Source organism: Tachypleus tridentatus, chromosome 9 (genome assembly GCF_004210375.1).
Source record: "Tachypleus tridentatus isolate NWPU-2018 chromosome 9, ASM421037v1, whole genome shotgun sequence".
In the NCBI taxonomy this organism is placed as follows: domain Eukaryota; kingdom Metazoa; phylum Arthropoda; class Merostomata; order Xiphosura; family Limulidae; genus Tachypleus; species Tachypleus tridentatus.
The window spans coordinates 22,750,063-22,815,062 of NC_134833.1; the positions used below are offsets into that span (position 1 = coordinate 22,750,063).

The 65,000-nt window shown below is 33.9% G+C and overlaps 1 protein-coding gene across 1 annotated transcript; it reads right to left on the reverse strand.

The window, feature by feature from the left end:
- Positions 1–12,443: 12,443 nt before the first annotated feature.
- Positions 12,444–42,384, reverse strand: LOC143227315 (lachesin-like). Its single transcript, XM_076458770.1, has 8 exons — positions 42,297–42,384; positions 40,144–40,314; positions 33,857–33,985; positions 29,812–30,099; positions 20,882–20,950; positions 15,709–15,813; positions 14,186–14,281; positions 12,444–13,194 (listed from the first exon to the last, which is right to left on the reverse strand). The coding sequence occupies exons 1-8, from the start codon at positions 42,382–42,384 to the stop codon at positions 13,106–13,108; spliced, it is 1,035 nt and encodes a 344-aa protein (XP_076314885.1). The 3' UTR covers positions 12,444–13,105.
- Between the last annotated feature and the right edge of the window lie 22,616 nt (positions 42,385–65,000).

The window sequence follows — 65,000 nt, forward strand, 5'->3', positions numbered from 1 at the left end:
TGGTAAAAGATGGTGCTGAGTATCTATCTTCATTCTAGTTTATCATTTAAAATAGAGGGACGGCTAGCGCAGATGCTCCTCTGAGTATGCTTCCATGTTCTCCTTTAATTTATCAAGATAAGCGCCAAGAATATGGACTTTCAGGGACATCCTACAGCCCATTTTGCCGTAGTTCTTTACCAGAGCCTCAACCAGTTCTACATAATTTTCGGCCTTGTAGTTGTCCAAGAAGCCCCGAACCACTGCGACAAAGCTGCCTCGAGTTTTTGCCCCTTCCTACTAAGCTTCTTGGATAATTCTGTGCACTCCAGGATCTTCTTTATTTGTGAACCAACGAAGACACCATCTTTGACCTTTGCCTCAGACAGCTTAGGGAAGAAGTCTCGAAGGTACATGAAGGCTGCAGACTCCTTATCAAGAGCTGTGACAGATTGTTTCATAAGACCCAGTTTTATGTGGCATGATGGGAACAACACCTTCTGGAGGTCCACTAGTGGCTCACACTTGACATTGTGCCTCCCACAGAGAACTCGGTCCATTGTGGCCAGTGTTTCCTGTTGTAGTGTGCTGCGGTGTCCCTGCTGTCCCAGAGGCAAAGATAACAGGAAAATCTGCTAAAGCCTCCTTGGAGACCCATCAGGAATACCACCATTTTGAAGTCTCCGATAACATCCCAGCCATACTCATCATACTTCAAGGCTTCTATCAAGGTCTTGACGCTGTTGTATTCCTCTTTGAGGTGCATCAATTTTAAAGGTCTAAAATTTGTATAATGTAAAATCTTACCATTCAAGCAAGCAAAAATTGTCCGTCTTACCTTGTAGAGCATTTTTTTGTAGTACTCACAGGTAAAATAAGGTGCCCAGAGTTTGTTTTGATCCCCGACAGGCATGCTGAAATATGCCTTGTAGGGTTCACACATTTTAGCAGATGCTGTTACAGAGTACTTTTTCGCCTTTGTCTTGATACATTGGCCACATACAAAGCAGAATGCATCTGAAGTATGCTTGCAGCTTCTTGATGCCATCTCTGATAAAATCAGATAGGTCTATGTGTTCACTTAGGCAGCTAGAACTAAACTGAAGTGGTGAGCTCTAGTATATATATTACTATGGAAAGTTCTAAAAATTTCTAAAAGGTTCTTGAAAATTCTCGTAAGTTTTACAACATTCTAGAAAGTTCTTGAAAATCCTTGTAAGTTCGAGAAAATTATCTTTCAGCTACTCAGCACTGAATCTACCCAGAATATTTTGAAAAATTGGTAAATTTGAAAATTTCATTACCCAGGTCACAAAAGCAAAGTTTGAAGAGAAAAATAGGTCTTTTCCATTTACTTTAGGCATAAGAAATTGGGAAATAACATTTTCTCTCCAGGAACAAGAAAAAGTAAAAATTTTGTTACATAATGTAATCATTAATACGATAGCTGTTAAAAATCACGTATTTTATTGGTTGTAGTCTTTTATTGGTTATCTTTCACACGTCACGAACTGTCACGGTTGTAATCCGTCATAATAAACAAAATCTGTACAACTAACTTATAAAAGTCAGGTAGATGTATTTTAATTTTTCTTTAATGACTATTTAGGAACAACATATCGTTTTAGTTCTGAAGAAATTTGGGCTCAAATTTAATACAATGATAAACGTGAACTTATCAATTGATCTTTTAAATTCAAAAACAAACAGTTATTCCAGGTCAGGTGGTTATGACGCTCGACTCGTCATCAATTCAGAAACAAACAGTTATTCCAGGTCAGGTGGTTATGACGCTCGACTCGTCATCAGAGGAGGTCACAGGTTCGATTTCCCGTCACACCCAACATTGTCGCCCTTTCACTCGTGGAAGCATTATAATGTGACGGTCAATCCCACTCTTTGTTCACAAAAGAGTAGTCCAAGAGATAGAGTGGGTGGTGTTGAATAGCTTCTCTTTAATTACTAAATTGGGAATGGTTATCGAAGATAAGAAAACAAATAATTTGCATATTGAAATTTTGATGGGTAAATAATTCATTTTATTTCTGTACTTAACGGTTTATATTTACCTTCATGCTTGTTTGGTAGTTACGGACGGCTACTCCAGGAATATCTGTGCTGGTCATTCTTAAATTCGAAATCATAAAATAAATGGGAGGCATTTTGTCAGCGGTAAAAACTTTACTCTTGTCTGACCGAAAAGTGTGCTTCCCCTCCTCAATGCACCCATAACCTCGAAGTTTGAAGCACTATTGTTATTATTTGTGGTAACGGGACACGAATCATGAAGGTGCAGATCAACATGTCCGGCATTGCCAACGATTAGTCTACGACTGGCTTTAATGTTTGTACTTTACACTTTTTATGGTCTTACTAATTAGTCCAGTCTCTTTTTACAACACATTTATATGTGACTGTTACCTTACAAAGTCCATCTGTAGTGGACTAACCACTATGAAGAATGATAAATATAACATTAAATGGTGAAAACAACACAGTTAATCCAACGACTTTTAAATCAAACACTCTCTCAATACAAATTTGAGCGTAAGCGCCATCTATAAACCTCTTTTAGAACACGGAATTTAAAATTTAAAATATGTGTATTCGAAATAATTTATGCAGCTATAGAGAAAATAGTAAAACCTGTTGTACATGTAAACAGAGGGAAAAGTAAAAGTTGCTATTTGTTAAATATAGTTTTGGCTTCCTTTACTGTTACGTTTTCATACAGTAAAACCTGTTTTAGCCGGATGGCGGAACCTGCGTAACGCAGACAGAAAACTATCTTTCACCAACCTCATCTATCAGCAAGTAGGATTAGGACTTGAGTAAGACGGTGTGTGTGTGTGTGTTTTTCTTATAGCAAAGCGACGGAAGGCTATCAGCTGAGCCCACCGAGGGAAATTAAACTCCTGAGTTTAGCGTTGTAAATCCGTAGACTTACCGCTGTACCAGCGGGATACGAGTAAGACGAGAAAAAAAATGTTTTTAAGTAAATATTAATTTCTTATTTAATTAATGCCTCCAGTGGCTCAGCGGTATGTCTGCGGACTTACAACGCTAAAATCCGGGTTTCGATATTCGTGGTGGGCAGAGCACAGATAGCCCATTGTGTAGCTTTGTGCTAAATTCAAAACAACAACAGTATTTAATTAATAATTTCTTTAAATATTAATCACATGAGATATTAATATTTAATGAAAAACATTTTTTTCAGTCTTACTAATTTCTTATTTAATTAATGTTTTTTTATATATTAATAAATTCTTGTTTAATTAATAATATGTTTAAATATAAATAAATTATCGGACATTTTGTTACATTAAGTATTAGTTAAATAAATTTGTTCAGTTAATCAGTAGAAGTGAAGTAAAGTACTTTCAGTTTGGTTTGCTCTCCTCACACCGTGAATCAGTAGAAATGAAGTAAAGTACTTCCATTTTGGTTTGCTCCCCTCACACAGTGAGTCAGTAGAAGTGAAGTAAAGTACTTCTATTTTGGTTTGCTCCCCTCACACAGTGAATCAGTAGAAGTGAAGTAAAGTAAAGTACTTCTATTTTGGTTTGCTCCCCTCACACAGTGAGTCAGTAAAAGTGAAGTACTTCTATTTTGGTTTGCTCCCCTCACACAGTGAGTCAGTAGAAGTGAAGTAAAGTACTTCCATTTTGATTTGCTCCCTTCACACAGTGAGTCAGTAGAAGTGAAGTAAAGTACTTTCATTTTGGTTTGCTCCCCTCACACAGTAAATCAGTAGAAGTGAAGTAAAGTACTTTCATTTTGGTTTGCTCCCCTCACACAGTAAATCAGTAAAAGTGAAGTAAAGTACTCCCATTTTGGTTTGCTCCCCTCACACAGTGAATCAGTAGAAGTGAAGTAAAGTACTTCCATTTTGGTTTGCTCCCCTCACACAGTAAATCAGTAGAAGTGAAGTAAAGTACTTTCATTTTGGTTTGCTCCCCTCACACAGTAAATCAGTAAAAGTGAAGCAAAGTACTTCCATTTTGGTTTGGTACCCTTCACCCAGTGAATCAGTAGACGTGAAGTAAAGTACTTCCATTTTTGTTTGCTTCCTATAACTTAACCAGAACTCTTCAACTCCTATTTTACCCAAATGAATAACACTTTCGATGTTTCTTATACTGTATAAAAATCGCACCTACACATATGAATATATGTGTGTGTGTGTGTATGTGTGTGCTAGCTGTTGTAACTTAGCCATATGCGCATTTCTTTCTTTCTTTGTATATTGGGTTATATTATTTTATATATGTTCATGTTAATCTAAGAAAGAGAGTAATAAGGCATTAAACTCACACCAAGATCGAATATCAGCGCCACCTTTAATCCACCAAGAAGTATAGTTTATTGAACAGTAAAATAGTTGAGACAAAAATGATAATTTTTGTTTTACTAAATAATGTTACTCCATTTTGGTGCAACACTTAGAAGTGACAGTCAGGAAGAGATATTGTCATACAAAATAGACATTTATACATATATATAAACAGACCGTTCATAGTTAAAGCATTACATTGTCTTAAACAGCACTGGTTTGGTATTTATCGTATATACTGTGTTACAATATTGCTCCAATTGTTACTGGGTGTTTAGGGTTGACATAAGACTTCTAAAACATACTTGGTCTGTCAGTAGTCGATGATTTTAAAACAGGCAACAAATGTTATTTAGAACATGTCAAAACTTATATTATCTATATTTTCTTATGAGATTAAACTCTGAATCAAAATTGCAACAAGATTACGATATGTAGTCTAGCATTTTTAATAATAAATGAAAAACTAATTATGTTTAAACTACTGATAAGTGTTACTGTAAAATTTAAACCATAAAGAGAAAATAAACGTTCGCTAAATGTTCTTACAGAATTGAAAACAATAAAATACAATAAAATGATATCTTATGTATTCGAAAAATTGTGTGGTGTATTGTGTGATGTATTCTGTTTCTGTTTTTAGGATTTTTTGTGTCGTCGAAGCGTTAGATGAGAAGAAAAGTACAGGAAAACACTAAACTTTCCAGTTTGGAAAGAAAATGTGAACAATTTGATAAGACGGAACAATTTAAAAACTAGAAACAAAATAAAAAATTTGAGAGTGTACGTCCGTGTGAAACACAAGAGTTGATCAGGAAATATACGAAGCTTTGCGTTAAACCAGTAGAAATATCCAATCCCTTATTTTGTTAAAGCAGTAGAAATATGCAATCCCTGATTTTGTTAAAGCAGTAGAAATATGCAATCCCTGATTTTGTAAAACCAGTAGAAATATCCAATCCCTTATTTTGTTAAACCAGTAGAAATATCCAATCCCTTATTTTGTTAAAGCAGTAGAAATATCCAATCCCTGATTTTGTTAAAGCAGTAGAAATATCCAATCCCTGATTTTGTTAAAACAGTAGAAATATACAATCCCGTATTTTCTTAAAGCAGTAGAAATATACAATCCCTTATTTTGTTAAAGCAGTAGAAATACGCAATCCCTGATTTTGTTAAAACAGTAGAAATATACAATCCCTTATTTTGTTAAAGCAGTAGAAATATTCAATCCTTGATTTTGTTAAAACAGTAGAAATATACAATCCCTTATTTTGTTAAAGCTGTAGAAATATCCAATCCCTGATTTTGTTAAAACAGTAGAAATATCCAATCCCTGATTTTGTTAAAACAGTAGAAATATCCAATCCCTTATTTTGTTAAAGCAGTAGAAATATCCAATCCCAGATTTTGTTAAAACAGTAAAAATATGCAATCCCTTATTTTGTTAAAACAGTAGAAATATCCAATCCCTGATTTTGTTAAAACAGTAGAAATATACAATCCCTTATTTTGTTAAACCAGTAGAAATATCCAATCCCTTATTTTGTTAAAGCAGTAGAAATATCCAATCCCTGATTTTGTTAAAGCAGTAGAAATATCCAATCCCTGATTTTGTTAAAACAGTAGAAATATACAATCCCGTATTTTCTTAAAGCAGTAGAAATATACAATCCCTTATTTTGTTAAAGCAGTAGAAATACGCAATCCCTGATTTTGTTAAAACAGTAGAAATATACAATCCCTTATTTTGTTAAAGCAGTAGAAATATTCAATCCCTGATTTTGTTAAAACAGTAGAAATATACAATCCCTTATTTTGTTAAAGCTGTAGAAATATCCAATCCCTGATTTTGTTAAAACAGTAGAAATATCCAATCCCTGATTTTGTTAAAACAGTAGAAATATCAATCCCTTATTTTGTTAAAGCAGTAGAAATATCCAATCCCAGATTTTGTTAAAACAGTAAAAATATGCAATCCCTTATTTTGTTAAAACAGTAGAAATATCCAATCCCTGGTTTTGTTAAAGCAGTAGAAATACACAATCCCTTATTTTGTTAAACCAGTAGAAATATCCAATCCCTGGTTTTGTTAAACCAGTAGAAATATACAATCCCTGATTTTGTTAAAACAGTAGAAATATCAATCCTGGCTTTGTTAAAGCTGTAGAAATACACAATCCCTGATTTTGTTAAAACAGTAGAAATATACAATCCCTTATTTTGTTAAAAGCAGTAGAAATATCAATCCCTGATTTTGTTAAAACAGTAGAAATATCCAATCCCTGATTTTGTTAAAACAGTAGAAATATACAATCCCTTATTTTGTTAAACCAGTAGAAATATCCATTCCCTTATTTTGTTAAACCAGTAGAAATAATCAATCCCTAATTTTGTTAAACCAGTAGAAATATGCAATACCTGATTTTTTTTAAACTAGTAGAAATATGCAATACCTGATTCTTTTTTAAAACCAGTAGAAATATGCAATACCTGATTCTGTGAAATAGGTTGGAATACCCAATCCGCGATTTTGCTAAACCAGTAGAAATGTCCACTCTATAATTTTGTTAAACTACTAGAAATATCCAATCTATGATTTTATTAAAGCAGTAGAAATATCCTATCTATGATTTTGATAAACCAGGAGAAATATTCAGTCTCTGATTTTGTTAAACCACTAGAAATGTCCTATCTATGAATTTGCTAAACCAGTAGAAATATCCGATTCCCGTTTTCTGTTTCATGTTCATTCGTTTTTTAAATTAGCAACGTCTTATTTCTAAGAAGTAACGTAACCAACGGAACTCGCTTCTCAATGACGTACGTACATAAAACATAATATAAACTATATGAGCTACAACATGATTTTAAAGTATTGTTTTCTAATTTACTAAACTACATAGAAAGCTGAAGATTGACGTCCTTGTAAATAGAACTTATTGATTAAGTTCCCCGTTGTCTAATCTAATTAAAATGGGTAACATTACTGAGTTATCCGCTATATTTCATCTCGTTTGTACCTATCAAATTCAATTCTTGTTGTTACACTTACAGTTGAAAACCCGATAAAGTGTTTTCAGTGCGGTTTGACTTGAGTTACAGACACTAATCGTTCTATATACAAAACAATATGTAATAAAACATAGATTCTGATTAGAAAGCTAGCACACGGGATTATATACAAAAGATGTAACGACTTTCAAACGAGACCCTAACTTCGAGTTTTGGGTCTCGTTTGAAAATCTGATTAAACGTAGTTCTCTCGTTGCTTATAAAGAAGTGGACGCGCTCTTCTCGTGAATATTATTAGCACAATATCCTCGACTTATTCTGTCTGAACTTTCTTTTTTACAAGTGAATAAAAAATGTCTAAACTTTCGCTTTGGAAAGAGTGTAAGTTGACTTCTTTCATGTGGAACAGCTTTTGTTTGTTTCGTGTGTTTTGAATAATTTTCCTTTGTTCTACTATTTATCAGCCACTCAAAAGAAGCAATCAAAATTCTAATAACAGGATTCGATCCTCAGAACCAACGCAACGCTGATGGTCGATTGTGCAGCTTTGCATTTAACCCCTCCCAACAAAGAAAAGAAACTAAACAAAACTTGAGGGGCGGCTGCAACACCTAAAATGCTGATAATACGCTAGTTTAAACTAAAGAAATAGTTTACAATTCTGAAAACTTATTTTTGTTACATGTAAAACTATACAGTTCTAAAACTTGTTGTTGTTACATCTAAAACTATACACTTCTAAAATTTATTGTTGTTACATGTAAAATTATACAATTCTAAAACGTATTGTTGTTAAATGTAAAAATAAAACTACACAATTCTAACACTTTTGTTTTTCTAAAACTTATTGTTATTACGTGAAAACTATACACTTCTAAAACGTATTGTTGTTACATGTAAAACTATACACTTCTAAAACTTATTGTTGTTAAATGTAAAACTATACAATTTTGAAATGTTATTGATGTTACATCTAAAACAATACACTTCTAACAACTTATTGTTATTACATGTAAAACTATACACTTCTAACAACAATGTAGTTTTACATGTAAAACTATACACTTCTAACAACAATGTAGTTTTACATGTAACAACAGTAAGTTTTTAGAAGTGCATAGTTTTACATGTGAAACTATATTGGATAAAGAATAAATATTAATTCTGGAACCTAAACAGAAGGATATAATGAATTGACGACAATTCTTCAATGATAACTTGGGGTTATTATTAATACGAAACTTAACATAGGCAGTTAATACCAGACGTATGTTAAAAAGTGAAAAAACAGCCAGTTACAAAAAGTCTGTAAGTTGGAACTTCTCTTAATTTCGGTGCATGCGATTGGCTAGTCAAAGCACGAGGAGATCGAGCTAACCTTGCAGTTAATCCAAAAATTGTTTAAATTACAAGAACAGCACGTGGAACACATTTTGTAAAGTTCTATATTTTGGCAGAGATGTTTTTCTGTTAAAACGTTTGTTGTTTCCAGTTTAAACCTCAAATTTTAATCTAATTTTTAAATCAGCGTGTCTATATCGTTTTGAATTATAGAACCAAAACACAAAGAATAAATACAAACAAGAGAAAAAGTGAATGTTTTACATACTTAACACCATTTCTGAAATCACCTGGTCCACTTTATATGTTTATTACAATTTCGTCTTTAATGGAGAGCTCTAGGTTCTGAACTTTCGTTTTTACAGTAGTGTATTGAAAGGAAATATTACTGTCTCATTTGTGTTCAAAGCACGATATATGGAATCTTTATAACACTGACCTGCTATCAGAATTGTTTATGAATGAAATATGTTTTATGGTTAATACAGTTCGAGAACAAACTTGTTTAGGTCTGTTTGTGAATTGGACAAGAAATATGAAGTTATTTTTAGCGCTATCACAGAAATTGTAAAATAAAATAGGTTAGGCTTATGAATGTAGTGCATTAGATGATACCACACTATATTTGTTCCGATCTTTATTTAATGTTTTGCTCACTGCCAAAAGTGTTTTCTTCAATTATGTAGCTGCTGTTTGTTTATTGTTTGTTAGCTCAAGGCTGCACAATAACTTACATGTGCGAGGAACGAATCCAAACATTCCTCAATTGTTAAGTTCTCCATCTTAGCGCTAGGTAGCGCTAGGTCACTTAGAGAATATAATTTGTTACGATCAGAATTAACCAATTACAAATTAAAAAAATTAACTCTCACCTGGTTCGATCGACAAGGCTACTGGATAAGTTCGATATCTCAAAGTTTCATTTCTTGCATAGAATGCTGGGATTTAGTAAAAAAACAAAATACGCTTCGATAATACGATGTAGTTAGACCTTTAGAATATTAAGGTCTTCAATAGCGCAATGTTACTTGAGCTTTAGAATATTTAGGTATTCAGTAATAAGATACAACCAGAATGTAAGAACATTGAGGTATTCATGAATCACATTTTACCAGAAGTTTTGAACATTAAGACCTTGGTGTTACTAAAACTCTTAATATGTTTGTTGGTATTCGTCATTTTAACGAGTTATTTCGACGGTCTTTTCAAACGTTTTCAATTTTTTTTTCCATTTGTAATGATGCTCAAACAAAACAGAAATTAGATAAACTAACAACAGCATTAAGATTGTATATAAACAGATGCAAGTTGGCCATAATATTACCTAGATCACCCACTGCTGTAAGTTTCTAAATGAACTTGTTCATGGATCTGTCATAAGAAAAGGATTTTTCCTCCACAGAAATCTTATAGCTCAACTTCGATTTAAAACGACCAAGGCTGAACTGTAGACAACAACAACCTAGACGTAAGGATGGGTTTACGAGGTTTAACTGAACCGGGAGGACTTAGTTATAAAGATAAACGTTGCGTTTCAAATTACAAAAGCAAGATTTGGATGGTAGCAAAATCACCCTAAATGCAAGAGTGGATAACGTATTTAAAGTAAATTGGCAAGAATCACATCTAGATAAACAGCAAGATTTAGATTCTTAAAATAAGGCCATAAGAGGATGGATATTGTCGTTGAACCATAGCCATAACAGTCACAAGAAAACAACGGTCTAGATATAAAATGCCAACTGTGCGTTAACATACTGATAATATTCACATTCGGACAACATGGTTATAGAAACAAAGATGGGTAATACTGTTTAACTAAACCGACGAGATAGAATACAAAGTCTAAATATATGAGATGGCTCAGACTTGGAATTTTAATAGCAGGTTCAAAATATAAGTTGATTGCTTTATCTTAACCGAATGAGATATTCAGAATTGGACTCAAAGAGCTTATTAAAACAATAGAGCTTTTAAGATAAAATACAACAGAATGGTTCTGAGTAAAAAAGAAACCCAAATAGAAGTTAAAATTAAAAGAAAATTACACATCAAACGGTGTTCAAACGCTACGGCTCACAACCTGAGAAATAAATGTTATATATTCATTGTGATAGTGTTCTAACGCTACGGCTCACAACCTGACAAATAAATGTTATATATTCATTGTGATAGTGTTCTAACTATACGGCTTATAACCTGACAAATGAATGTTATATATTCGTTGTGACAGTGTTCTAACGACACGACTCATAACCTGACAAATAAATGTTTTATATTAATTATGATAGTGTTCTAAAGATACGACTATTACCTGACAACTAAATGTGATATATTCATTGTGGTAGTGTTCTAATGATACGGCTTATAACCTGACAAATAAATGTTTTATATTAATTATGATAGTGTTCTAAAGACACGACTATTACCTGACAAATAAATGTTATATATTCATTGTGATAATGTTCTAACGACACGGCTCATAACCTGATAAAGAAATGTTATATATTTGTTGTGGTAGTGTTCTAACGACACGGCTCATAACCTGACAAAGAAATGTTATATATTTGTTGTGGTAGTGTTCTAACGACACGGCTCATAACCTGACAAAGAAATGTTATGTATTCGCTGTGGTAGTGTTCTAACGATAGGACTATTACCTGACAACTAAATGTGATATATTCATTGTGGTAGTGTTCTAACGATACGGCTCATAACTTGACAAACAAATGTTTTATATTAATTATGATAGTGTTCTAAAGATCCGACTATTACCTGGCAAATATATGTTATATATTCATTGTGATAGTGTTCTAACGATACGGCTCACAACTTGAGAAATAAATGTTATATATTCATTGTGACAGTGTTCTAACGATACGGCTCATAACCTCACAAATAAATGTTATGTATTCATTGTGGTAGTTTTCTAACGATACGACTCATAATCTCACAAATAAATGTTGTATATTCATTGTGGTAGTTTTCTAACGATACGACTCATAACCTGACAACTAAATGTTATGTATTCATAGCGATGGTGTGAAACGTTTGAGGTGAGGAATAAATAACAAAGCTTTTTAGGCTTAAAAGTGATTAAAATTAACCCTAACCGTGGTTATTTTTCATCTTCTTCACACTTCTGATATAGTTATAATTCAACATTATTAGTGTGAAGTCAAGTATGTTTAAAATAGGTTTGCAGAACTACTTTTTGGCTGCTAAAAGTCACTCGAAATGAAAACGAAAAGACCTTTATTAAAGATATGCAATAAATTGGTTCCTAAAAGGCAGAGGAAGTCGTATTGAAAAACAATGAAGTGACGTAGCTCAGAAACGACGGCAAAGTTAAAAGTAACCGATGAGGCTTAGCTATCGTGTTAAATGCATTAATTCATACACAACAACTCTTTAGTTAAGTTAATTTTATTTTGGTTAAGTAAATGCTATCGGATAAAAGCGAGAAAGTCGTGGGTATAATAATTTATTTGTTTTTGTTTAACTAGAAAAACAATGTACAAGTTTTTACTTACGAAATACTGCGGTTTAATTTTTCGTCTCTAAGGAACTATATATAACGTTAATCATGAGATTTAATTACATTAATAATAATCAGACATGGACAGAAAAGCCTTAATTTTAAGTCATATGGTGAAAAACTGACATATAATATTAAGACATGGAATGAATCGTGTGTTCTACATTTCCCTGAACTTATAAAATATCTATCAAGTAAAATTGTCCTTTTATAGGTTTTGATTTGTCAATATTAAACAAAAGAAAAAATATATGAATATATAACATCGTCTTGAAAACATTTACTTTATCAATAATGACTAGAAATACTCTCTATTTTATGCCATGGTATTCACTTTCGACTATAAAGCTGTCTGTAAAATGCGTTTGGAGCATTTATTTCAAACCAGAAATTTCGATTATTAAAGTTGAGCCTTGAGTTAGATTATAACGGTTTCAGTTAACTTTTATATTCGTGTAACCAACTACAATATATCATCTAAAGAAAACGTGCCTTTTCACGCTTCTATAACAGTTTCACTTTCTTAAATCTGTTAATATAACACCTACTAACCAACACTGATAACTGAAGAAATAGATACGAACAAAAACAACGTATTTTATGGACTTTTATATTCACTGTTGTACTTGTTGTTGCTGTTGTTATAATAAACTAAGTCCTACAACAACAACAAGGTGGAGGTTATTCAGTCGTTCTACAAGCAGAGATTTCAGTCACAATAAATTTAAATCACGTATTTGTTTACGGTACAAATCAGGATACGTAGTTTTACCGTATCTTCAGTGAAATTGTTACCTAATTCCTTAGACAGTATTCTTAAACACGTAGAACGAAGTGTTTTGTTTATCTTCACAACAGGGGTCTGATGGCACAGCTGGAAGTATATATGTTGATGTTTAAAGATGCAAACTCCAGAGATAGACTATCCACCACATCAAACCAACGAGACTTGTACGATCCACAAGAGTAATGCTGCTTGTATTTGCTGTCAAGATAGTACAACCAATCACGTGGATGAATCAGAACAGTCACAATGATTCCTAATATAACTGTTCTATAAATTTTGAATAAACTCGATAATTCGTTTTCTTGCAATTATAAGAATTTAAGAGTGAAATTAAAAAGGAATAACTTAACGTACCAAACCACATTATGCCTGCTATGTCCAGTGCCGACGAGGCCTTTCCCACAATACCAGGGCTCACCAGGCTGGCCGAAATACGACAGACATAGCAGTTATAATCGGAACGATACCAGTTTTATCAGCAACTTGAACAACAACTTTAATGAGATGAGCCACATTAAGTCAGTGAATTGTACTTTTTTTCTGAAGTTTATTTAAACCATTACACATCATAATTAGGTTTATGATTATTAACATAGAAGTTGGATGCACTTTTGACGGATTCATGTTACACTACATTCCAACCGTTACTCATAAAAGTAATATTTTCAAGAATATGAACGATATTTAAATACATTGCGTTGATTCAAATATAATGAACTTACGAACGATTAACTCTTCATTCTATCTTCCACTCGTGAGTTATTTGTGTGCTATCTTTAGGTTCTTTTCCTGTAGCTATTCGCAGCTCATCTTAACGTTCAATCTAGTCTATCTTTGTAAATTTTATGTGACTGCTCATTATAATTCATTTGTAATATAATGTTTAAACTATCGAATGATTTAGACCATTTTTACGGAACTCAACGTTTTTTGTTTTGTTTTTTAATTTATGGTCAGGATGAGTTTAAGGTTCTAATTTACACATCTAGATTTAGACCCAAGTTTCGTAATTCCGTAATCACGCTAAAGCTCTTTGTTATAAAATTTATTTTTAAAGTACTTAGGCTATACCTTTGTTAAAAAAATCTAGCGCGTGAAACACTTATTTCTATCTACAACAAGATAATATACTACGTTTTTTAGTTCACAATATTGATAAAATATGGCAGTGCCACAGGAAATAACTTACAATATTCCGATCGTTGGTGTAGATTTTTGTCTCCCACGTCATTGTTCATCTTTTCAAATCCTTCTACACTTGCTCCCTCTACACTTCCTTTTCTTTCTGTTGAAATAGAAAAAAAAATACGGGTTTTATATGTTTTGCACGAAAATTCACAGCTATAATAAAAATTCATCTCTCGTCGTGTTCATCTCCAATATTCTAGAAGAGAAAAAAAATTGTTTGTTTTAAGCGCAAAGCTGCGGTCCCATGTGACAGCGGTATGTCAGGGATTCGATATAACTTTTCTATCAGTAAAACATACGCGCGTGCGCACAAAACTGCGCAACAGGGTATCTGCATTGTTTACACCATAGGGGTTTAACCTCGAATTTTAGGGTAATAAATTACCGATGAGTTACTGAGGAGTAAAAAAAAACAATTAATATGCCCAAATCTTGTAATTTAGTTTTCTTGTTATTATGGAAGGGATGCCAATTTTTAGTGTTTCTTTGTTTGTTGTCTCTATGTACTTGAAGTTTTAAGCCTAATTTTCCAATCCGATGATAATTGCAATACAAAATAACCACTAAACTTTACAAATTGAGGCTTTCCTCATTGTATTAACATTGAGTATCTCGGGAACTCAGTCTTTCACTTGATTTTTGTTTCTGTTACAACGTGTCTGCGTAGACTTCCTTAATTTTTTCTACTGACTGATTAAATGAAAGGCAGTTAGTCAACAACAACCTCCATCAACCCTTGGACTAAAGATGGAATAGTGAAATTAAACTATCACTCTTATATAATGCACCTACATCTCCAGAGTGCGGTTGTGTGGCGGGAACCGTGAGACCCTGGGTTCACAGTCTGATTAAGCTGACCACTAGGCTAGGCTGGTTCTTTTTTGTTATAGCTAATCTGTGTCTCTATTTTCCAGTCTGTGTTGATTGGGAACTCCAAAATCTGAACTAATATATGTTTTTGTTTGTATGTTTGTTCTTTAATTTCGCGTAAAGTTACAGGAGGGTTAACTGCGTTAGTCGTCTCTAATTTAGTAGTGTAAGACTAGAAGGAATCCGCTAGTCATTATTACCCATCGCCAACTCTTGGACTACTCTTTTCCCAACGAATAGTGGGATTGACCGTCACATTATAATGTCCCTACGGCACAAAGGGAGAACATGTTTGGTGTGACGGGCATTCAAACCCGCGACCCTTAGATTACGAATCGAGCGCCCTAATCACATGGTCATGCCGGGCCTCTGATTTAATATAATAACGCGGTGATTTCTGTAGAACAATGCATAACATATTTTTGTTATATTCGCCAATCTGTGATGTCCCTTATCCATGACATTCAGTGCTATACATGTGCTTATTGGTTGATTTGCCTCTAGACCTTATCAATCTAAGGACAATTAAAAAACCTTATCCTAGAAATTCAGTAGTAGAAATACATATTCTAAACTAGTACAAATGGAGAAAGCACAGTATTACTTGTCACCCTGGAAGAAATGGATCACGTAACAAATACTATAGAAACTCACCCCTGTCCGACGGTGATAAGTGAGACTTGTCAGTTAGCGAGTTCGTAGTTGGCACATTTGGGTTCTTTTTCTCAGATAAGCTGCTATTTATCAGGCCTTGGAGCTCTGGAAAACATAAACCTGTGACTTCCGTGCAATTTTTAATAATTAAACGATTGTAATTTACAAAGATAATTACATTATGCTACTAAGGTAATTTACCTGTGCGCTAAACACAAAATCAGATCTGGAACCAACACTCTGTTGCCAAGCGTTCGTTTTTTGTTGTTGTTGTTGAACTTAAAGATTAAAGAAAAACACGTTAGATATTCTAGTTTTTATGTTGTTGTAGTGGTGTTTCCTTATCTATAAGCTATTATTGCTACAATCGGTAATACCGTCTTGGCCAAAGTGTCTGTAACAAAACAGACCATTAGTATGAAAATAGAATACAAATAAACTTAGTGCTGTCAAACTAAAAAAAATGTATGCTATGGTTCTATGGATTTCATGAACGATTTATTAAAATAGCAAAATATTGTAACAGACTAATATTTTATCACAACTAAACCAAAACATATATAATACCAAAATATGACATAAATTCGTCATAGATAGTTTCAGTGACCATTTATTAGTTCATATTAAACTTTCAGTACTTGGTTGGTCCTCCTTGTACTACAATAACATCCGCTAGGGGACGTAGAATGGTGTCGACGAATTGATTGATGTAATCGACTGTAATTTCATTCCAGCGTTTCACTAGATGGTGCTGCAATCAACTACAATAACTGGTCACCAAATTTACCAGCTCAGCAGTTCTCAGTGGGATTACAATGTGAATACTTTGATGACCATGACAATCTTGTAACGCTTTTCTGGTCGAAATAATCATGTACAATACGACCACTGTTGGCAGTGGCATTGTCATTCTGGAACAAAGAGCTATTGCCGAACTTATTCTAGTATATGACAGAAATATTCTTTCCATGTTATGCCTGTCATGCCATTGACGTTTTCTTGGAGGATGTGAAGAACAGTTTTCCACCATGACTAATAACTGTCCAAACATGTACTGTACTATCTCCTGTGGAAAGACAGTCTTTTCTCAACTGTTCTCCAGAGACGCAAGAAATACAAGTCCTCTCATCTGCTTTAACAAACTTGAAACAGGATTCATCTGTAAAAATAAGCTACAGCCATTGTTTTAAGTATGAGATGTCATGCTGTCTTGTCCAAGCGACATGGTGACGGAGGAGAAATATGGTTAATATTAAGTTACAGCTAGCCCTTCTTACGAAATAACCTTCTTTAGTCAGTGTCAAATTCACTGTTCTGGATACTCTAAAATAAATGCATTCATACCATTCTTGTCGTAAGTTGTTACAACCCTTCTTTCGACCTTGACATGTTAAACTGATTAAAACGTGGCCATCCCAAACAGTAATTTTTCGGCATCCACCAGTAGACTTTCCTGGAACAACGTTTCCTGTAGTCCAACGACATTTCAGGATTCTGGATACACTACTCTGGGAGAATCCTACTGTTTGTCCCACACCATTTCTGGACAACCAAACAGTTTAACTTTCGGCATGTGGCGAGGCATGACTCTACACCATACGCTATCTTTTCCATTACCAATGGGCGTTTACTCAATAATCACTCTATGTATGTAAACAATATAATCGATAGAGAACAGTACACAAACATTTTTAGCTAGTACTATATAGAAATGAACACCAGTCGATGATGTCCATAAAAGAAAAACAACACACATCGAAAAATTAATATTCATACATTTTTCCCAAGACTGTACTAATTCTGAAACAATTTTACGGTAATGTTTACAAACTGAGCGTCACCGCTCTTTTTACCATTCACCAAAAGTTGTATGCAGAAGTGTCGTTATGGTAGCAAAAAGAAACACGGTAGATAATATAGCAACAGAACTTGGCGGGGATTTGCTGATTAAAAATAAAATTGGCCAAACTTATCAACATCTACTTATCAACATCTTTAAATATTTGGTATTTTGTTTGTGAAGAAGATTGATTGTCGATTCTACGAGTTGCGTTCAAAAGGTGATAGTGGAAAAAAATCAAAAGTAGAAACTGCTTATTCCGGTTTTCAAAAGTATAAAAAACTTTATTAAATTTGATTGAAAATTTCCTTACGGATATTAGATTCACAAAACTTGTTCGCGTGCTTTAAATATTTTTGAACGCGGTAATATTATACTGTTTCTAACAGAGAAGTTCCACAAACCATTCTTTCTGTTTCACTAAATCTTACATAAGAAAAACAAAACCCGCAAAAGTATTATCTTATAATTCATTAAATATTATTTATTCATGTATTTCTTTCTGCACTTTTATTATAGGGAAATAACCAAGTATAATAATTACATTTTTATGTACAATAAGAAGGCAACTTTACGACACGTTTTAAAAGAAATTCCTCAGATAAAATTTATTCATTAAATCTTGCTTTAATAGGTGGCCTTCTCTTGATAAAATACTAACCGCACAAAACTAAAATTATCATATGGCATTGGTTTCATAGCAAATGAACATTTTTGCTTTTCTTGGTAAATGCCACATTTTCCTCCAACAAACCTAACATGCAAGAAAAAGTGACAGGTTATCATATCTGAGTAGTTGAAAACTTAGCACTAGTATTTGAAAAAAATTGAACGATTTAACATAAAGACGAGTACTCCAGAAAACTTTAATTGTGTGGACTGACGCAAACATGTGCAACTGGTCGTAACTTGTTGTCTAATGCCATATACAGGTGCAACTAGTGGTAGACTGTTGTCTAATGCATATACAGGCGCAACTACCACTAGCGAGTCATTATATAATGGAAAATACAAATGGAATTACTACTAGTAAATCATTTTGTAATGCAAAATACAAATGGAATTAGGCTAGTGAATTATTGTATAATGCAAAATACGGGAGCATAACTTATGGCAAATGATTGTATATTGTTAAACACAGAAACGTAACTATGGGTAATGCGAAACTTTAACGTTCTTTCCACTAAAATATGATAAAAAAGAATTCCATAGTATGTTGTGCTATTACTGAACTTTATCCTTATTTACATGAATCCATAGCTAAGTTCTTCAGTATCATAATCCATAAAATACAGTGCAGGTTTTATTGTTTGTTATTGTTGAAATAGGAAACCAAAACCAAATCCTCTATCTAAGTTTCAACATTATTCTTCTATACAACAGAGTACAAAGTAAAATTATTTTCATCAGCTATATTAGCTTCATATAATAAGAATAATTAGTGCAACTGTGAACCTGAACCGCCCCTTATGCGCACGTGAGACATGTGTGGGCTAAAAGGCGCTAAGGAGAAACATCTTCAGATTTAGGTGTAGCCATCTCTAGCTTTGAAGTCAGCCAGTTAACACTGCCCCCTGTTGCAGGTTTCTGTTCCATCCTCTAATCAACTTGACCCTTTTATATCGTGATCACAATTAAAAGGGAAGATCTACTTCAGAAGAATTTCGTCTCAAACCTTGGACCCTTGAATACGACACGATAATTACTAGGCTCAACTCACTAATGTAATAGGAGACAAATATACGAAATCTCATAGCCCGAGTCCTTTCGAAAAGTGGACATTTCATTTTCGTGGACAAATTAGGAATGGCCATGTACAGCAAAGTTTGGGAAAAGTGACGTTTAAACGACGTCATACATGGAAACCCGTATGTATATTGAATAACTTTAAATGTGTTGTTATAAGCTTGTCTCATTTGCTTTCCACGGCCATTACCTGGAAAAGAAAGGTCCGCCTTTTAAAAGTGCTCGGGTTATAAGATTTCGAATATTTGCATGTTTTCTAACATCATGGATGTAAATAGGAAAAAATATATTAAGTTATCTTCTATCGTAACATAAGAAAACAACACTACAGGTATACATGTACTTATGTATTCATTGCAAGTATTTTGTTAGGGAATCCGATAAAATGGTTTCAGTTACAAAGTAACAAGCGTGACAACATGAAGCGAAATATTTTTGTCTTCGTAATACATTTTATTACTAGGTGGATTACCAGTTCCCCAGACAATATTTATGTAAATTCATGATTAAAGAAAGGTTATCTTTGCGCATAAAAATTTCTTCCCTCGTATGTAATTGTAAAAAAAAAACGCAATATTGCCCATAAACAACTGCAAATATAAAACTGAAAGTTAGTATGTTACCCGCATGGACACAATGAACCTTCATACCAAATTTCATGAAGACCCATACACACTCTACAAAGTAGTTACACGGACATACAACAGATGGCACAATTATATATACATATATTTTAAAATATAATAATGCCAATGATTTATACATTCCATGTGGTAGACGATTTGAAACTGGTTTCGACTTTTGTTGGTCGATCATTACGTTTGGTTACATTGTTAATATACTGCAGCTGTATTTCTTGAATACAAAAAAAAACAACCTCTGAAACTCGAAAACCTTATCTATCAATCAGATATTAGCTTTGTGTCACAAGGTGCTGAATGATCCTTGAGATTATGATAAAATAATCAGGCTTTGTCACTGTATTAATACACCTTGTTTGGATTGATTTTGACATAAGTGATGTCTATCTATCCGTTCATTCGTCTTCCATCTGTCCAATCATTCGTCAGTTCACCTGTTTATCTCACCATCTAACTGTATCAGGCAGTCTAGTCCTTTTTATATCTGTCTATCTCGATCTTTCTGTTCTTCTGTGCATGATTTTAGCAAGGCAAACTAATAAAAAGTAATAATCTAATAGCATTATAATAATTTTCCACACTAACCACATATGTCCATTTGAGCATATAAGTTTTACCATTGTTACTAAACATGCTTATGCTGTTGATAAAAACAAGTCAACAAATAATTACGGATTTAAAAATAACACAAATTATTTTTGTTCTTTATCGGTGTAATATCTTAAAACGCTGTCTAGTGACCACATTAAATTAATATTACCGGTAATTTTATTAACAAATGGTACACATAACATTTCCACATTTTTTTTAACCTACACCTATTAAATAATATTGTATTTTTGTAGTTTATTTATTTCAAAAAATAAAACCACTTCGTTAAAATGACCAAATACTCGCCATCAATTTAGATTTTTAGATCTATTTTCTATAGTTCTGAACTTCTCACCTTTTGATCTAGGTTGATTATAAATATATCTTCCCTCCTCCTTCTTTGGGGTCTGTATGGTAGCCATTGCTGAAAAAAAGAAACAAGTTAGGGTATATATGGTAGCCATTGCTGAGAAAAAGAAACAAGTTAGGGTATATGTGGTAGCCATTGCTGAAAAAAGAAACAAGTTAGGGTATATATGGTAGCCATTGCTGAGAAAAAGAAACAAGTTAGGGTATATTTGGTAGCCATTGCTGAAAAAGAAAGAAGATAGAGTCTGTATAGTAGCAATTGCCGAGAAAAACAAAAATATTAGTGTCTGTATGATAGCCATTGCTGAGAAAAAAACAACAATATTTAACTTCTAAAATTGTCATTTATAAATATTTTGTAATAAAGTAAATATACAAATATATCTTTATATATTTGTGAAACGTTCTAATAAGCTATTGGTCAACAGTCCATCTATGATAACTAAGGGTGCCTGGGTGGGACAGCGGTAAGTTTAAGGGCTCACAAAGCTAAACTCCAAGGTTCGATTCTGTACCGTGAACACAGAAGAGAGGCCTATTTTTGAGTAATTAAATAACAGAGTTTTGTAAACTTTTGCTACTCGAACAATGCCAAAACGTTTATTAAATTTTTGTTACGTTTATTTATGCCTTACTTTTAAAATTATCTCCTAAGAACAAACAAGGAGAGGGTTTCGAAAAACTGCAAAAAAATAATATTGAACTTGTATTCTATTTTTCAGTTAACAAAATAATACTTTAAAAGGAGGCAATATATGAAACATTAATAAGAGAAAAAGGAAATAAGTAGCTACAATATTTTAAAATCAACGCTGTTGATTTTCAATGTTATTATTTGGAACAAGAATGTCTTCGGCAGACTCTTCCAGATCGCTTCGTCACTCGTTTACCCTTATATAAAATCGTCTACGACACCATTTTCAAACTCATGCATTCTTCTTGTCAAAGTCATAGGCAATGAATAACAGTTTCGTTTTCGTTGTTTTTTCTTAAGTGTCTTTCAGTAGTGGTAATCGATTTGTAAAAAAGGCAAGAAAAACTACAGTAATTCCTTATATCAAAAGAATAAATCAAAAACAGTGAATGGACAAAATGTATTTGAAAGGATTTTTAAAGGTATATATATTCTTGATGAAAACCCCAAGACTTATCAAACACAGAAAAGAAGTCAATGATTAGAATTACATCTACTTTGTGCGTGATTGATCACTAAAAGCTTTTATTCAAACGTCTTGGAACCAAATTCGTAAAATGAGGCCTCTTTATTTCACATTATTATTGCGTTTCTATTTCGTTAAACTGTGCTGAGTGACAAAAGTTGTTCATTCATATTAATCGAGTTATTCTTGTATTAAAACATGTTTAATTTTTTTATATATATAAACGAATTATGTAGTATTTTGTGTAGAAGTTCGAATTATTTTCTCACTCACTGAAGGTCCGGCATGGCCAGTTGAGTTAAGGAGTTCGACTCGTAATCTGAGGGTCGCGGGTTTGAATCCTCGTCACGCCAAACATGCTCGTCCTTTCAGCCGTTGGGGCATTATAAGTGACGGTTAATCCCACTATTCGTTGGTAAAGAGTGGTGATAACTAGCTGCCTCACCTCTAATCTTGCACTGTTAAATTAGAAACGGCTAGTGCAGATAGCCCTCGTGTAGCTTTGCGCGAAATTCTAAAACAAACAAACATTCACTGAAAATTATTCATTGCGTTGCGTTGCGTTGCGTTGCAGTAGACCCCTACTAACCGAAAAGAGCCTTAAACCCATGGATAAATGGTATTCTTGAGGGTTATAGAACTAAATCCCGATTTTCAATCCCCACGACGGGCACCGCGCAGCAAAATTTCAAGTGAATAGAAACAAACACAAAGAACAACCATTCAGGATGTTTGTACATAACATCAACAGTTTGAAAGATATTGAAAGATAGAGTACAAAAACCATTACTAATTACAACGGCCTGAGAATTAAAACTTCATAAAAATTGTTTTCGTTTTAATAACGGATTTTCCATAGTTCAGTTAGACAGATTTTGAAAATAATATTATTATTATTTGTATCAAATAAGGATTTTAGACAAGCAGGGAAGAAAACAAACTCTTACTTAGATCAAATTATTATTCCTTGAGACTCTCACGTCGCGATTGGTTTAGAGAAATCTACAGCCAGTGGTTGTCAGCATTTTGAACATAACAAAATGTGATCCAGTTTCATTGAAAGCGATTTACTTATGTAAAAGTACATACGATGTTTTGTGGAAACAAATTATGTTCGTAATGGAGAAAAAAGGATAACATTTTTGGGTTCAACTTACAGGGACCCGGCCTGGCCAGGTGGGTTAAAGCGTTCAGCGCGTAATTTGAGAGTCGCGGGTTCGAGTCCCCATCACACCAAACATGCTCGCCCTTTCAGCCGTGGGGGCATTATAATGTTACGGTCAATCCCACTATTCGTTGGTAAAAGAGTAGCCGAAGAGTTGGCGGTGGGTGGTGATGACTAGCTGCCTTCCCTCTAGTCTTACACTGCTAAATTAGGGATGGCTAGCACAGATAATCCCTCGAGTAGCTTTATGCGAAATTCAAAACCAACAAACAAACAAATAAATAATCAACATACAGGAATTACTGCAGAACGTATAAAAAGTTCAAGCCAATAAAACCATTGCAGGCCCGTGTTATCAACAACTAATGTATATATAAAGCTTTAAAATCTCAATTATGTTATTTTACAAATTACTTAAATGTTTTAAAGTCTTTATGAGCGTCAAGCCCTTTCCTTTTGAGAACAGTTCTAGATGTCGGAGCTGGTGAACCGGATTCGAACCCATCAGACACCACAAAATATTCCTCGTACTTTAGATCGTCAATATGTTATAAGAGCAACAGTCAATCGTTTAGCGTGAATGGTAGGGTACTGCTGACTTGTTATATTCTCTCTGATCAGTAATTGAAAACTAGAGACAGAGACAGATAGTAGATGTAGGTTAAATACAAAATACTGATGCAAACACAGGTTTGATTCCATGTTAATAGCACTTACTTGCTAACCAGAAGGAAAGTAATAAGGCAGAGCAACTAACGTTACGAAACCTTAATCCGGGTATTTGGAGCGAATAACAGGATTGACTCTCACTTTTATAACGCGGACATAGCTGAAAATGTGGGGTGTATTCAGTTGCATCACGTCTCAAACCTTGGACCCTTCATAGTACACTCAACGCTCTAATCGCTAGGTCATTCCTTATTCGCTCAGTACTGTAAAAATGTTGAGTAAACAGTGGGAGTCATTAAGAATCCAAAGTGGTCAAGCACGTCTTCTCCCTTATAACAAAGAAGAGACGATAACTATAAACCAGCTATTTGTAAGTTAACACTCCACAGTCGTGATTTCATGTTAAATATAGGGAAGCCGACGAGATTCCATTCCATGTTAAATATAGGGAAGCCGACGAGATTCGATTTGGAATGATGAATTTCTCTCGAAATTTCGAAGGAACCCGCGAGGCGTGATGAAAGCCATGCAATATTAAATGCACCCACATTAGGATGAAAAAATATTCACGTGCGATCCAACATAACTTTAGTAGCCTAAATCCTTTACATTTAGCTTAGGTTACTATTGCTTACATATGGTTAATTATTCTACTAACACTGACCAGCACATCACAGTCAGATGAGATACAAGCCAGAGATGGCCAACAGAAACTAACCTTACAGTTCTCGTGTAGCTGATGGCTTAACTGTTGTCCATAGTTTTCAGAGGCCACCTTAGTAATATAACCAATGGCATTTATCAATAAAACAGAATATGTTACGGATGAAACTCCAGTCACAGCATACCACATCAAGTGTTTATTCGCTATGGATATTTTATGACACATTATATTACCATTGCTGAAACAGGATACGTTACGGATGAAACTCCAGTCACAGCATACCACACCAAGTGTTTATTCGCTATGGATATTTTATGGCATGCTATGTTGCCATTTCTGCTCTGGTGCTAGAACAGATAGATGCATGTTTTGCACCTATATCTATGCAGCCTCCAAATTTCCAGAAAACATTCTTGTGAACATTACTTGTTCATCAGACTGTAGGCTCTGCTGATGACAGTGATACACATAATGCAAGTACCGTATATTTATGTGTATTTTCTCATAGCAAAGCCACATCAGGCTGTCTGCTGTTTCTGCCGAGGGGTATCGAGCCCCTGATTTCAGCGTTGTAAATCCGTAGACCTATCTCTGTCACAGCGGAGGATGATGTAACTAATTAAGTGATAGCATCATTAAATCCACTAGGATGTCAGACAGCATGCATGATGTTACACTATGCTTAAAATGAATATCATGTAATGCACAGGAAATACAAGCTTATATTTTAGCGATTCTGACGTACATGACACTTTAATGAAACTCGATGATGTCAGTGCCTCATCTACGGATATATATTATTAGATTTTTTAATTAATTAATAAATCAATACCTTTCCTTAGAAACACGTTCCGACACCATTAAAAGAGAGAATTTATTCTCATTAACATATAAATTACTGGCCACCATTTGGGTAAGGATATATCTTGTGTCATGAGCAATTTATTTTATTTATTCGGATTTTAAGCCAAATCCGACACGGACCATATAAGGCTCTTAATGATATAATATACTTACAGAATTATTCTTTAAGCCATCTTAAACTCGGCATGATCAGGTGGTTAGAGCGCTAGACTCGTAATCTGAGGGTCGCGGGGCGAATTCCCATCATAACAAACATACTCGCCTTTTCATCCGTAGGGACGTTATATTGTGACTGTCAATCTCGTTGGTAAAAGAAACGGCGGAGGGTGGTGATGACTAGCTGCGTCCCTTGTAGTCTTACACCGCTATATAAGGAACGACTGGCGCAGATAACCCTCGAGTAGTTTTCGCGTAATTCAAAAAGAAAGAGAAGAACGAAACCAATCATCCGAACGTTTCGACCGTTTAACTATTAGACAGTGCGACCTTTCGACTGTTAAACTATTAGATAGTGCGACGTTTCGACTGTTAAACTATTAGACAGTGCGACGTTTCGACTGTTAAACTATTAGACAGTGCGACGTTTCGACTGTTAAACTATTAGAAAGTGCGACGTTTCGACTGTTAAACTATTAGACAGTGCGACGTTTCGACTGTTAAACTATTAGAAAGTGCGACTTCTTTTAAAATTATTTGTATTTATGTTACAAACTAAAAACCAAAGTTGGTGTTTGTTAATAAATATAAAAAGTAATCTTAAATATAAATTACTAATTAAAAACTACGTGAGTTGTTTTGTAGTTCATCACAAACCTACACAAAGTGGCATTTGTGCTCTGCCCACCACACGTATCGAAACCCATTTTTTAACGTTGGGAGTCCGCAGACATACCGCTATGCCACTGGGGAACAAGCACGATAGAAGAGAAGATACTGTTATAATCTCACACTATTTTCAAGTATCATGTTACATTTACCTAAGTGTTGTTTTTCATTTAAGATACATTCTCTGTAATTTACGGGAATTTTGCTTTAAACATGTGTTTCAAACGATATTTATATAAGGATTACTGTTTCGTGGAAGCGAATCCAATCAGATTGGGTATTCTTGAGTGATAACGATGTTAGTTTTTATTTTTTTAGGCTTGGAATGAGGAGATTTATTTATTTATTTGGATAATTGAATATCTGGACTTGAACAATGCAGAAGGTATATCTTAATTTAGCTTCTTAACACGAGTTGCTTACATAACAACATCCAATTAGGCCAGGTGTTCAAAAATGTTGTACTATATTACACACAATATCAGATAACTTCAATAGTAGAATCTCTCATCTGAAGTGTGTACACGTAAAAACTTGGGTGGTTTAAATAGTTTGTCAACGAAGTGGGATGGTCATTTTAAAATTGTTTAACTAGCTTATTAACAAATTGGATGGTCACTTCAGAATATTCGAATATCTTATCAACAAAGTGGAATGGTCACTTCAGAATATTCGAATATCTTATCAACAAAGTAGAATGGTCACTTTAGAATATTCGAATATCTTATCAACAAAGTGGAATGGTCACTTTAGAATATTCGAATATCTTATCAACAAAGTGGAATGGTCACTTTAGAATATTCAAATATCTTATCAACAAAGTGGGATGGTCACTTTAGAATATTCGAATATCTTATCAACAAAGTAGAATGGTCACTTTAGAATATTCAAATATCTTATCAACAAAGTGGGATGGTCACTTTAGAATATTCGAATATCTTATCAACAAAGTGGGATGGTCACTTTAGAATATTCGAATATCTTATCAACAAAGTGGAATGGTCACTTTAGAATATTCGAATATCTTATCAACAAAGTGGGATGGTCACTTTAGAATATTCGAATATCTTATTAACAAAGTGGGATGGTCACTTTAGAATATTCGAATATCTTATCAACAAAGTGGGATGGTCACTTTAGAATATTCGAATATCTTATCAACAAAGTGGGATGGTCACTTTAGAACCGTTCAAATAACGTGTTAATTACTTTATTAAAATTATTTTACTTATCAGCCTGCTTAAACTTAGGTGTTGTTTAGGTCTTGACAAACTTGTGAGCTTCTTGTTTCTTAATGAAATGTGTTCGCTCATTTATATGTCGTATCTCTGGAATAAAATTATTAGAGCTGTGTGTTTTGTTCTATTCATTAAGTATAGATATATCAGTCTTGTAATGGAACTTCATGCAATGAATAATGTAACATCGTACAGCCAACGAGTAATTGTAACAGCACAGACGAAACTGTCTTCTGTATCGACAAAAAATCTGCTGTTCAAAGTTATCGTCTCTGTTTGATATGTAATGAGTATGTATGTGTGTATGTGTTTAAGAGAACATACACTAAATAAATTTGGATCTGAACGTTGTCGTCACTGTTTGATGTGTAATGATTATAAATATTTATTTATTAATTAAAGAGAACGTACACCAACAACGATATTTGGATTTGAATATTTTTTTCGTTGCTTGAGATATAACGAGTATTTGTTTGTTGAAGACAACGTGCTACGTGCCAAACAATCTGCTGTTAAACATTGTCGTCACTGCTTGAGATATAACGAGTATTTGTTTGTTGAAGACAACGTGCTACGTGCCAAACAATCTGCTGTTAAACATTGTCGTCACTGCTTGAGGTATAATGACTATATATTGTAACGGATTTATTGTTATACATTTATATATTAATATCTGCGTTTGTTTCAATTTAATGCATGTGATGTATATTGATGGATGTGTATTGCGCAAGTCCCGCTTGTTCTCTAAATTTGAAGAAGATTCTCGAGAGTAAGAATCAACAATATATATTTTACCAAAACACTAGCGTATCTTAGAATATTGCTGAGCTTTCGATAATTTCGCCTAATGAGTATATAAAAACCACACATCACAAGACGCCAAGAGAGAGTAATAAAATATTGTTTGGTCTCTACAGTCAGTAAACTGTAAGCCTCAGAAGCTAGTATTGTGATTAACGCTTACTAATCAGAAAACTACAAATATTTGACCAGGAATGTTTATAAATTTCGAACATTACAAATTTCAAAGAATTAATTTTGGACGTTAGTATTTCTACGAGAACATCAGAGACTGTTGTCATGAAAAACTCGCATGTAAAGAACAGAGACAGCTAGAATCCCCGTCAAGACAAATGTATCAGCGCATCAACATAAAATTAATTTGCTCGTCGTGGACCTGGAACGTTGATAAAATATTCAGTTTCAGAGCATATAGAAGGCTGAACATTCTTCGTGAGTTTGAGTTGTTGTTTTTTCTATACAAATAATTATTTGTAATAACTCTTAGCGTTTTTTTCTTTTATATATTAAAATATGTTCATGTTAAGAAGGAAAATTATATGTGTTTTAATCTTGTTGGCAAATATAATAAATTTTTTACATATCAAAATTCAAATAACTTCCAAGTTAAATTCCCAGCTATTTAAATCCTAACACTTACTGTACGTAGCATAATAAATCGGAGACTCGTCAGAGATAAATTATAATACGTTACAATGTATGTTAAAGAGAACATACACAAACTAAAACTTGGAAGTGAACGTCGTCGTCACTGTTTGAGATATAAGGAGTGTATGATTGTTGAAGAGAATGTGCTGCTTGCCAAAGAATCCGACATTAAACATCCCTGCTTGTAATAAAATTAGTGTATATTTCTTCTGAACGAAAGTACTCTATTGGTTACAGTTGATGAATGCAAAGTACATAGTTGCTACTATAGAAACATAGACGATTTCTGTAGTTCTCATTTAATCTCATAACTGATAAGCGCATTTAAAGCAAAATTAGATTTAACCCTGTAAAATGTACTTCTCTGTACTACACTAAATTAGTACAGGAAAAATAGCCTAGCAACAATAAGTATTTACCTCTATAACGAACCGTCTATGTTATAACATTTAGTATGTACTGAAAAAAAACCTAATCAGTTGGATTATTGTTGTCGTAGCCTTAGTAATACTGGGGCCATTAGCTGTCATCAAAACACACGTGTTGTTTACTGATGTTTTTTATAAGCAAAGCTACATTAGTTCATCTGTTGTGTTCACAGCGGGAATCAATCCTTGGAGTTTTGCCTTCTAAGTCCATTGACTTACTGCTGTCCCACCAAGGGACAAAACTGGTCTTGACTGAATAAAGAGAATGTTTCCCCACAGATGAATGTGATTCTATGTTACATATTTCAGTTTCAAAAGCTGCTGACAAATAATTACATATTACTTAAAAGTCCATCTCAAGACATCAGTCTGCAAAATCTGATAATAACTGTCGTTATCCTCAGATCGAGTAATGTGGGCCTAACATGGAGAAGAGAACAGATAAATGACTTACGGTGAAGACGAATAAATCCTTCTTTTTCACCGAATGCGTTCTTAGCTCCACACTTGTAAGCGTTAAAGTCTTCCTTTTGAAGATTGCTTATTTTTAACTTCATATCAATATTGTAGGAATCGTATACCTCCGTCAGTTGATATTTAGAGTTGGCTAGTAGAAGCGTATTTTCGTTTCTCACCCAAGAGGTCAGGGGTCGTGGCCAAGCTTGAACCTTACACTCAAGTATTACGTCACTTCCTGGAGAGGCTCCAATAACCTGATTGGGTACTCTTATTTTAGGAGGAACTATAATAAGCAAAATAAGAGAAGACATTCAAATGCTTTTGGGACATTTTATAAAAACATTTGGCATTTTGCGTGTTGGATAAAACACTTTAATAACGTTAAAAAAGTAAGATAAACACATGTCTAAAGTGCTTAAATCATACACTCTCCTAAATATTACTGAGAACTTATCTTGTGAACTTAACTTGTCGAAGTGTCGATTATAGTACTTTTAGTGAAAGTAAATAGTTATTTTCTGTCAATACTGACGTTTTACACTTGAGATGTACTCTACAGCTAATCTTTAAACAGAAACTGGATCTAATCACATACACGTTTATATTGAATGTAATCACACAGACATTTTTAATACATGTAATCACATGCGGTCTGGCATGGCCAGGTGGATTAAGGCGTTCGATGCGTAATCTAAGGGTCGTGGGTTCGAACCCCCGTCGACCCAACCTTCCCATCCTTTCATTCGTGGGAGCGTTATAATGTGCGGTCAGTCCCACTATTCGTTGGTTAAAGAGTAGCCCAAGAGTCAGCGGTGGGTGGTGATGACTAGCTGCCTTCCCTCTAGTCTTACACTGCTAAATTAGGGACGGCTAGCGCAGATAACCCTCTTGTAGCTTTGCGCGAAATAAAAAAAAACAAATTAATCACATACACATTTTAATATATGTAACGACACAGACATTTTTAATAAATGTAATGACATAGACGTCTTTAAGAAATGTAATTTTACACAAACGTTTTTAATCAATGTCTTTAATATTACCTGCTTATGTTCGTTGAGCATTTCATGTTATTGATCATTAAATTGTTAATAAACATTGGTAATAATTGATATTAGTGGTTTAGTTATCACACTAAAATGTTTCATACCTAGTTTTAAGCTCTTTAAATCCACAGTTTCTTTCCTTCAGAACAAATTATTTTAATCACAAGAACCTTGTAGCTACAAAGAGCAGAAGCTTTGGCGTCACTTTAATGCACTCAACTGAACATGTTCCAGAAACCAGTAAAGCTCTTTTTTGTGTTGTAGTTGCAACAAAACATGAATTACAACATGGCAGTTGGCATCATTCAATTTGTAAATCATCTCATCCTATTTTTTCTTTTCTGAAGGAAGAACCTTCATTATCATCAAATTCCAAATTAAAACCTTATCGGTTTTTCTGACACTCCTAACATACTGTGTTTATCCCGAGTATTCAGATATCTATGTTTCTTTTCTTTCTCTCTTTTTTGTTTTTTCCGATGAACGTACACTCGACGCGTTTATATTAATGACCACTTAACTCCAAACTTCGATTAACAAAATCGAACTCGAGCCACCATATTGCTCTTATTTAAATTAACTCCAATTGAGATTTATGTGAGCCGAATAAGGTGAAATCTCATTAGCATTTGAACAAAAGTTTGTGAGCAGACGATCAACAAAAGACAAGCGTCACGAGAGAATGTCCTCCTGGTGTGAAAGCGGTAAGTTTATGCATTTACAACGCTAAGATACGGTGTTTAATTCATCGCGGTGAACACAGGCGATAACTTTATTCTAAAATAATAACAAATAAACTCACGAAAGTGTATAAAAATATTAGTTATTTGTTGATATATATTTTAATTTACAGAGATTAGGATAAAAGAATAATAAATAATTAGGCTGACAATGGATATTCACTGATTGGTCAACTCCAAACACAACGTCATGAGGAATTGGGTTGGACTGCAAGCAGTATGTTAATATGTGACTTGATGCGGTAATCTGTTTTTCAAACAGAGACAAACAGCAGAGACAATGTTAAATTCTCGCCAGTTAAGTAGAGAGCTGTAAATAACCCCGCTGTAATAATAATAACCAGGAAATTATTATACTGAGGTGTTATTCTGAACCATATCCGTTGTAGTAATAATAACACTTAACTTGTTAAGGTGAATTGTTAAACGGTACGCTACTGTTATAACAATATTATTAAATTATTTATTACAGTGAATTGTTAAACAGTATGCTGCTGTTATAACAATAATATTAAATGATTTATTACAGTGAATTGTTAAACGGTGCGCTGCTGTTATAACAATATTATTAAATGATTTATTACAGTGAATTGTTAAACAGTATGCTGCTGTTATAACAATATTGTTAAATGATTTATTACAGTGAATTGTTAAACGGTACGCTGCTGTTATAACAATATTATTAAATGATTTATTACAGTGAATTGTTAAACGGTACGCTGCTGTTATAACAATATTATTAAATGATTTATTACAGTGAATTGTTAAACGGTACGCTGCTGTTATAATAATATTATTAAATGATTTATTACAGTGAATTGTTAAACGGTACGCTGCTGTTATAATAATATTATTAAATGATTTATTACAGTGAATTGTTAAACGGTACGCTGCTGTTATAATAATATTATTAAATGATTTATTACAGTGAATTGTTAAACGGTACGCTGCTGTTATAACAATATTATTAAATGATTTATTACAGTGAATTGTTAAACGGTACGCTGCTGTTATAATAATATTATTAAATTATTTATTACAGTGAATTGTTAAACGGTACCTTGCTGTTATAATAATATTATTAAATGATTTATTACAGTGAATTGTTAAACAGTACGCTGCTGTTATAACAATATTATTAAATGATTTATTACAGTGAATTGTTAAACGGTACGCTGCTGTTATAACAATATTATTAAATGATTTATTACAGTGAATTGTTAAACGGTACGCTGCTGTTATAACAATATTGTTAAATGATTTATTACAGTGAATTGTTAAACGGTACGCTGCTGTTATAATAATATTATTAAATGATTTATTACAGTGAATTGTTGAACGGTACGTTGCTGTTATAATAATATTATTAAATGATTTATTACAGTGAATTGTTAAACGGTACGCTGCTGTTATAACAATATTATTAAATGATTTATTACAGTGAATTGTTAAACGGTACGCTGCTGTTATAATAATATTATTAAATGATTTATTACAGTGAATTGTTGAACGGTACGTTGCTGTTATAATAATATTATTAAATGATTTATTACAGTGAACTGTTAAACAGCATGTTGCTGTGGTACTAATATTAATAAATAATTTACCATAGTTAACTGTTAAACAGTACGTTGCTGTAATATTAATATTAATAAATAATTTATTGGGTTAATTGCTATACTACTGCAGTAATAACCACAGCAATCATAAATAAACTAATACAGCTTATATAAGCAGGCAAGAAATATCTCTGTTATAACCCTAAAATTTGTTACCCAATTTTACATCAATTACGAGTTAACCTTTATAGGTTATTTAAATAATACATAATCTGCTTGGAACACGTGTATACGCATAGCTGGTTTGAATGTTGAATTAACAACGAGTAGTTGACACTTTCTTTCAGTATTTTAAGCCATTAAATAAACATTCGAAATGTGACACTTGCTTTTCCACTGTCACGCAAACACTCCAGTTGTTTATGAATCTTTAACAGGTCTACAGCTTCACCGATTCAGTCGGTCTATTGTGTGCACTATAAGAAATAACGACCAGTCTATCTTAAATGTCTACTATTGTGAATATTGTGAAAGAGACAACTGTCTTTAGTTGTATTATCTTAAGAATCCAAGAAACATTCACGATTCATTTCGTTAGCCCAAGATTTAAAATTAATAAAACAGTTACATCTATGTCAATATCAGGAAGATACACTTTTAGGTTTACTTGTAATTAGCTAGATGGACCAACTTACAGTTGACTTCAAGCATAATACGTTTACTGACTGAAGGAGGAATTCCATTGGATGCGATGCACAAGTAAGCTCCCATATGAGTCCTTGTTATGTGGGTCAAGTTCAAAAAGTTCCCTTTGACCTTAGCAGCTTTATAAGAACACAGATAAGAAACAGACACTATAAAAAACAACGCACAAAAATATTTATTACTTCAAATTGTAAGCAAATAATAGTGATAAAAAATTCAAGAATAAATAAACTAACGTAGTCTAAATAGTTATGAAGGAATAAACACCAGTAGATGATGTCATTTTGTGAATTAGTTCAGAAGACCATGCAGGTACTACGTTCTTGTGTTTAATTTAAAGATGCTGTCCTGTAGTGTTATGCCAAACTACATGAAACTGCAGGCGCTGTGATGTTGCGTTTTATGTTATAAGATCAATTTGCCCCCCCCACCAGTGGCACAACGGTATAAATGTGAGAAATTGTGACGTTCAAAATCGGGTTTCGAAACTCGTCTAGAAGTGAAGTTTTCTTCCTCAGGGGCAAACTGTTATTGGGTTTTCCTCAGGGGGCAAACTGTTATTGGGTTTTCCTCAGGGGCAAACTGTTATTGGGTTTTCCTCAGGGGCAAACTATTATTGGGTTTTTATTCATTTCTATCAAGACTTCTTGAGCCTGCGTGTTTTACTAACATCATGAGCTGATATATGTAAATACATAAATTAAACCTATTAATCATATATATGTAAAATCAACTATGGGTAAATAAAAAACATAGTTGTTGTTTTTCTGACAGTAAGTAGACATCTTTCGTAATAGACCACTTCTCCTGTCAGTGAAAATTACATTACTTAAGGCCTAAAATCACGAGAAATCTCCTATTTCTATAATACCTTTGTCTAGTTTATCTATTTCAAACTTAGGGCTAATCCTAGTACTCAAATAAGACTGATTTCGCTCATTTTGCTCAGATAATGTGCTCTGAGTGTCTAGAACAAGTAATTTTCAACCTACCGTTAAGATTTTAATTTAGTTTGAATGTTGTTACGACAAAGCTGTATAATGGGCTAGCTGTATCCTGCCCACCATAGATATGATAAAACCAGTTTTTAACGTGGTAAGTCTGCAGACTTACCTCTGAGCCACTGAGGACGGGGACCTACCATCAGGAACCTTAGGGGTATCAAAAATCTAAAAAAGAACGTTCATCATGAGAGTTAAAATTCCATAACAATTTTTAATGGTTTATTATTTAAGTTGGAACGATGTTGATAACTTAGCTAATTATACTTCTCAAGGTTTTCCTGACCATAAGACTACTTAGCTCTAACTTTTGTTCCTCGATGGAACTGAGGTAAGTATGCGGAATTTCAAGGCTAAAATTCGTGGCTCAATTCCATTCAATAGATACAGTAGGAGGTTTAATAGGCTTTGTCCTGAAACAAACACACTCTAGTCTGCAATAATTTATAGCGCTGTAACCAACTTCCATCCGGATGTAGATCCAATCACCCAGTTTTGGCGAGACGGACAAATGTTGGTGACGAAAATAAGTTTTATTGTCTGACTGGTAGATAATTGGATACGAAAAATGAATGATCAAGAATACTGAAAGATTTCTTAATGTCATTTGGATAAATCTCTTCCAATAACTACTTTACTATGCATTAAAAACCGAAACCAAAATACACGATTAAATTATTCCAATGAACAAAGCGATAATAGCCGAAAAAAAACGTGTAGTTGGAAACTAAGCAACGTTTGAGTCTGATATGAAGTTAGGGTACATTTAATATAACATATATATATATATCCGTAGGGTACATTTAATATAACATATATATATATATATATCAGTAGGGTACATTTAATATAACATACATATATATATCAGTAGGGTACATTTAATATAACATATATATATATATATCAGTAGGGTACATTTAATATAACATATATATATATATATCCGTAGGGTACATTTAATATAACATATATATATATATATATCAGTAGGGTACATTTAATATAACATATATATATATATACATCAGTAGGGTACATTTAATATAACATATATATATATATATCCGTAGGGTACATTTAATATAACATATATATATATATATATCAGTAGGGTACATTTAATATAACATATATATATATATCAGTAGGGTACATTTAATATAACATATATATATATATATCAGTAGGGTACATTTAATATAACATATATATATATATATCCGTAGGGTACATTTAATATAATATATATATATATATATATCCGTAGGGTACATTTAATATAACATATATATATATATATCAGTAGGGTACATTTAATATAACATATATATATATATATATCAGTAGGGTACATTTAATATAACATATATATATATATATATATCAGTAGGGTACATTTAATATAACATATATATATATATATCAGTAGGGTACATTTAATATAATATATATATATATATATATCCGTAGGGTACATTTAATATAACATATATATATATATATATATCAGTAGGGTACATTTAATATAACATATATATATATATATCCGTAGGGTACATTTAATATAACATATATATATATCAGTAGGGTACATTTAATATAACATATATATATATATCCGTAGGGTACATTTAATATAACATATATATATATCAGTAGGGTACATTTAATATAACATATATATATATATATATCAGTAGGGCAATTTACATTTAATATAACATATATATATATATCCGTAGGGTACATTTAATATAATATATATATATATATCCGTAGGGTACATTTAATATAACATATATATATATATATCAGTAGGGTACATTTAATATAACATATATATATATATATCAGTAGGGTACATTTAATATAACATATATATATATATATATATATCAGTAGGGTACATTTAATATAACATATATATATATATATCAGTAGGGTACATTTAATATAATATATATATATATATCCGTAGGGTACATTTAATATAATATATATATATATATCCGTAGGGTACATTTAATATAACATATATATATATATATCAGTAGGGTACATTTAATATAACATGTATATATATCAGTAGGGTACATTTAATATAACATACATATATATATCAGTAGGGTACATTTAATATAACATATATATATATATATATCAGTAGGGTACATTTAATATAACATATATATATATATATCCGTAGGGTACATTTAATATAACATATATATATATATATCAGTAGGGTACATTTAATATAACATATATATATATATACATCAGTAGGGTACATTTAATATAACATATATATATATATCAGTAGGGTACATTTAATATAACATATATATATATATCAGTAGGGTACATTTAATATAATATATATATATCAGTAGGGTACATTTAATATAACATATATATATATATATCAGTAGGGTACATTTAATATAACATATATATATATCAGTAGGGTACATTTAATATAAAAAATATATATATATATATATATCAGTAGGGTACATTTAATATAACATATATATATATATATATCCGTAGGGTACATTTAATATAACATATATATATATATCAGTAGGGTACATTTAATATAACATATATATATATATCAGTAGGGTACATTTAATATAACATACATATATATATATACATCAGTAGGGTACATTTAATATAACATATATATATATATCCGTAGGGTACATTTAATATAACATATATATATATCAGTAGGGTACATTTAATATAACATATATATATATATCAGTAGGGTACATTTAATATTATATATATATATATATCAGTAGGGTACATTTAATATAACATATATATATATATATATATCTGTAGGGTACATTTAATATAACATATATATATATATATATCAGTAGGGTACATTTAATATAACATATATATATATATCAGTAGGGTACATTTAATATAACATATATATATATATATCTGTAGGGTACATTTAATATAACATATATATATATATATCAGTAGGGTACATTTAATATAACATATATATATATATCAGTAGGGTACATTTAATATAACATATATATATATATATATATCAGTAGGGTACATTTAATATAACATATATATATATATCAGTAGGGTACATTTAATATAACATACATATATCAGTCGATTAACTGATTATCTGTTCGCGTATAACTGATCATTTATTCGATTATAATAGCATCCACACAATCTGCTGTTGTGGTCGTGAATCAGTGTGATACGTAACAAATTAAGAAAGATAACAAGTCAAGGGACAATAACAAGGTTGTTATTGAAATGTTGAAACTGACACAACAACACATCAGTAAATGTTTCTTTACTTTAGCTGATATGAAAACGTGGTAGCAACAAGCACGTCGGATAGTAACAGGAACATATAATATCATTATGATGCCATATAAGGATTGTTTATCGTCGTATTTTCTCATTTTATATGTTTTCATTCTACTTATTACGTTTATTATGCAAAGTTAATACCTCTTCTGCTCTTGATGTCTCGCCAGGTGGAGTATGTTTATTGTGGTTTCATGCTAACGAGAGTAAATGAATGAACAAGTGATTTAAACATATCAGGTTCAAAGCTCTGTTTTAATTCGTGTAACGCAAAACTTGAAACTTCTATAACAAAAGGTTAATATGACGACAATCCTGAGATTAATGGAGCTAATATTTTGAAGTTCGTGTGACGAAAACTTGAGGTTTGTGTGACGAGAGACTTGAGAATTATGATTCAAAGCCTAGAAGCTTGTGTGACGACAGAATTGAAATTTGTATGATGCAAGATTTGCGGTTCGTGTAACGAAATACTCAAACTTCCTAAAAAACATACATTTCTCAAATCCTATTTATACTTCTTGAGATACATTACTCTAACTAACGTGGCGACACGGGAGGTAATGACGTGGTAACACCAAACATGCTCGTCCTTTCAGCCGTGGGGGCGTTACAATGTGACGGTCAATCCCACTATTCGTTGGTAGAAGAGTAGCTCAAAAGTTGGCGGTGGGTGGTGATGACTAGCTGCCTTCCCTCTAGTCTTAAACCGCTAAATTAGGGACGGCTAGCACAGATAGCCCTCGTGTAGCTTTGCGCGAAATTCAAAAACAAACAAACGACGTGGTAAGGCTCCGAAATAATTTTAATATAACGTTCTCACACTACTGTAATTACGTTTCCACAAAATGGATAGATCTTACAACGTGGTTTAATAACGCATGCTAATTAGAAAGTTAAATTAAATCAATATGCGTAAAATACGCTCAAATTAATTAAAACTAATCCGCCTATATTTTTGGAAAACCACATTCTTTTTGGTTTGTTTCTAACTTCAGAGTAATTTAGGAAACTTTAAATGGTTTAAGTACCGTCGAAATTGTGTTTTAAATTGACTGTTTTCTTACAGAAATTAAGCAATCGTTCGCACTAAACAGAATCATTTAACTACATAATTAAGAAAAGTAAACAGATGACAACACGTTGGTGACTTTCAAGTCAACACTAACAAATTCTCATACGTTCTGCTGTAAAAAACTGTTGATACATCACAGTAATATCATGACAAATCCAGCGGTGCTCACTAGTCAGCTTCCGTATTCTAAACCGTTTTCCCATATGTGTGGGTTTTTTTTTAACTAACGTAATATAATAAGAACTCACAAAGTAAGAAAAATAAAATAATGAGGGAAATAGAAGGAGGGTGTGTCTGTACCTGAACAAGAGAAACTCACGTGACATTTGTAATTTTTTTTAAATTTTACATTGCCTCTGTGACGTCATCAAGGTAATAACATGAATGTCGTATCTTTCTAAAAATTCACAAAGTAGATCATAAATATAAATATTTATGTACAAGGACAGAATTTTCTCGCTGTGTTTTCTTTTCAGCTATAGTTTTTAATGTTACAGTCTAGGGACTAGCTGGCTGGCTCAATGTGCATATAAGGAAGAACATGAGTTGTTTTTTTGTTTTCTTCAGGAATGTGTGTTTCACAACTAACACATATAATTAAAAGACCTTCACGATAATTAACCGGCCTGTTTAGTCACGAGTAATTATGTTCGATCTGTATTTACTTCACAAGTTAGTTTTAAACTGACTGTTGAACAGTTGACACACAGGCCTAGGCCCGCTGTTAAACTGACTGTTGAACAGTTGACACACAGGCCTAGGCCTGTTCCTCTTCATTTTGTTTTCGTATTTCCGAAAATTCTAACTAAAATGTCCGTTTACTGACCTGAAAAGGATTTTGTACCGAATGACCCAAGATTGATGTCTTTCTCGTCTTCTCGTCGCCAGAAGATTTTAGGTTTGGGGTAACCAGTGGCCGAGCAGTGTAGGCTGACAGATGACCTTTCATTGACTATAACGTCCGAACTTGTTCCATTCTCCTGAATTGTAGGAGGCACTAGATATATAACCTTAAGATTATCACCATGAAGGAAATAAGATAATTATGTTGAAAAACGATAAAGTTTTATCTTTATATTCAGCTTAGAATATAAAGTGGTGACTTAGAAAAAAAATTATTTAGCTGGGATTAGAGGTCATTTTAATAGTGCACAAATGCCCATAACTTATACTTACCGAGTATCATGTATTTTAATACTTATTAGTTTGATATGTTTTGTTCCCCTCCACCAAAAAAAAAAGTGGCACAGCGGTAACTCTCAGGGCTAACACCGCTAAAAACCGAGTTTCGATACTCGTGGTGGACACATTACAGATAGTCCATGTGTTGCTTTGTGTTTAACAAAAAATAAACAGCCTTTTCTTACGATTTTCTCCTTGTATAATCTAGTATATTTTTTGGTTTTAAAGTCCTTATAATGAAATTATTTCGTAACACCGTATGACATCTACAACTAGTCCATAGTTCTTTTCACGTACACTTTATATATATTTCTCGAAATACCCTCTTGATATGTTTTCGAACGGCGTAAAAAGAACACGAAAAAATGATCAGAAAGTAAACAATGCCTTAAAATATCACGATTTGTATGAAGCGAAATCGGCGACGATCATGTTGTCGTCCTTCTATCGAGCCAGCGCCCGAGACGGCTAGGGGTTAGACTCGTAATTTGAGGGTTGCGGGTTCGAATCCCCGTTAACCAAATATGATCGCCCTCTCAGCCGTGGGGGCGTTATAAAGTGATGGGCAATCCCACTATTCGTTGGTAAAAGAGTAGCCCAAGAGTTGGCCAAGATGGGTGGTGATGACTAGTTGCCTTCCCTCTAGTCTTACACTGCTAAATTAGGGACGGCTAGCGCAGATAGCCCTCGAGTAGCTTTGCGCGAAATTCAAAACAAACAAATCTTTCAAGCTCAGCCAGCTTATAATATAAGAACAAATTCAGACTTGGTAACAAAGAGAACAGAATGGTATTACTCGATAGATGTGTGTTTAACACACCAATTTCCAAATATTAATATCAGATTGTTTTTTTTTTTTTTTTTTGGAATTTCGCACAAAGCTACTCGAGGGCTATCTGTGCTAGCCGTCCCTAATTTAGCAGTGTAAGACTAGAGGGAAGGCAGAGGCGTCATCCTCACCCAGCAACATCGTTAAGCACGGCTGCAGTGGACTCGGGCACATCGGATATGGCCTCATCGATGATAGAGGCATGTCTGGTTCAGCGCTGAATCACGTTTTATGCTTCGTAAGCAGGATGGAAGGACCCGTGTTTACCGTCGCCGAGGAGAACGTTTTGCAGCAAACTGTGTGCAGGATGTTGACAGATTTGGTGGTGGCAGCGTCATGATGTGGGCTGCCATCGCCTACAATGCCAAAACAGACCTTTTGCACATTCGAGGAAATCTTACGGCTCAACGATACGTCGACGAAATTCTTAGGACCCATGTGCAACCCATCATGGTGAACGTCAACGACGTTTTTCAACACCCGTCCTCACACAGCCCGACTCACCACTGTCTTCTTGAGACACCACAACATCAACGTTCTTTTGTGGCCCTCCAGATCACCAGATTTATGCCCCATCGAACATCTTTGGGACGAGTTGGACCGACGTCTGCGACGGCGACAACCTCAACCGCAGACTCTAACTCAGCTTGCAGCAGCTTTGCAGGCTGAGTAGACAGCCATTCCACAGGATGTGATTCGTCATCTCATCGCTTCCATGGGCAGGAGATGCCAAGCAGTTATTGATGCTCACGGGGGGCATACTCGTTATTGACGTTGAGTGACGTTAACCTTCACCTAGTGAGCGTGGACTTCGCCTTTGCAGACTTTGGATGCTCAGCAGTGAATGTGCAAAGTTTCACACATGTTATACAGAACTACCCGGAATAAACTTGTTAACAATTTGTCTGATATTTTGCCTTTTGCGTTTTTTTTTTAAGAGTATATTTTTAAAAGAGGAATATTGTTACTACAGCCTGGTGTCTTGAATTCTGTGCTCAAATCAGAGTGTTGGCAGGAACCTGTTGTATTATCGACCACCTCTCTGAAGAACGCCATTTTTAGGTCATCTTTAACGTTTGACGAGATGAGATTCGTGCCTCAAGAATGTCTCATGGCTGTTCAGTGGGACTTACATCGCACAAAATGTTAACCAGCTTTGTACTGTGGAAGTAAACGTTATTACCTACTAGGTTGAAATGAGAGAAACAAGCATTTCATAACACGAATAGTCGTAGGATGTGGTACCATTACTATAGGTTTAGAGCTTACCACAACCCAAAGTGTTTACTTCTATTCCACTATATTATACCGTGTGAGTCATTGTTTTTGGTCATGAGTCTGATTACACATTATCTTTAAATGGGTGCTCACTTGAGGTGGATTCTGGTTCTACGTCCTCTGTAAATAAGTATGCCTGGTGTTGAGTCTGGTTCCACAATCTCTTTAAATGAGTGTACGTCTAGTGTTGAGTCTGGTTCCACATTCTCTCTAAATTAATGTATGTCTAGTGTCGAGTTTGGTTCCATATTCTCTCCAAATGAGAGTACTCTTGGAGTTAAGCCTGGTTCCATATTCTCTCCGAATGAGTGTACCCTTGAGAATGAGCCTGGTTTCATATTCTCTTCAAATGGAGTGACTTATCTATAGAAAATGCAATTATTCTGCGTGTTATTGGTCCACTGGACCTATTGTTAGCACGAGTTGTTTTATACCTTATCCTGTGTAGAGTGCAACTTATTTAGCGTCATCGCAGAGATCAACTGTTCACCACGTCACTAACCGTCTGCAAACTGATCATAACTCAGTTGAGGCTGCGGACATTTGATTTAGACTCGTAACAATAACCTGCAATACGACTGCAGCAAATGCGAACCTACAAATAAGGATATTTTTATTATGTTATTGTAATTCATTTGTAAGCAGTTAGACAGCGTCTTGACATCAGTTTCAAACAATTTGATGTGATTGGCTGGCTTCAACTCATAGCTCATAAACAGCCTGGTTAATTATTTAACTACAAAGCGACAACTAAGGCATGATTATGTCATTAGATATATAACACGTAAATTGGACGAATAATATTTAAGTTTCAAGTTACATAATATCCTCGTTTTTGATAGAGATAAAATGAATCGATGGTCGATATTGTCATAAACCCTGTCTTGTCACAGCAGCAGTATTACAAATTAATTGGTTTGTACAGTGTAGTTCAACTTAAAACTGATCAGCTTTAAAACGATAGTTGTTTCAAATGCATGTTACAGAACTCCTTACGTTTTCTGCACAAAAATATTTATACCTATGCACTAAAAGATGACTAATGTTTGAAACCAGTTGCCAAAAAATGTGAGATATTTGAGTAAAAAACAATTGTGACGTAGGGAAGGCTTGTAACATGTAATATGTGCATACTGCAATGGAGCAAGAAAAATGTGCGTTAAACAAAACTTGACTAACATATCAATGAAAACATACGTCATAAGTTTACGAAAATAGCGACATATCTGGAAGCTCGTAACAGCAAGAACGAGGAATGTAAACTTACACTGGACATCTAAAAAGCCCTTTACGTTGATCATGGGCTCTGTATTGATCTGACACATATAATATCCTCGGTCATCTTCCTTAACGTCCCGGATGTGTAAGTACCACTGACGGAAGTTGTTATTAGTCGAGCGAATCCGATCATCTCTAGTGATGACCGTGGTGTCAATCGTCAATAACGTCTGGGTATTCAGTTTAATCCACGCCACCTGCAGTGTATAAGTAACATCAAACAAATCGTTCTTACTTTCTACGTGCATACATACATGTATATATAGTAAAATAACTCGAGAAAATAGTTAACAGTTTATATGATATAAACGTCGAGTTTCTTGGAAGTAAGAAGTATAAGAATAAACTAGGTTTCACCAGGATGCCTGAAATTATAAGAATAAACTAGGTTTCAGCAGAATGACTAGAAGTACAAGAATAAACTAGGTTTCACCAGGATGCCTGAAATTATAAGAATAAACTAGGTTTCAGCAGAATGACTAGAAGTACAAGAATAAACTAGGTTTCACCAGGATGCCTGAAATTATAAGAATAAATTAGGTTTCAGCAGAATGACTAGAAGTACAAGAATAAACTAGGTTTTAGCAGAATGACTAGAAGTACAAGAATAAACTAGGTTTTAGCAGAATGACTAGAAGTACAAGAATAAACTAGGTTTTAGCAGAATGACTAGAAGTACAAGAATAAACTAGGTTTCAGCTGAATGACTAGAAGTATAAGAATAAACTAGGTTTCAGCAGGATTAATAGAACTATAAGAATAAATTAGGTTTCAGCAGAATGACTAGAAGTACAAGAATAAATTAGGTTTTAGCAGAATGACTAGAAGTACAAGAATAAACTAGGTTTTAGCAGAATGACTAGAAGTACAAGAATAAACTAGGTTTCAGCTGAATGACTAGAAGTATAAGAATAAACTAGGTTTCAGCAGGATTAATAGAACTATAAGAATAAATTAGGTTTCAGCAGAATGACTAGAAGTACAAGAATAAACTAGGTTTTAGCAGAATGACTAGAAGTACAAGAATAAACTAGGTTTTAGCAGAATGACTAGAAGTACAAGAATAAACTAGGTTTCAGCTGAATGACTAGAAGTATAAGAATAAACTAGGTTTCAGCAGAATGAATAGAAGTATAAAAATAAACTAGGTTTTAGCAGAATGACTAGAAGTACAAGAATAAACTAGGTTTCAGCTGAATGACTAGAAGTATAAGAATAAACTAGGTTTCAGCAGGATTAATAGAACTATAAGAATAAATTAGGTTTCAGCAGATTGACTAGAAGTACAAGAATAAACTAGGTTTTAGCAGAATGACTAGAAGTACAAGAATAAACTAGGTTTTAGCAGAATGACTAGAAGTACAAGAATAAACTAGGTTTTAGCAGGATGCCTAGAAATACAAGAATAAACTAGGTTTCAGCAGGATGCCTAGAAATACAAGAATAAACTAGGTTTCAGCAGGATGCCTAGAAGTATAAGAATAATCTAGGTTTCAGAAGAATGACTAGAAGTAAAAGAATAAACTAGGTTTCAGCAGGATGCCTAGAAGTACAATAATAAGCTCGGTTTCACCAGGATGACTAAGCCTCTTCTGGTGATTAGTTCAGAGTTGTACGTCAGTCGCCTGAGGTGACACGTATTGTAATTATAAACTTCTTTCGTCCAATGAGCTCGAGGTTTATGCCAAGTTCTTAATTTATCTAAACATCTACTCTTATTCATGTTCACTTAATGTGGTTAAGGATGGTGACATGTAGTTGTCGTAGATGAACACCAAGACAAGAAGTTTAACTGGTAAAGAACAGTTTCTGCTGAAGCCAGATGTAGTAATAAAATATCTGTTCTGGATTGTCGAACTGATACGCCTTCGTTGTTCCTATATTAAAACTGTGTTAGTTCTCAGGTCACAAATCAAATTAAATATAAGATTGTTCTGTAGTAATTCCTTTTAAGCCAGAGATATAAGTATTCAGAAACTTTCACTGCAATGATCCTACATACTTTATAGGGTATACCTGATGCAGAACACACTTTATAGGGTATACCTGATGCAGAACACACTTCATAGGGTATACCTGATGTAGAACACACTTTATAGGGTATACCTGATGCAGAACACACTTTATAGGGTATACCTGATGCAGAACACACTTTATAGGGTATACCTGATGCAGAACACACTTCATAGGGTATACCTGATGCAGAACACACATTTTAGGGTATACCTGATGCAGAACACACTTCATAGGGTATACCTGATGCAGAACACACTTTTTAGGGTATACCTGATGCAGAACCATAGCCTCAAGTATTTTTGTGATAGAACTACGTTAGTTCCAGGTTCCTGGCCTTAGGATTCAAAGTTATAAGTCGCCTAAATAGTATCATAAGACAACTTTGGAACTTATGTCAAAAATGTCTTGAATTTCTCAGCAAATTTACCGAGAAAAAGATAAAATTAACTCTACTTAGTGTTATTTCCTAAGAAGTTTGATAATACAGTCAGAATACATAAACTTATAAGTTACCACTGTATTAGATGCATGATGTATACCTTTCAATAGTAAACAACAATAAACCTGAATCTTCATATGGACTAGCGAGAAGATAAAACTGATTATCTTATAATCTTTTTAATGTAAAACAGATTTCTGTTAACATGTAAAATATTGACGCACATGTAATAAGATTTACGAATAACATTCATATTAAAATTCAATTCGAGAGTACGTGTGTGAGATATACTTACTATTATTGTTAATACAAATATTTATCTTAAACCGAAGAAAATGTCATTTCAGTCCGATGATTACGAGTGACATAACCAAAGTATTAAAATTATTTTGTTCTCGCTTGAATTAAGCAAATATATCAATAATTTTGTTTATAAATATATGATTGATTATTTTGTTTCTTCACTAAACTAACAACTCAAATCTGTAAAACAAATTTGTATAATGTTTTCTCAAACAACATATGAACGTGGTACATTACAATGAATATTTCTATAGAAATGTTTTGAAATAAAAATATGAAGGAACTTTATAACACATTTTCTCTATAAAACTCCCTATTTCTCATACACTTACTTTGTAATTCCCCAGATTCTCCACTGTGCATTCTAGATAGGCCTCACGTCCCACAGGTACAGTTACGTTCGGTATGCTGTCGGCAAACTGTGGTAGTTCCCCTGAAAAATATAACAATTACACCTGGTGATAGCCAATAGTACAAAGAGCTGTCGGTGGTCTGTTTTGTCCTGGTTGGAGGTACATTCTCTTTCGATTGTCACTATGGATTGATACTCCCGGCTCATGTCTTTGAAATTTACAGCTGGTCAAATAAATGACATTTTCTTACAATGTTCTTGATAAAGTGGTAGCTATTACCTTGTCCCTTTGAAAAGTGAAGTGGCTCTTACTCTTACCTACTATCTTACAGAATAACCATAGTAAGATTGGATCTCTAAATTATAAAACTCAAAGAAGCACTTGACGGATCACATGATAAGTAGACTTTGAAAAATAGATTAATAGAACATTCTACAAATGCGTGTACAGGAGAAGGTCCAAACAAACTGCAATTATAAACGAAGATTCCGAAATGCGCATAACAACCAAAATCAGTTTCAAAATTATGGTGTGAAGAAATTGAGTTTCATGTTTTAGTGGCGTTAGAAATTGAAGAAAAACTAACCATAAGAGATCAATTATCAAACCTTTACCACTATTCAACGTATAAAACGTAACATATTTGTATACTTTAAAATAAAAACAAAAATATCAGTGTGAAATTTTTAAAGGACAGGAGAAAAATAAAATGATTTCGACCGATGATTAAGAAACAAGATTTGAAAAGGTTTAAGCCTAAATTCTTGTATTCTTAATCTTAAACTAAGTGTGTTTGTGTGTGTTTTTCTTATAGCAAAGCCACAGCGGACTATCTGCTCAGCCCACCGAGGGTAATCGAACACCTGATTTTAGCGTTGTAAATCTGGAGACATACCGCTGTACTAGCGGGGGGCCTTAAACTGAGAAAAGTGTAGCAATTTAATACCAGACGATGTCACAAACATCAAACACTTATTTAATACCAGACGATGTCACAAACATCAAACACTTATTTAATACCACACGAACACTTATTTAATACCACACGATGTCACAAACATCAAACACTTATTTAATACCAGACGATGTCACAAACATCAAACACTTATTTAATACCAGACGATGTCATAAACATCAAACACTTATTTAATACCAGACGATGTCACAAACATCAAACACTTATTTAATATCAGAATGTCACAAACATCAAACACTTATTTAATACCAGACGATGTCACAAACATCAAACACTTATTTAATACCAGACGAACTTCATGAAACAAAAGAAAGATTATATATTACCTTTTATAGCATTAAACAGAAAAATATCCATACACTTCGGTGTGAATAAACATGGTGATTATATCTCTCGTCAAGAGACACTAATTAATTATTTATGTTAGCAGGGTTAATAATATTTAACTTCCATCAAATGATAGGGCCCGGCGTTCGACTCGTAATCTGAGTGTCGCGGGTTCGAATCCTGGTCGCGCCAAACATGCTCGTTCGTGTGGGTGTTATAATGTGACGTTCAATCCCACTATTCATTCGTAAAAGAGTAGCCCAAGAGTTGGCGGTGGGTGGTGATGACTAGCTGCCTTCCCTCTAGCCTTACGCTGCTAAATTAGAGACGGCTAGCGCAGATAGCCATCGAGTTGCTTTGCGCGAAATTCAAAAACAAACAAACAATCAAATGATACCTCACAAACATCAAACGGATTCTCATTGACTCCCATAAACATTATAGGTGTGTTTGTAAAATGTGTACACATAACATGTAGTTTCAAAAATGTTAAACTGGGCGTTGTTCGTTGGTTAGCATGCCCGATGTGTAAATTCGAGGGTTCGTGGTTCGCGGCCCGTTGTTGTTTTTTATGCACGGATAGTGCCTGTGTGGCTTTAAGCGAAACTTTTATTCAAATAGAAACAAGCAAGCCAAAACTATTAACCAAAATAATAGATGAGAAGTGAAACAAACAGAAGTAGTAAAATAGAAACACTGACATATTCTTTATTTGTTCTAGTTTACTTACTGATAGCCGTTAGTACGCAATGTTGTTATAAGATGTAAACATTCAAAACATGAAAAGCGTCCGCTATTTAATATAAACATCCTCTCCTTCTTGTAGCAATATTTGTCCCAATACAAAACGAAATCCGTAAAAGTAGTTCTTAGGAAAAAGAATTTAGAATGTAAACAATAGATAGATTTGTGAACAAAATTATTTTGATGATTATTAACCCCCACTCATTCTCCCCAAAGTAGCCCCTCAGCGACAAATTTTTAGGTTTATACCGTTAAACACTTTGTGTCGATACTCATGGTGAACACAGCACAGATAGCCCAATGTGTAGCCTTGCGCTGAAGAACAAAGGAAAAGCTCTTAATTACGTAAACCAGAACCGTCAAACACTTTGGTAATAAGAGTCATAAGAAAGTTAGAAAAATTGACAGTTTTTTTGAGTGGAGAAATATCTTTGATTAAATCTGGACTCTGTCGGTGTGCATTGTTTCTTCTTTATTGTAATGTGATCACATTTCAGATCTCCAACGGTTACAGTTACACACGAGCGTATTAAAAAACAACAACAATGTTAGTCTATCTTGCAAGTGTTTCGTTTTCACTAAAATATTAGAAATATAAACAGGTGATACTGTTCGTTTGTTTGTAGTTAAGCACAAAACTACTGATAGGACTATTTGTGCTCTGTCCACCACGGGTATCAAAATTCAAAACAAACTAACAAATTGTGGGACACATACAAAACAATTTGACAAATGATCAATTTAATATCTGTTTTTATTAAGTGGTATTTAGAAGAGTTAATTTGGAAAAAAGCAGTTGGCGAAAACCGTTCACTTCGTGTTTTCTTATGAACTGATTTCGAGAGTAATTAATCAAGTAAGTAAGAATCTGAACTACAGAGTATTTTACAACAAAAATAATAAAACTATTTTAATTTTAAAGATCTAAGTTAACCTTTATATTTACAGAGTTATCAAAGATCTGATTTGACCCTCATATTTATATAGAGAAACGAAAATGTTGATGTCCTGAACGTTTTTGCTTCCACTATATTAATTGTTATTTCCATTTACCGAACACGTTAGCCCTTTTAGCATGAGCGGAGTTATAATGTGTCCGTCAATCCCACTCTTTATTCGTAAACAATAGCTCAATAGTCTATCATTCAAAATGAGGGACGTATAGCTATGATCGAAATTAAACAAAACAATAGCTACGTGCTAACCGATTCTAGCTAAGCGTTACAGAAAGCTTAAAAGATAGGAAAGTAGTATTTGTATGTGAATCATAGTGGCATCGCTGTTAACAAAGAAACAAGCAATGTTGGATAAGAACAATTGCCCAGTAGCTAATTATTGTCAACAGTAACTATTTAGGGTTCATTAACCTGTTCAGTGCCGTAGACGAGATAACTCGTCAAGCCGATCGGTAACACAGTGCCATGGACGAGTTAATTCGTTCTCAATAATTCCTAACTTCAACGCTAGATGTCAGCACCATACATTAATTTGACCTACTTACAAATTGTTTCGCTTTCGATCCAAAATGGCGTCACGAAAAAAGTTACAAAATGAAGAGGCATTAGAGTTGTACTGTAGCAGCTGGAATACTTGGCAGTCAACAGGTTAAGATAAGCATGAGGAAGACACAAGGAAGTCGGGGTCACTGGGAAAGATGGTTATTGATTTTGTTTGTACTCTTCTAAATACATGCAATAAGTTCAAGAGCGATTCTTTCAGTTCTGACAAGAGCTAATGATGCGAATAACTCTGTATGTGTATGGTCACGTGATGTGGACATAGCAAAGCATTTTATGTCTTTCCTCTTTCGAAAATAAAACCTAATATCGGACGTAAAACGGTCAGAGAAAGAACTGCCATTAAAATACACAACACTGTTAGACGCGATATATTTTTGTCTTAATGGTTTAATGCCCAGTATATGGACAGAAATCGTGTTAGCGGGCTTTTGAACTATAATTATTACAGTTATGAAGCCGCGTGTGAAAAAGGTATTCTTTTTTCTATCCTTAAAGAAAGTTATAACGAAATGTAATAAAACGTACAATAGTTACGACGTTTTTTTATGTAAACGAATTATCGGGCATGAGTGGAATAGGGGTTAGCATTCCCGGATCAAGAATCCGAGAATTCACGTTTCCCGACTAGCTTTCGTACACTATTCTCCGTTGTTTGAAGGTGGGTGTGCGACAGAAAGAGAGACAGTCATTCCCACTATGTGATGGAACAAAAGTTGATACAAGGTACTTTGGACTTGTGTGTCAGTTCATTTTTAGGAACGGATACAGGTAGATGGCCATTGTATAGCTTTGCGTGTTTGTTTGTTAGCTTTAGCGCAAAGCCACAGTGGGTCATCTGTTGTGTCCGTATATAGCGAGGAATCGAGTCCCGAATTTTAGTGTTGTAAGTCTGTAAATTTACAGTTGCCCCACCGGTGGACTGAAGCTTTGCGAATCACAAGTAAACTATATGTCATGTGTGTATATTTTAACTGTTTGTTTTATATCAGTGTTAGGATAGGAAAAGATTCAAATAGTTTTAACAAAGTATTCTGGTACTTGTTTGTTACTAAGCACAAAGTCACACAATGGTCTACCTGTGCTCTGCCCACCACTGGTGTTGAAAACTCGGTTTCTAGCAGTATTAGTCAGCAAACACACCGCTGTGTCACCGAAGGGGCAAATACTTTCAACTTTGGCACTTCATTTTTCTGCTTTTTGTATTGTTTCGCAGTTCCTATCCACGTGTTAGAGAACGTGTCTTCATAGCTGTATGTGAGTCAGACATAAGTTTACGGATTTACAACGCTAAATGCGAGGCCCGATTCTCCCACGGAGGCTCACACTTGATAGCCCATTGTGGCTTTGCTCAAAAAACAAGAACAAATCACATAATTACTCAGTATTTCACGTTGTTCACTTCACGTATAACGAAAATTTGTCACTGTTTGTGCGGTTTAACGCAATAACTGCGAAACGTATAATTGTACTCGTATTCGTTTTACGCTTGTAATTTCGATTTTCGTTTTTTGTTTTTTTGTTTGGTGGGAGGGGAGGAATTTTTCTCATCTCTTAAATATTTAATCGAGTGCAAGCATGTTTCAACAGGAAATCCAACTACTACGCGTGCATGCGAGCAACAGTGATTATGGGAAAATTCTGAAGATCCGTGAACAGATTAAATGGGGGAAAAAAAATGTTATAAAGAGAACGTTCCAGTTTCACCCAAAGTATTTGATTAAATTTTCTAGGAAAACTTAAGTTCTTATGAGTATTAGCCACGTCTCGTAACAATAACTTAAGAATAAGCAAGAAAGAGAAGGAACGTATGCAAAGCCAAACACACAAAAGACAAGTTAGACAAGCGACAAATGGACAAGCAGAGAGTTAGACAAGTAGATAGACAGAAAGATGTTTTTGGAATGTGTTGTAGCTTAATTATTTCTTCCATTTGTAATTTACGTGCAAACAAAAGATACTTTAAAATAAATGTATGACTTGCGTCTATATTAACCAATGACAAACTCTTAAAAAACAACATGTAATAGCTGGTATGGTTAAAAAACAATGTATTTTAGCTGGTATGGTTAAAAAACAACTTGTAATAGCTGGTATGGTTAAGAACAACACGTAATAGCTGGTATGGTTAAAAACAATATATAATAGCTGGTATGGTTAAAAAACAACATATAATAACTGTTATGGATAAAAAAACAATATATAATAGCTGGTATGGTTAAAAAACTACTTGTAATAGCTGGTATGGTTAAAAAACTACTTGTAATAGCTGGTATGGTTAAGAACAACATGTAATACCTGGTATGGTTAAAACCAATATATAATAGCTGGTATTGTTAAAAACAACATGTAATAGCTAGTATGGTTAAAACCAATATATAATAGCTGGTATTGTTAAAAAACAACATGTAATAGCTAGTATGGTTAAAAAACAATATATAATAGCTGGTATGGTTAAAAACAACATGTTATAAGTGGTATGGTTAAAAATATATATAATAGCTGGTATGGTTAAAAAACAATATACACTCTTCAAAAAAAATAAACGCAAAAGGCAAAATATGAGACAAATTGTTAAAAAGTTTATTCCGTGTAGTTCTGTATGACATGTGTAAAACTTTGCACATTCACTGCTGAACATCCAAAGTATGCAAAGGCGAAGTCCACGCTCACTAGGTGAAGTTTAACGTCACTCAACGTCAATAACTAGTATGCTCCCCGTGAGCATCAATAACTGCTTGGCATCTCCTGCCCATGGAAGCGATGAGATGACGAATCACATCTTGTGGAACGGCTGTCCACTCAGCCTGAAAAGCTGCTGCAAGCTGAGGTAGAGTCTGCGGTTGAGGTTGTCGCCGTCGCAGACGTCGGTCCAACTCGTCCCAAAGATGTTCGATGGGGTATAAATCTGGTGATCTGGAAGGCCAGGGAAGAACGTTGATGTTGTGGTGTCTCAAGAAGACAGTGGTGAGTCGGGCTGTGTGAGGACGGGCGTTGTCATGTTGAAAAACGTCGTTGACGTTCACCATGATGGGTTGCACATGGGTCCTAAGAATCTCGTCGACGTATCGTTGAGCCGTAAGATTCCCTCGAATGTGCAAAAGGTCTGTTCTGGCATTGTAGGCGATGGCAGCCCACATCGTGACGCTGCCACCACCAAATCTGTCAACATCCTGCACACAGTTTGCTGCAAAACGTTCACCTCGGCGACGGTAAACACGGGTCCTTCCATCCTGCCTATGAAGCATAAAACGTGATTCATCGCTGAACCAAACATGCCTCCATCGTCGATGAGGCCATACCCGATGTGCCCGAGTCCACTGCAGCCGTGCTTCACGATGTTGCTGGGTGAGGATGACGCCTCTGATTGGACGTCGAGGTCGGATTCCTGCATCTCGTAGACGGTTGCGTACGGTCTGATCGGAAATCCTACGCAGCCCTGGTATAGTTTAGGCAGTAGACGTTGCAGTGGTCGTCCTATCCCGAAGGTGACGTAACCGGATGTTGCGATCTTGTGCGGGCGTGGTCACACGAGGTCTGCCAGATCGTGGACGGTCACGAGCTGATCCATGTTGTTGGTGACGATTTCGTAGCCTTGTGATGGTGCTTGGGTGGACATTCACAGCTCTGGCAACATCGGATCGAGATTCGCCTGCTTCAAATCGACCAATGGCGTTGTTGCGTTGTGCTTCAGTCAGTCTTGGCGTAACTGTATTGCGTGTCGGTGGCTTAACACTGAGCTATGGAAACCGAGAACCCGTCACTTTTATAGGTATTTGCACATGTTGCACTTGCAGAACATGCAGATCTCTCAAACAAATTTATTGAACACGCATGCGTTTTGGCGAAAAATCCGATGTTTTCCTCCGTTTTCAAAGTGCACAACTTTTATTGTCATTTTGGTCTGACAATCAGTGCCTTAACACGTGTAATATCACATACTCTGAGCTTGTAACGTTATTACATATATTTCTCTTTAAAATAACAAAATATCCCTTTTGCGTTTTTTGTTTTGAAGAGTATATAATAGCTGGTATGGTTAAAAACAATATATAATAGCTGGTATGGTTAAAAAAATATATATAATAGCTGGTATGGTTAAAAAACAATATATAATAGCTGGTATTGTTAAATCCAACATATGGTTTTAAAACGCCTCACAGAAGATGACGAATGAAACCTAATCATCAACAACGCTTTATTACTTTGTAACGGATAATGTTAAAATATAGCAACGGTAACGCTTTATCTGACGTTACGCGTTGTGTAAGAAACAGTAATATTATTATTCTGAAACATACAATGCTAAAATACTGAAACAGTAACGCTTTATATGATGCGCGTATTGTATAAAACATGCAAATTATCACATTATAGTAAAGCCACATCGGGCTATTTGTGTCCACCGAAGTAAACTGAGCCCCAGATTATAGCATTCTAAGTCCGAAGAGTTACGGCTGTCCAAGTGGGGGACAATATTTAAGATACAATCAGCAAGAGTAGCTCTTTATATAATTCAACAAGCAATGTTATAAAACAGTAACACTTCAATATCCTGCAACAGATGGTGGTAAAGAATTACAAGTACAACAGCAATAATTTATATGAAGCCCGAGGTCACTTTAAAATAAGCAACTGTAACGTTTTACGCTATTTTACGGATATTGTTAAAAATCAACAATAATGGGAATATACATTTTGGAATGCTGTTTCTATGTTGGACACAATACAGATAACCCAGCGTACAGCTTGGTGCTACTATGTGGGCACAATACAGATAACCCAGCGTACAGCTTGGTGCTAAAACAGAAGCAACTTTGGAGTATATTTATACATGTGTGTGTTGATGTTTTATATATATATATAAAGTTATTGACTATATTATGGTACAAACACATCTGTTATTAAAATGCGGAACAACAATTTCTTAGGTCTGTGATTGTATCACAGTTCTGTTATGAAAATTCTATCAGTTTCTCAGGTTTGTGATTGTATCACAATGCTATTATCAAAATGTGGAACATCAGTTTTTCAGGTTTGTGATTGTGTCACAGTTCTGTTATTAAATTTGTGATCAGTTTCTGACGTTTGTGACTGTATCACAGTGCTATTATCAAAATGTGGAACATCAGTTTTTCAGGTTTGTGATTGTGTCACAGTTCTGTTATTAAATTTGTGATCAGTTTCTCAGGTTTGTGATTGTATCACAGTGGTGTTATCAAAATGTGATCAGTTTCTCAGGTTTGTGACTGTATCACAGTGCTGTTATCAAAATGTGGTCAGTTTCTCAGGTTTGTGATTGTGTCACAGTGGTGTTATCAAAATGTGATCAGTTTTTAAGGTTTGTGATTGTATCACAGTGGTGTTATCAAAATGTGGAACATCAGTTTCTCAGGTTTGTGATTGTGTCATAGTTCTGTTATTAAATTTGTGATCAGTTTTTCAGGTTTGTGATTGTATCACAGTGCTGTTATCAAAATGTGATCAGTTTCTGAGGTTTGTAATTGTGTCACAGTGCTGTTATCAAAATGTGGTCAGTTTCTGAGGTTTGTGATTGTGTCACAGTGCTGTTATCAAAAGGTGATCAGTTTATAAGGTTTGTGATTGTGTCACAGTGGTGTTATCAAAATGTGATCAGTTTCTGAGGTTTGTGATTGTATCATAGTGGTGTTATCAAAATGTGATCAGTTTCTCAGGTTTGTGATTGTGTCACAGTGGTGTTATCAAAATGTGATCAGTTTATAAGGTTTGTGATTGTGTCACAGTTCTGTTATTAAATTTGTGATCAGTTTCTGACGTTTGTGACTGTATCACAGTGCTATTATCAAAATGTGGAACATCAGTTTTTCAGGTTTGTGATTGTGTCACAGTTCTGTTATTAAATTTGTGATCAGTTTCTCAGGTTTGTGATTGTATCACAGTGGTGTTATCAAAATGTGATCAGTTTCTCAGGTTTGTGACTGTATCACAGTGCTGTTATCAAAATGTGGTCAGTTTCTCAGGTTTGTGATTGTGTCACAGTGGTGTTATCAAAATGTGATCAGTTTTTAAGGTTTGTGATTGTATCACAGTGGTGTTATCAAAATGTGGAACATCAGTTTCTCAGGTTTGTGATTGTGTCATAGTTCTGTTATTAAATTTGTGATCAGTTTTTCAGGTTTGTGATTGTATCACAGTGCTGTTATCAAAATGTGATCAGTTTCTGAGGTTTGTAATTGTGTCACAGTGCTGTTATCAAAATGTGGTCAGTTTCTGAGGTTTGTGATTGTGTCACAGTGCTGTTATCAAAAGGTGATCAGTTTATAAGGTTTGTGATTGTGTCACAGTGGTGTTATCAAAATGTGATCAGTTTCTGAGGTTTGTGATTGTATCATAGTGCTGTTTTCAAAATGTGATCAGTTTATAAGGTTTGTGATTGTGTCACAGTGGTGTTATCAAAATGTGATCAGTTTCTCAGGTTTGTGATTGTATCACAGTGGTGTTATCAAAATGTGATCAGTTTCTCAGGTTTGTGATTGTGTCATAGTGCTGTTTTCAAAATGTGATCAGTTTCTCAGGTTTGTGATTGTGTCACAGTGGTGTTATCAAAATGTGATCAGTTTCTGAGGTTTGTGATTGTATCATAGTGGTGTTATCAAAATGTGATCAGTTTCTCAGGTTTGTGATTGTGTCACAGTGGTGTTATCAAAATGTGATCAGTTTCTCAGGTTTGTGATTGTATCACAGTGGTGTTATCAAAATGTGATCAGTTTCTCAGGTTTGTGACTGTATCACAGTGCTGTTATCAAAATGTGGTCAGTTTCTCAGGTTTGTGATTGTGTCACAGTGGTGTTATCAAAATGTGATCAGTTTTTAAGGTTTGTGATTGTATCACAGTGGTGTTATCAAAATGTGGAACATCAGTTTCTCAGGTTTGTGATTGTGTCATAGTTCTGTTATTAAATTTGTGATCAGTTTTTCAGGTTTGTGATTGTATCACAGTGCTGTTATCAAAATGTGATCAGTTTCTGAGGTTTGTAATTGTGTCACAGTGCTGTTATCAAAATGTGGTCAGTTTCTGAGGTTTGTGATTGTGTCACAGTGCTGTTATCAAAAGGTGATCAGTTTATAAGGTTTGTGATTGTGTCACAGTGATGTTATCAAAATGTGATCAGTTTCTGAGGTTTGTGATTGTATCATAGTGGTGTTATCAAAATGTGATCAGTTTATAAGGTTTGTGATTGTGTCACAGTGGTGTTATCAAAATGTGATCAGTTTCTCAGGTTTGTGATTGTATCACAGTGGTGTTATCAAAATGTGATCAGTTTCTCAGGTTTGTGATTGTGTCATAGTGCTGTTTTCAAAATGTGATCAGTTTCTCAGGTTTGTGATTGTATCACAGTGGTGTTGTCAAAATTTATAAATTTATCATCTAAACCTTTAAACACATCTCTTTTAAAGTTTAAAACATTTCTAAAAACAGATTGATTTTATTATGTGTGAAACCCCTTTTGTATTTCTACACCTTAATATGAGCTTTCAGATAGCTGAATGTACATTACATGTGATCCAAACAATAAACTTTCTTCACAGTCGTTGTATCTATATTTCGAGACCTTCTGCAGCAAATAATAATCAACTGTCTGACGACACTTTATTTTCGTTTTATCACTGTTAGAATTTTTTTGACGCCTGAATCACTTGATTTAGTCTAGATAAACATGAACTATCTTCGGTAAAATGAAGTCACTTTTGTGTTGTTACAAGTAGTTTTTCTGGACTTTTAAATCCAGCAGGTTTTCATTTATAATGTTTTATTCACTGGTCTAAGGTTGCGATCCGAAGCCGAAAATCACTGGTGATTTATACTTACAAATAACATCACATTAAGCCTGTTAGGCCTACTGAGACAGTGAGTTTCAGCATCGAGTGATTTAAAATATTAACTGAAATATTACGACTGTGTTTGTCTTAAAGTCGAACCATACTGGGATATATGTTGTGTCCATCATGAGAAATAGAATCTCATATTTTATCGTTGTGAGCCTGTTGACTTACAGCTTTTCCACCAGGGGGACAATATTATCACAGGACCGTATGATATTAATATAAACAAAAAAACAACAAAATGCACGAATGTCGGACATAGAAATTTTATTATATAATACTGTCTTCTCACGTAACTTGCCCCGTCTTCCATTTACTGGTGGCTCAGAATATGGGAATACAACCCAAACATTCGGGGCTCGATTCCTTCAGTAGAAAACGAACAACAGTTTCACGCAATTTACCAAAAAAATACTTTAGTTTTTACTAAATAAAGTTAAAAAATGAATCCTCACAATAAAATCTGTAACTTGTAATAAAATCAAATAATCACTGAGTTTCTCTAACGTTGTTCAGTCTCTACTGAGTTAAGAATGCTGCACCTACAAGCAGAGGTTTCAAAGTATCACGGTGTGTTTAACTGAATTACTTAACTGTCTAGAAGCAGTAAGAGATGAATACATGTATATACAGACACACACAAGTAATCGTGCATTACATAAAGATGGATAATGAACTCGGACTTAAAAAACAAAGTATAACTATTTCATACATCCTCGGCAATTTTTTGTCACAAATAAAAATTATTTTAAACTCTTTGGAATTATTTTAATTAGCTTGAGCCTCTATTTTCATCGTAGATAATTCAGCTAAAACTTCCTTGAAGTAGAAACTCAGTTCGAAGATAAAGAAGGTAACGATAAGTGATTTTCTCGATGACTGACTGCATTAAACCCTGTATTCTTTAAGTTTTATTCAATTTTCTGCTTCACGGGTGATTACGATACACTCCTCCACTGGTTGTCGTCATTCGTCTTTAGATACGGTTCGACGAAATAAATTAACTTACACGTAATCCTACTATTTCTTGCTTAAGTTGTCTGAAGGATTAGTGAATAAATACGGTTTTAATGCACTTATTCTCTACTAATTTATATTTAGAATAACGTCTTGTACGATCACTTCTATTTGGCGTCGTTCTTCTGTTATATATTTAAGCTGGATATCAAATTATATGAAAATTACAAAATGTTATCCTTGTCAGAAATTACAGATGGAATCTACAAGTTAAGAGCAAGATGAATTGGTAAGGTGAAATTATGTAATATTTATAGGGCTTTCTGAGTCTAGTTTGTTTTGAATTTCGCGCAAAGCTACACGAGAGCTATCTGCGCTAGTTGTCACTAATTTAGCAGTATAAGACTAGAGGGGGGGGACAGCTAATCATCACCACCCACCGCCAACTCGTGGGTTACTCTTTTAACAATGAACAGTGGGACTGACCATCAAATTAAAACGCCCCTACGGCTGAAAGGGCGAGCATGTTTGGTGTGACGGGGATTCGAACCCGCGACCTTCATCTTACGAGTCGAACGCCTTAACCCACCTGGCCATGCCAGGCCCGTCTAATAATTCTACATTTTTCACCTGTATTACGTATATATGTATACAGTGGTACTGTTGCCGCATAATGAATTTAATCGGATTACATAAATAGATTATCAAAACTAATAATCTCTCTCCAGTTTACCCATTTTAAAGAAATATGACTAACATTTAAAACATGAGGATTTCATGGAGCCACTCCAACGTAAGTTGAAGACCATCATGTGTAACCTGAAATAAATCAGCCCGGATTATTTGAGGCCTTTACTAATGAATACATTTAATTACATTTAATGTCTCTTACTCTGTTTAAAATCGTTCATTATTCATATCGTAGGGAAGTTAAGTAATGCAATTATTCAAGATACACCATTGTAAACAGCCGGCAATTATTTGAAATTATGTTCTGTCAGTCTTAAACGTTTTCAATAGTGATTGAGTTACATAACAGTGCTCAAAAAAAAAAAATCTTACGCGAAGCAAATATCTCCAGAATACACGCAACAACTAACTCTGCATGTATTTCGTATGGTTGTTTCTATCGCACTATTGCGCAGAGCAGATAAATGGAACAATACCTTCACGTCATACCATACTTGAATTAAGAAAAGGCGTAGAGTGAAAGCAAGCTTTAACCAAATAACGCAAATATTTTGTAACGTCTTGTATCCAATACAGCTAGGCCTACAGAAGCGCCATTACCGAACCTGGCTCGCCATGATAATACGCCAGTGCACGACCGATGACTGATACCTGAAACAGTTCTGTTTAAGTTTTCCTGCAACGAAACGTTACGTTTCTCTGTGTTTAAACTGTGAATATCTACTAAATACGGATAATCAGCGAGCATACTGAAGGCAACAATTAAAACGTTTTGCAATCTTTAGTGAAACGTTTAGTTTTACAAACAAGATAATAGAAGTCGTCTCTCCAAGGAACCTGATAGTATTGACCCTGTCCAAAAAGTATCCACATTACGTCCTTGGAGCGTCGATGTTTATTCATTACTTACGTGTATTTATTTTCATTAGGTTTCCACAGGTGGAATTAAAACATTGCACCATCACCTTGTCCTTATCATCATCATCATCAACGTGTATTAATTATGTACGTGTATCTATTTTTATCAAATATTCTTCACGTTAGAACCAAATGTTATGTCTTCATTACGCCGTTAAACACACCAATATATATTCATTACTTACGTGTATTTATTTTTATTTTATTAAAACGTTGCACTTTCACAACGTTCTCACACACGTCGATGTGTTTTCATTTCTTACCGGTAGGTAAAGATTGAACTGTATAGATTCAGGTCGTCTCTTCCCTTGCGTGTGGTTATTATACATGAATATTCAAGCACTGAAGTGGAACTCGATGCTAACTAAATAGTACATCTGTATTACGTACCTAAATATTGTAATAATAACTAATTTAGAGAAGCACTGATAACAAAACTGAACGTAAAGATAGTGGTAAAGAAGCTCTAATTATAAAACTGAACATGAAGGTAGTGGTAAAGAAGCTGTAATTATAAAACTGAACATGAAGGTAGTGGTAAAGAAGCTCTAATTATAAAACTGAACATGAAGGTAGTGGTAAAGAAGCTCTAATTATAAAACTGAACATGAAGGTAGTGGTAAAGAAGCTGTAATTATAAAACTGAACATGAAGGTAGTGGTAAAGAAGCTGTAATTATAAAACTGAACATGAAGGTAGTGGTAAAGAAGCTGTAATTATAAAACTGAACATGAAGGTAGTGGTAAAGAAGCTGTAATTATAAAACTGAACATGAAGGTAGTGGTAAAGAAGCTCTAATTATAAAACTGAACATGAAGGTAGTGGTAAAGAAGCTCTAATTATAAAACTGAACATGAAGGTAATGGTAAAGAAGCTCTAATATAAAACTGAACATGAAGGTAATGGTAAAGAAGCTCTAATTATAAAACTGAACATGAAGGTAGTGGTAAAGAAGCTCTAATTATAAAACTGAACATGAAGGTAGTGGTAAAGAAGCTCTAATTATAAAACTGAACATGAAGGTAGTGGTAAAGAAGCTCTAATTATAAAACTGAACATGAAGGTAGTGGTAAAGAAGCTCTAATTATAAAACTGAACATGAAGGTAGTGGTAAAGAAGCTCTAATTATAAAACTGAACATGAAGGTAGTGGTAAAGAAGCTCTAATTATAAAACTGAACATGAAGGTAGTGGTAAAGAAGCTCTAATTATAAAACTGAACATGAAGGTAGTGGTAAAGAAGCTCTAATTATAAAACTGAACATGAAGGTAGTGGTAAAGAAGCTGTAATTATAAAACTGAACATGAAGGTAATGGTAAAAGAAGCTCTAATTATAAAACTGAACATGAAGGTAGTGGTAAAGAAGCTGTAATTATAAAACTGAACATGAAGGTAATGGTAAAGAAGCTCTAATTATAAAACTGAACATGAAGGTAGTGGTAAAGAAGCTCTAATTATAAAACTGAACATGAAGGTAGTGGTAAAGAAGCTCTAATTATAAAACTGAACATGAAGGTAGTGGTAAAGAAGCTCTAATTATAAAACTGAACATGAAGGTAGTGGTAAAGAAGCTCTAATTATAAAACTGAACATGAAGGTAGTGGTAAAGAAGCTCTAATTATAAAACTGAACATGAAGGTAGTGGTAAAGAAGCTCTAATTATAAAACTGAACATGAAGGTAGTGGTAAAGAAGCTCTAATTATAAAACTGAACATGAAGGTAGTGGTAAAGAAGCTCTAATTATAAAACTGAACATGAAGGTAGTGGTGGTGAAAGAAGCTGTAATTATAAAACTGAACATGAAGGTAGTGGTAAAGAAGCTCTAATTATAAAACTGAACATGAAGGTAGTGGTAAAGAAGCTCTAATTATAAAACTGAACATGAAGGTAGTGGTAAAGAAGCTCTAATTATAAAACTGAACATGAAGGTAGTGGTAAAGAAGCTCTAATTATAAAACTGAACATGAAGGTAGTGGTAAAGAAGCTCTAATTATAAAACTGAACATGAAGGTAGTGGTAAAGAAGCTCTAATTATAAAACTGAACATGAAGGTAGTGGTAAAGAAGCTCTAATTATAAAACTGAACATGAAGGTAGTGGTAAAGAAGCTCTAATTATAAAACTGAACATGAAGGTAGTGGTAAAGAAGCTCTAATTATAAAACTGAACATGAAGGTAGTGGTAAAGAAGCTCTAATTATAAAACTGAACATGAAGGTAGTGGTAAAGAAGCTCTAATTATAAAACTGAACATGAAGGTAGTGGTAAAGAAGCTCTAATTATAAAACTGAACATGAAGGTAGTGGTAAAGAAGCTCTAATTATAAAACTGAACATGAAGGTAGTGGTAAAGAAGCTCTAATTATAAAACTGAACATGAAGGTAGTGGTAAAGAAGCTCTAATTATAAAACTGAACATGAAGGTAGTGGTAAAGAAGCTCTAATTATAAAACTGAACATGAAGGTAGTGGTAAAGAAGCTCTAATTATAAAACTGAACATGAAGGTAGTGGTAAAGAAGCTCTAATTATAAAACTGAACATGAAGGTAGTGGTAAAGAAGCTCTAATTATAAAACTGAACGTGAAGGTGTAATGGTAAAGAAGCTCTAATTATAAAACTGAACATGAAGGTAGTGGTAAAGAAGCTCTAATTATAAAACTGAACGTGAGGGTAGTGGTAAAGAAGCTCTAATTATAAAACTGAACATGAAGGTAGTGGTAAAGAAGCTCTAATTATAAAACTGAACATGAAGGTAGTGGTAAAGAAGCTCTAATTATAAAACTGAACATGAAGGTAGTGGTAAAGAAGCTCTAATTATAAAACTGAACGTGAGGGTAATGGTAAAAAAGCTGTAATTATAAAACTGAACATGAAGGTAGTGGTAAAGAAGCTGTAATTATAAAACTGAACATGAAGGTAGTGGTAAAGAAGCTCTAATTATAAAACTGAACATGAAGGTAGTGGTAAAGAAGCTCTAATTATAAAACTGAACGTGAAGGTAGTGGTAAAGAAGCTCTAATTATAAAACTGAACATGAAGGTAGTGGTAAAGAAGCTAAAGAAGCTCTAATTATAAAACTGAACATGAAGGTAGTGGTAAAGAAGCTCTAATTATAAAACTGAACATGAAGGTAGTGGTAAAGAAGCTCTAATTATAAAACTGAACATGAAGGTAGTGGTAAAGAAGCTCTAATTATAAAACTGAACATGAAGGTAGTGGTAAAGAAGCTCTAATTATAAAACTGAACATGAAGGTAGTGGTAAAGAAGCTCTAATTATAAAACTGAACATGAAGGTAGTGGTAAAGAAGCTCTAATTATAAAACATGAAGGTGAACGTGAAGCTCTAATTATAAAACTGTGAAGTGGTAAAGAAGCTCTAATTATAAAACTGAACATGAAGGTAGTGAAGCTCTAATTATAAAACTGAAAAGTGGTAAAGAAGCTCTAATTATAAAACTGAACATGAAGGTAGTGGTAAAGAAGCTCTAATTATAAAACTGAACATGAAGGTAGTGGTAAAGAAGCTCTAATTATAAAACTGAACATGAAGGTAGTGGTAAAGAAGCTCTAATTATAAAACTGAACATGAAGGTAGTGGTAAAGAAGCTCTAATTATAAAACTGAACATGAAGGTAGTGGTAAAGAAGCTCTAATTATAAAACTGAACATGAAGGTAGTGGTAAAGAAGCTCTAATTATAAAACTGAACATGAAGGTAGTGGTAAAGAAGCTCTAATTATAAAATAAGGGGTAGTGGTAAAGAAGGTAGTGGTAAAGAAGCTCTAATTATAAAACTGAACATGAAGGTAGTGGTAAAGAAGCTCTAATTATAAAACTGAACATGAAGGTAGTGGTAAAGAAGCTCTAATTATAAAACTGAACATGAAGGTAGTGGTAAAGAAGCTGTAATTATAAAACTGAACATGAAGGTAGTGGTAAAGAAGCTCTAATTATAAAACTGAACATGAAGGTAGTGGTAAAGAAGCTCTAATTATAAAACTGAACATGAAG

Bases quoted from the DNA above. Each gene is read 5' to 3' on its own strand.
- LOC143227315 (XM_076458770.1), bottom strand. From the start codon at position 42,384: ATGGCGTTCTTCAGAGAGGTGGTCGATAATACAACAGGTTCCTGCCAA. The intron at 40,315-42,296 runs GTAACAATATTC...TTATATATCTAG, and splicing joins ATTCAAGACACCAGGCTGTA to TGCCTCCTACAATTCAGGAG. The intron at 13,195-14,185 runs GTAAGTTATTTC...CTATCTTGACAG, and splicing joins ACACCAACGATCGGAATATT to CAAATACAAGCAGCATTACT.